This window comes from Candoia aspera, chromosome 1 (genome assembly GCF_035149785.1).
Source record: "Candoia aspera isolate rCanAsp1 chromosome 1, rCanAsp1.hap2, whole genome shotgun sequence".
NCBI lineage: Eukaryota > Metazoa > Chordata > Lepidosauria > Squamata > Boidae > Candoia > Candoia aspera.
Genome location: NC_086153.1, coordinates 236,578,140 through 236,650,228, shown reverse-complemented (window position 1 = coordinate 236,650,228; position 72,089 = coordinate 236,578,140). Strand labels below are relative to the sequence as shown.

At 41.0% G+C, this 72,089-nt stretch overlaps 1 protein-coding gene across 1 annotated transcript; it reads right to left on the bottom strand.

The window, feature by feature from the left end:
• Positions 1-32,191: 32,191 nt before the first annotated feature.
• LOC134487449 (ras-related and estrogen-regulated growth inhibitor-like) lies at positions 32,192-71,310 on the bottom strand. Its single transcript, XM_063289250.1, has 4 exons — positions 71,129-71,310; positions 41,938-41,994; positions 36,878-36,951; positions 32,192-34,333 (listed from the first exon to the last, which is right to left on the bottom strand). Exons 1-4 carry the CDS (start codon positions 71,223-71,225, stop codon positions 33,848-33,850), a joined length of 714 nt encoding a protein of 237 aa, XP_063145320.1. The 5' UTR covers positions 71,226-71,310; the 3' UTR covers positions 32,192-33,847.
• Positions 71,311-72,089: the final 779 nt, after the last annotated feature.

The following is a 72,089-nucleotide window of genomic DNA, read 5'->3' as shown; positions in this document are numbered from 1 at the left end:
TCTGATTCTATATACAGATGCTGAAACAAGAAGGAAACCAAACTCTTCTTTCAGTGCACCCCTTGCTAAAACAGGCAGATAATCATTATTCAGTGTCCTTTTCACCTGTTGTAAGGGAAGAATCCTTACCTGGTTGTAGGCCTGCTGTGCTCACCCGTTCCAACCTCTAGAAGCTGTTGACCGTCTTAGAAAGGCAAGAAAAGAACTGACAGTTCCTCAAACAGATTGCTCTTGTGTAATCCAAGGCTTTTAAAACACTGCAAGCAAAATCCTGGAGAGGCTTTGGCAGAAAAACAGGAAGCTTAGCACTAATCTCAGAGCAAAACGTATCACCAATATTGCTTGTAGCTTGATACCCTTGAACAATCCCGTTGCTGGGTTCTGCAAACCACCCGTGATAGGATGCTGAGACCCAGTGATGACATCCTGGAGGTTGCTATGATATAACTCATATCAGCCAGGTCCAGTGTAATAGACACAAAGGCAACCCCTCCATTTCTGAAAGAATCCAGGCATCCAAGTTGGCAAGATTTGTTATAACTCTCATGTGATGAACCCCGGAAAAATGTTTAGAAAGTGCACTCACTCAGCAGAGAGGTCAGTCACAGCACAATCACGATGTTACCAGTTTTTGAAAGATGGTAGCTGCTTGACACTGAAGGTTAGGTAAACATGCCTTGTTATACTAAGGAATATTTTGAGCACACAAGAGTTCTTTTAAAAATTATGTATCTGTAAATCTGTGTACATGCTTGCAAGGTTTCTAGGGTGTGAAATCTATAAGAGAGATTCATATAAGGAAGCTGGTCATTTTCTTTAGAGATTTTTATTGGTTTGGAATTTGTTGGAGGTTGAAGCATTGTCTCTGTGTATGTCAGTGCTCCTGAGAGCAGGAATTTGATTTGAGCAATTATTAATGATGCAAGCTTTATACAAAGAAAGGAGATTTACCTATAGGAAATACATTATAGGAATAGGCAAAGCCTATGTCCTACTTAGGTAGACCGTCCAAGAGCATATGGATGTACAGTATGCCTGGGAAGGAAAGTGAGAAGGATGTGATCTCAGATTAGCAATCTTTTAGATGAAAAGCAAGCATGGAGGGGAGGGGATACAGACTAAATCCTGCACCATCTGCCTCCTACTTCCCCTTGTGGTCAGTAGGTCATGAAGTACTGAAGAGTCAGTGCTGTGGGATTTGGGCTACCAACACAATTAAACATGTAATGACTCTACAGAGAGATTTCGGTTCTCCCCACCTCCCAAGAAGGTGAATGTGAATATCAGATCTGAAACTATACTAAAGAATTTTTTGGAGGTATAATGTAATTTACCTCTAGTTAATAATTTGTATTCAGAAAACATTTCTATTGGTGAAAAGGCCGGGGACATCTATCTCCCCTCTCTTCTGGAGGGCTCCCCAGCTTCTGGGGCAGCAATTGGCAAACTGCTGCCTTCTTTATTCGGCCAGTAGCAGAAGTCCATTGACTCAAAAGTGTCTCATAAGGGAAGAAGTCCTTTAGTCCAGGTGGGGAAGAATTTGCTTGATCAAACCCTATGTATTTTGGAAGATATGACCATCTCAAGAACAGGGTTCTGAAACCAGGGCACATGAAGGCTCGATCCCAAGTTATAGTGGGTTCCAAAGTGGTGCCAACATTCAAGTTCTTCCAGCATCTAGCTTTGTGACTGAAATGTGGTTTGTGCTATTATTTTCAGAGGCCATTTTGCTTTTTTGAGGGAACATGGTACTCCGTGGACATGATTTAAGGGAGGTTCCAAGAAATGCCTACCAGGATTTACTAGCAGAGCTACCTTGAATTAAGCTCATATTCATACTAGAATTCTAAATTCATAAGCTTCCTCCATCCCAGTTAACTTAGATGCAACCTGGCTATGTGCAGGCATCATAGACATACCAGTCTATTGGATTTCCTATGTGTGTCACCCAAAGTAGACAGATTAACTGCTACTGATCCAGATACTGAAGACTGAGTTTAAATATTTAATTCTGGTAAACTTGAACATAAGATCACATAATTTCCCAGCCATTTCTTTTCTACTAAAATTTGAGACCCAGATTTCTAGTAGTAGCAAGAACAGCAATGATTTTTCCCAATAAGGGAAAAGATTTCAGGAAAACTTGAAAAATTCCAAACATGATTTGTCTTGTTGACACACTTTGTAGTGTCTCCCAGACTCCTTTTAGTCTCCTCCAGCCTTTGCAGAAGATGGAATTCCAAACAAAATCCAATACCTGAAAGTTAGGAACACCCTGGTAGGCTAAATAAATCAATGTTTAAAACAAAACAAAACACTAAACAATGAAATGACTAGAAAAAGCCTAGCTCCCACATTTAATCCAGGTCACTGGCAGGGTAAGTGACTGTATATAAACAGGGAGCAAACCCCACACTCACTCGCACTGATGATGTTACCTAGTCAGGTAATGAAATATCTGCAAGTGAACAACCAAGCTCAGAGATCACCAAGGACTCCATATTTTGATTCAGTATTGCCTAAGGTTTACAAGTTCCAAGGAGGCAAAACAGCAATGAAAATTAGGAATATAATAAACTCATCAAGCGGCATGAAAACCAATTTACTTTAAGAAGAATGTGAAGAACAAAAATTAGCACATAAAAAGCTGTGTTTTAGGATATGCTTGAACTGGAAATCTGTTCTGAGGCAAAATAATGAAATGAAATAAAATAGTGATAAATCAGACTGGAGAAGGTATTGCTGCCAGATCTGCTGTAGCATCTTTGTTTACCAAAAATGATGCCTTTTTAAAACCTTCCTTTTAAACAATAACCTTCCTTTGCTACAACTTCACTGAGGCAGAATACATTTTTCAAAAGGCCAGAAGGTAGGTGAAATACAGACAATGGAAATTCTATTTTTCTTCTGATAAACTTAGTTATCATTCAGAAAGAAGACAAAATTATCAATATGCCTTTTCAGATGAAGCACTTTGAAGATCCTTCAGTCTGGAAGTTGAGTTTTAATGAATCTTTCATCCCAACCCTTATTCTTATGAAAACTTTCCCCCCATACAAAAAAAAAAAAAATGTTTCTTCCTGCCCAATGGAAAACTCAGCTAGCTCCAAACTGCATTTCATCTTTTAAGTTTTCCTTGAATGGCCTACAGTGTTTACTTCTTTCAGCCAAGAAAAATTAATCTTCTTTGACCTGATTGAAGAAAAACATTTCTTTTATTTCCCATAATGGGGCCTGCCCTTCCAATTTCATCTCGTTTATTTTAGACAAAATAATACAATTCTTCATCAAGATGAGATTTTTTTCTTGCTATCATTGTATTTTAAAATCATATGCAGCTTGTCAGAGAAGTGCATTTAAAAGAGTAAGGGTTTTTTCCCTAAAATGTTCATATACTGCTCTCTCATTTTTTCCTGAATGTCCTCCTCCCTTTTTTCCCCCTTCAGGTATTTATAACACATTTCTGGTCTGCAGTTAGATACAATATATTTATGTATGTGGTTATTTTTATAAGCCACCCTTATTTTATAAAAAAACAGAAAGTAATAACAGTTCTTTAAAAATATAAAGCATCAGTAAAAATTAAAGATGTGCAGAGACTACTTGAAATGACCCAACTTATTCTACATCTCTCCAAGGGTTGCAAAGCTTCAGTAGGTCTATCTCTTTAGGGAAGAATATGAAAAGTGAATACAAGTGCCTTCTCATTTCCTTCTCATTTTTCCCATCCCCTAGCTCTGTTTCCAGTGACCTTAATTGCTGCCAACGAAAGCTATCAGATCACTGTTATCTTCTCTGCAATGTCTAGCTCAGCCTTTCTCAACCTTTTGACCCTGGAGGAACCCTTGAAATAATTTTCAGGCCTCAGGAAAGCCCTGCAAATATAGGCCAGAAGTTACAAAACTATTGTATTTGTTTCATGTATAGACTTGCATATATGCATTAACAGTGTTCTTAAACTGAAAATAAAGAATGAAACTTATCTATTTAATGTGAAGTTGCCTAAATTTGAGATAATTCTTTAAATAAATCGTGATCTCCCAGAGAACCCCTAGTGACCTCTGCGGAATCTTCAGGTTCCACAGAACCCTGGTTGAGAAACCCTGCTCTAGCTTTTGGCTTCTTGGACTATCTAAGTATTGAGAAATATTTTTTTAAGGGTTAGGGTTAGGATTGTTTTCTATTGTTGGTTTAGAAAGAGCTGGAGGTCAGTTTATGACCCCTCTGTAGCTGGCATACACCAGATCCCTTAGTTGGCATACACCATCTCTTGGGTGTTACTTGTGCTTACAATAGCCATTGTTTCAATAGAAGAATGAGAATATAGGAAGCTGAATATTGATAGAATGAAGGTGCTGAGCTACATAGGGTCCTAAGTGTGCCTTCCCATGCTTGTTGGTATCCACATGCAAACGAAGGCCAATCCTTCTCCCAGTCATCCATGTGTCTTAGCTCTGTCACTTAGCAACAAGGAAAGCGCTGGCCCATAGGTCCATTTAGTTCAGTATTATTTTCATTGACTAAGAATGGCTCTTAGTTTATATAGAGGAGAACATTTCCCAGCCCAAGCTGGGTTTCGCCAGCAACTGAAATGAGACTTTTCTTTATGCTGTCACAAACTTCAGTAAAGTTTTACAGGTGCACCATGTTAAACGCCATGCAAACAAAAGACTGAAATGTGAAACAAATGAACTGTAGTCTGCAATTGGCAGAGCTTTGGAGGGGGGCTGCTGTTCTAAATAATTTCTTACATGGTATTTTCCTTAATTCTTTTCTTCCAAAGAAGTATTTCAGGAACACCCAAGTTCCTGTACTACACTGTTAGGTGAGGAATGTATGAAAGTAGGTAGGTAGAAAGATGAAAAGTCTACATACTGTCAATATAGCCTACGAAGTGCTTGAATTATTGGCTTAGTTCTCTTTCAACAATATAGTTTGATTTTGTGGCATTGATATCTGAAATGTATCTGAGATCTGTCACACAAATAACTGTAAACTCTCAGTCCAAACAGATTGATTTATTGTAGGATCCTTCCAAAGCATGATAAAAAAAAACCATACAAGCCATGGAACTGTGGAGGTGAAGTATGGTCATACAGTACGCAGAGCTATCTTGAAAGCTAATTATCTGGTGGGATTAAAAATGGTTCTATCTACATATGTACCTCCTCTCAGCATGTGCTATGACTGTTAAGAATTTTTAAAATAGAGTAAATTTTATATTTCAATGCAGTTATATTTAAGCTTGCTTATTTATATATTAACACAGGTCCCAAAATAGTAGAAATGCTACCCAGAGATTCTGTTCATAAAAATCTAACTCATCTCTTAATGACCACTTAGTTTAGTTCTGTTCTGGATCCAATCAAAGTGGTCATTAAGTAGTCATTCATTAGGAAAGCAAGTTTTCCACAAAAAGCTTATTAGAAATATGATCAAAGAAATGATTCTGTATCACAAACAAGATATTTCTTGGGGCATGGTGAGTATAACCTTTAGATCAGGCAATTGTTTTTAGAATGAAAGGAAAGTGTTCCGAGTTTTGATTTAATTTACAATAAATATTTTATTTTTATTTATTTTTTTACTATTTTTTTTATAATTTTACTAAAAGTTTTAAAAAAGAAGATAAAAACTAATGCAAACTAATAAAAAGTAAGAAAGAAACAAGAAAAAGAAAGGAATCAAAGAAAAAGCTAAAAGTGCAAGAAAGGAAAAACATTTTAAAAAATAGTAAAGAAAGAAACAAGATACAAAGTGGCTTCCAATCTTCTTTACAGCAATTGTAAGTACAATTATAAATTTACCTCCTTCTCCAAAGTTACAACATGTCTCTCTTCTTTCTATAATCTATCCTGTCTAAACATCAAAACCATAAATCATAAGTTCATTTTTTTCTGTTTTCTGCAAAAAGTCCATTAGGGCTTTCCAGTCAGCGATAAACATTGTATTTTCTCTGATCAAAGAAGCCAATCTGGCCATCTCAGTGAGTTCTATCATCTTCACCAACCATTCCTCCATTTATTTTTTTACTATCACGGAGAAGTGTTTTTTGGCATGTTTTGATAGTCCAGGTTTGGATATTATGCATCTTGACTTGGTGTGACAAATCCAGTCCTTCCTTCCCCTTGCTTTACATTTCTCTGAAAAAGGACATGTCACATACATGGCTGGCTTCTGTCAGGACTCAGCATTACCTTAGGGCAGTGTTTCTCAACTTAAGCCACCTTAAGATGTGTGGACTTAACTCCCAGAATTCCCCCAGCCAGCACACATCTTAAGGTGGCTGAGTCTGAGAAACACTGCCTTAAGAAGTGAAGGAATTACTTGGAAGACACCTGATCCAATGCATTTGAACTTCCTTCTTTTGAAGTTACTTCCAGTCCAATTAAACACTTGCTTTCTTTTCAAGTAGCTAGCCAAGAGTAAGGCCTGACCATACTGTGACCACTTGCTTCTCCCCATATGTCCTTAAACTTTAAGATTCCTAGTAAGTTTAGTTACTTAAGGCTCACATATCAAGCACCCGAGCATTCCAGATTTCTCTTTGCTTGGCTTTTAAAGGAATGTATTGAACTGGAAACCAAACTGGATTTAGGGGTGAGGGTGACTTAGGATGGGGCTGTACATATTGTATTTTTTTAATCTATGAGGTTTGCACAAGACATGATGGCAGGTTAAATTTTGGGTTGTCTAGACTGGGGGATGTCCCAGATTGCTGGATTTTCCTGTTTGTCTATTTCTTAAAGATGTGAAAAGAAAGTTCAGAAAAAGGGGTTTATCCTTCTCCACAGGTGTAAGTCATGAATGTGGTTCAGGTTGAAGATAATTATTATATAATAAAACATATATTGGGTAGCATTGTATTCTTGGGAATATAGGCAAAGGGATTCTGACAGGCTTTCCAACCTCACAGGCTTGCAGGTATACACTTCATATTTACCACACTTAGAAGTAGAGATAGTAAACAATTTTCATCTACTGCAGGCAGCAAAACATTTTGGTCTTGCTCTAAAACCTAAGAATTCAGTGTCAAGTTGATCCAATTAATTTTTAGAGGAGCCAAAAAGTAACTGCAGCACCATCTGCTTTGAGTTCAGCTATGAGCATGTGGGGACGACTCTTTACAATCACTTATTAGTAGAATTGGTGTCCAGCCTGTTGGGTGCCGCTAGTAGCTCAGAAAGCCCAGATAAAATTAAAAGCTCCAATATATTTTGCAGCTAATTCACATATGCACATTTCAATCATCTTTCTGATTATGCAGTTATGCAAAATAAACCCTCTTTTCCCTTACTAGCTCTTAGTAAAGCTAATGAGATTTTTGCCCGTGCATAGGTAGTCCAGTAACTATTATAGACAAGGCCAATTAAATTGCTTGGAAATGGCTCAGATTAGCCACCCCTAGCATAAGAAAGCTAGGTAGGTTTCCATTTCATTAAAACTATTTTTAAAAGGTACTGGAGTTTTCCAAATCAGAAACCTGTCCTTTGGCTGTTTTCCAAGACTGGGTTATCACAGGTCCTTTGGAATAGCAATTAAAATCATGGATGAGAAAGTGGGGAAGGGATGATTTACTCTAAAATGTTGATGGGAAAGGATCTTGACTGATGTGCTTGTTTTCAAATCCTTCATATTCCTCCTCCACAGTGAGTCTGACAGAAGATTTTAAAAGGCAGAACATGATGTCCCTGCTGATGTTTCATAAATTTTCAGTATAAGTAAACAAATGAACCAATACATTGCAAGGGAAAAATACGTTGCCAAATTCATACAATCCTAGAGACATGACAAAAAGGCAGTAGTAATTGCATATACTTAGTTGAGTTCTCAGCCTGTGCCTACTATTTTAAACCTTGCCAACGCTCCAGCTTTTTGCTGTGATTATGTGAAGTTTCAATCCCACAACCACATTATCATGCTGGAGAGTTTCAATTTAAATCCATATTTTTGTTTCCATCCAAGTTCGCATGAATATTCTGAGCCTTATTTCCTTATTTATGTGTTTATTTTATTTTTACTTGCTTACTGCAGATCGATGGAACTCAGATGGGACACTGCATTCTTTCCCTTTGAAGAAATATTCTAAGAACTCTACTGATCAAGCCTGACATAAAACTTGATGTTCACATTGTGACTATTTGAATGGATCTCATAACTATATGAAACTTCATACAACTACTTTTCCTAGAAAACGGTCCTGACAGCAGCAACCTGGATGCCTCTCTGATCTTCCTTCAATAGGGGTCATGACTGGAAAAAGCTTATGGAATGTTCTAATGCACTTATCTCACCTAGAAGCCAAAAATCACTCCAACATTTCTACCTCTCATTTGCTTGTGGGCAAAATAATTGTAATGGTACATGAGAATGACCTTGGGAGGCAGGAGGAAGAGCCACAGACTAGACAACAGTCACATAAGAGGCAGCTGAGTCCGCAAAAGGAGTGGGGACATGGCAAATGTCTTGGAAGGGCCCTCCCTAGCTTCTTGGACTGTAAAGGTGAAGAGGGAGAAATGTACTTTCAGAATTGCAAGGTTCTGTTAATGTAACCCTACAGTAAAGTTTAGAGCTAGTAGTTCTGGGTGTGCTTCTTGTCTGGGCTACCTCACAAGCCTGACAGTAATTCATTCTTTGTCAGAGGGCCTTGCACAACACTGTGACAGGACTGAGTAAACTTTGGATAGTTTATTTATTTTTATTTCATTCATTTATATGATTTATATAGCCATCCATTCCCCACAAGTGACTCTGGGTGGCTTACAAGATTAAAACCGATAAACCCACCAGACATAACCCCCCAGCACCCAAGAATAAAGGGTTGACCCCACTCACCATCAGTAGTAGCAGAGCTCATCTACCCCCTGACCCTAATGCCTGGGGAAACAGCCTGGTTGTCAGGGTCAGTCTCGCTTCGCAATAAGACACAGACTCACTTAATGGGTATTAAGGATTCCTGGTTTATTGGAATGGTGGCTGACAGAACGAAAAACGGGAACGGGGGGTGTGGTGTGGAGGTGCCCATTTTATACCCTCTTGTATGGCCCTGGGCTCCTCCACCCTCTATTGTCCCAATCCCTCTTGATGGGACCCTTGATTGCTGCATGGGCGTTTTCCCGGTGTCTTCTCTTGTCCTCTCGATTCTGGTGTGTCCTCCAGGGCACCAGGTGCGGCTTATCTCTGCTCATCCCATGTCCTTCTTTTCAGCTGCATATGGGTCCATGGGTGTGGGTGCTTTGGGTGCTTGTTTTAATCCCTGTTTTACTTATCTTCTTCCTCTATTCCTTGATGATCATGATCTACGTTGTGAGGCTCTTTGTGCCTTGCAACGAGGTCATGACACTGGTCTGCAATGCTTTGTGAAATGCTAACTAACTGTTAAGGGTAGCCCTTAACATTTGCAAGGAGTGAGAACCACAGTGTGGGTGGGAACATTTCACACATGTGAGTGGAATTGCCTTTGGTGCAAGTTTGGTTTTTTTCTTTTTTCTTGTTTTCTTTTTTAATTGTGATACGCCTATTGTAAGGTTTATACCGCAGTTCAAATTTGTTTTCTACTCAGTCACAGGAAACAACACCTTCACTTTTCTGCAATCATTAGAGGAGTCTCCTGGAGCCCCAGAGAAGGGACACAGGGCTGCATCCAAATTATAGAGTCCTACAAGCATGGAGCACAAGAACTTTCAACATGTTGAAAAAGAAAGAGCAGATGTAATAAAATATGGCAGGCTATCTCTGACAAGACCACTGGCTATCTGACAGATTTGTTTTTTGACCCAAGTGGCATAAAAGCAACGGCAATGAAAAATAAATCATGTGACAGCAAAAGACCCATAATCCTGTTAATTTTTTCCATCAACTTGCAAGTTTCATGGTTGAAATCTCAGGTTTTTTTCTATCCCATTCCTCCCCCATCTCCATATATTCTTATTTTAAAAACTGAATCAAACCTCATCTGTCTGTTCCAGCCAAATTCAATATATGTAGCCATTCCTAGCCTGGAGAAGATTATGTTGTAATTTCTGCTATTTGGTTGTTAAAGATGAGGATCCTGTTTGGAAGGGGAAAAAAAGCAGGGTTGGGGGGAGTCAGTCTTGTTCTGGAACTCAAACATGGATGAATGTAGAAGGATTCAAAGCAGGATTTCCAATTAAAGCTGCATACTGGATAGACTCACCTATCAATTTAACTTTCACCCATATTCCTTATTTTAAAAATCATGTTCCGTCCATCTTTTTATGAAGAAATGTGAACATTTTTGGTAATTCTGGTTTTAAAAATGAAGTAAACGTAACTGTCATCTATCCCTAACACCCATGTAATCCTTTCCTCCCCTTCCTGCAAATACTGCTGCCCCCTTTCCTTTCTATTCTCTGCCAGATTTTCCCCACATAAGGAAAACTGTTCAGGAAGAACAATGGACATCCAGCTCAGGTTAGATCAGATTATACTTCAAACATTTTCAAAAGAACTTTGCAAGAACATTATCACCATACTATCAACACTGAAAGTGATGCTTGCCCTTAGCAGGATTAACACTTCACTGCTTTTGACAGTGTAGAGCGAATGTATTGTCCTCTGTGCCTCCTGCATGCTCATACCTAGGTCCTCAATGCCCCTGAATATTTCTGCCTTTGCTTGCCTGTTTAATGCAAAAGTCAATGTATTAAGCCACAATAGCCTTAATTGCTAAACCACACATTCTATGACTGCTGCCTCATAAGGCAAATATCCTCCCACACTAACCTTTGTTACATCAATGAATTGCCTTTGATTCTCACATTGTATGTCTCCATAAACTGTAACTTTCTCAAGGATACTGAAACCAGGTGTGTTTACAATTCTCCCTGTTCCCAGTGGGATCTGGGGTAGCAGTCAGCTCGATTGGCACTTACACTTCTCACAGGCTAAGTACCCAACATTACAAAGTGTTTTCTTTCTAGACACAGGACATTCAGATTCCTGAGCACCCCTATCAGTACTTCGTATCAGTTATAAAACAATTCTTTGTCAATGCTCCAATCTCTGTAATAATATACAAGACCTTGGTTGACCAGTCTCCGATGCTATTTGCTGTTAGCAGCGGGAGATCAGCGATTCACTGTAATCTGCTAGTTGTAATAAAACGATAGTTGTATTCTCTCCAACTGCTGGCATGTTCTTAGGTAAGTTTTTCCACGACAACAGTCAGTCTAATTAAATAATGGAATTATTTTTCCATTTATGTTTTCAGGCTAATAAAACAAGAGAACAGTCTTGAGAGATGATGCAATGCAGCAGGGAATGTTTTCTAAGCTCCTTTTGCTTATCAAAGAAATCATGTCTTCAAATGAAAGGCAGTGTTCAAAGTAAGTGGGGAATGCTCTTCTAATTGCCTGTGTCTCTACTTACAGTTGAAATGTGTGTTTCAAATTGCTGAATGTGCTAAAAGCTTTACCAAATGCCTTGCAGTTTGGCTAGATAGGACGAAAAGGATAGCTTCATAGCCTCTAGCAAGTCGCAGTGGCTTATGAGAGGCCATTTATCAGTCTGACAGAGTTGCAGGTTTTCTGGTCCTCTTCCCATCACTCTCACACACTTAGCAGTTTGCGTAAAATGTGTACGTAAATCAGGCACCGCCAGCCTGAAGTTCTTAGATTGTATGTGGATCATCTGTAACTATCACAGCCAGTTCTATAAATTTCAACTAAGGTATGAAAGCCAGCTTATATCAACTTCTGGAGACTGCCCTACAAGGCTGATACGTTCTGAAGTGTGAACGTGTGAATTGCTGTGTGGATGTGGTGGAAACAAGGTTGGTTTTCCTGGTTAGAAAGTTATGAAGAGGCATAGTGAATGCTGTTGACACAAATTTGATTTAGCTAGATTTCCTTTTCTTTTTCAACTCCTTCCATTAATTTCTCCTGCTTTTTATTTCTTACTCCTTTTCTGTGTTTTGTAGAATGTTGCTTCCCCCAAAATGGAATAGTGTGATGGTTGCACATAAGTATGCAACACATATTAGCTTCTACCTACAAAATGTATGCATTGTTTGACATGAAAGTGGCCTTGGCACGTACATTCAGGATTTAAAGTCATTTTATTTCATGTACTAAATGGAGGTTGTGTAACCCAGCACTCTCTTGCTTAAGAAGATGATGAACCTCTCTCTCTCTTAACCTCCTGGTTTAGCAACACCATCTGGTGGAGCACAAGAGTTATAGAAGTCTCCACAAATTCTAATAGAAGAGAATACACACCATTCAAAAGAGACAATAAAAAAGCTAAGAAGGAAACAAAAAGATCAGAACATGACCTCTCCAGCAACCAACACCCAGATAAACAGGGATTACCACCAGGCAAACAATCAAGCAGAAAACAATACCCTAATCAAGGAACTACCAAGGAGAAAACCACACCCCCACCCACACTGGCAGGGCAAGCTACTGCATATAACCAGGGAGCAAAACCCACACTCTCTCACACTGATGATGTTACCTGGTCAGGAAATGAAACGTCTGCAAGCAAACAACCAAGCTCAGAGAGCACCAAGGACTCCACTGTCCACAAATTCTTTTGCAGCTCAGTAAGGATTGCTCAGAATAGCATGGGCCATTTGTTACCGCCTTAAAATATGGGGGGATTATTACTTGAATGAAAGTCTCTGATTCTTAGTAATTTTACTGTAATTCTGTGCATTAAAAATACCATACAATACATGCTACCCCAGCAGGGTGGGGTGGTTAAGGTGTTGGAAATGGGAAGCCCTAGGTTCATGTCCACCTTCAGCCACAGAAGCTCAGTGGGGGACTATGGGCCACTTTCTCACTCTCCATCTACCGACTTCACAGATTTTTTTTATTGGGGGGGGGAATGGAGAAGGGAGTGCAGTGTATAGTCAATTGAAAAAGCTTTGAATGAACCCTAAGGGACCTTTACATCTTTCTCCTGCACCTGTGTGCAAGAGCCTAGTCTTGTCTGTGGAGGCACTGTTCGTATCCAGGTGTGTGAGTCTGATATATAAGCCTTCAGCCATGTTAGTTAGTGCTAAAAGCCAAGACCAACTCCTTGGTTACAGCTGCAAGCAGAGTTGTCTTCCTTCCCCAGGGGGTTTGCCCCCTTACCCTTAAATATGTAGTGAAACACATATTTGAATGCCAAGCAGAGTAAGTAGTTCTCAATGCACATACACCCCTGAGTACAATATTAAAACAATATAGTGTTCACCTCATTCCTCATTCCAGTTGTTATCAATCAGAAACAGCAGAGTCTGGCTTTTGTTAAATGGACTTGGGTTCCAAGTATCATGTATAGATGCAGTATGTGATGGTGGCACAAGGCTTGTCCAAGCAGCCAAAGAGTAGCATTTTTGTGGGCGAATAGAGTGTTACTTCCTACCGATAGCTTTTGCTCCTGGATCGAAGGCTGTGCCGCTTCATCACTGGACTCTATCCTGGCTGAAATTCTATATCATTTTACTGTTGCAGCTAAATTACAACATTTTAGCTACATCATTTTAGTAATGCGGCTTGGGAATTTTAGATCGTGACCTTACTTTCGATTACTGAGTCTGATACTTCAGTTGGGAAGCATGTAACTACTTGCTTGGAATGGTGAACTGTTGACAATCGTTTTGGTGAATTATGCCATTTCACTCAAAATATAGAGAATATTTATTTTATACTCTCCCTCCCATCCCCCTTGATTCCTCTGACTACTGCCTTCTGAGCCCTTGACCTGCCTGGCCTGTGTTCTTCATTGCTATGGGACAGTAGGGAACTTTGTCTTTTAAAAAAAAGCAATCCTACATCTGCAAAGCAGACTCTAGTCCCATCAGGACACAGATGCCTTCTGCCTTCTGATCTGTGGTGGTGGGACAAGGGGCCTCAACTTTAAGACTCAAAGAAAAGAAGGTAATTCAGTTTGAACTGTACAGTCTTAACCTCTCTGCATGGACACAACTGCTTTTGTATATGTTGATTTGGAGGCAAGTTAAAATAACACACATAACAAACTTATACATTATAGTGTATATACAGTTTGCTATAAAGAGCTTGTTTCGATGGGTGGGGGAGGGTTACTGCTATGACTTTCAGCTTACTGACAGATTCAACAAGAAATGAGCTTCAGAAACATGTTTTCCTCTCTGAACTTCCCACACATCTAAATGTAACACATTCCAGTTTATGTTTACCAGGCCACCATGCTGGAATCAAGGGAAGCATTTGGGTGGGAGAGACAGAGAGGAATTGCAACCCCGTCTTTAAGTGATTCACCAAAGAGTAGGAGGAGACCATCAGTTCACCCCACCAATTGCTTCCTGCAGAGCTAAAGCCCAGCTGCTTCTCTCTCTCTAGCCCCCAGAAATGATCATATCACAACATTTTGTTTCTGAACACTTTTTTTCCAAGGAACCTTTAAAGGATACAAGTTAGGAATGCACACTTGGGGGCGGGGGGATATATTATATATGGGATAAAAAAATCCAAATGAGCATTAAGTGGCAGCAAGGACCTGGAGTTTTCTGTGTCTCTTTGCTGCCCTCTATGGGAAAACTGGATGTTTGCAGACTAGATATGGTAGCTCTAGGCTACTTAGCTTCAGGGATAGGGAGGTGCCTAGGATATGATAAAGGTTTATAGAAATGTTCAAGTTAAAGAGAGACAATTGTTTCTCTTTTCTATGGACAGTTACTGAAATTGATGGGCAACATAGGCAATATAAATCAATTCTCTCATCTCTCCTTTTGCCATTGCTCCTTCCTTCCACTGTCCCCAAAATAGCTGTTTATATATAAAATATTCTGTTTAATGAGTTGCAAATCTCTGTCAGTTTTCTTCCACACAAGTTGAGATGCATGAATACCCCAAAGGATTTGAACCTTTGTTTTTGCTCCATGGGGGCATATATCAGACACCCACAAAGGTAAAAAGGATCCTACACTGTGCCACTTCCCCTTTTTCCTGTCCCCCAGAGTCCCCAGCAAAAGGTGGGGCAAAAGGAGTAGCAGGGGTGCCAGAGGCTGGCGTTTGGGATACAAGTCAAGGACATCATGCCTGACTCCAACTTTCCTATGAGGAGCTGAACAGCTGTGCTCATTTCTTTTAGCACTTCTGTTCAGCTTCTTGAAGAATCTTTATATGCACAACAGGGTTTTTATGGAACGCATTACACAAGAAGTAACTATGGTTGCAGCCTAAGATGACTTTTAAACAGGATCAGACAGATAGATCTTTAAAGGACTGACCTATCAATTATTTACTATGACAGCTAAATGAGACTTCTGGTTGAAAGGTGTTTTTCCTTTGAAGGAACGTTGCTGGATGTTGCCAGATGACTCATGGAAGAAGAGGCCCATTGGAAACATACCACTTAGTTGTTGAAGGTCTTTGGAGAGAACAGACCACCGGACTGGATGACCTGACCCATGCAAGGCCCCTTGTATGGTGCGTTCTTATGGACCATCGAGAAACCTGGGACAATGGAAACCAGAGATGGGGCCAAATGCTAAATGGGCAAATTCTTAGCATGGACATATTGATTTGGAAAATCAAATCTTCTTTTAAATCACCTAGTCCAAAATCACTTATGCATTTCTAAAATTCTTTATTGGTCATGCAAGACTTCCCCACACGTCACTTCAACCACCACCACCTTCGAAATGGCATCAAATATCAACTTCTTGTTATCAACTCCGTATCTTGCAACTCATTTCAAAGCTGAGAATTTATATCCTTCAGATATGCTTGGACAACAACTTCCAGAATTTGTAGCACAATTGGAGAAAGTCTCAAAGGTGCAGTGTTGGAATAGCTATGGCCAGGGAGCCCACTTCAGTGTTGCAAGCAGTTTCGTTTTTTCAGGGCCATAACAAAAATATGGTATGTATGTATGTAAGAATGTATGTATGACACCAGAAGTCACCAGGGTACGGATCTAATTTAGTAGCCCAGTTTTGATGTTGCCTAGCAACCTGGAGAAGACAGTGAAGTTTGTGTTTGGACTTGAATTTCTTGAAACCTTCTATTCTTGTTCTCAAGTCTACCCTAGTCGCTTCTGAAGATCAGTTCCAAAGATATGGAAAACTACCCTGTTGCTTTGAATTTGTTTCTAAATCTAATCTATATCTTACATTTCTATAGCTTCTTTGTTTCTAAAGCTTCTTTACTTAAACCTTATAATTAACTTGCTTCTAAGTAAAATTTGCCAAACTCAGACTAAGAGTTGAGTTACTAGATTTAGTCTGCTTGTTCACAAACTATTAACAGGATATATTTTGAGTAAATTATGTAAAATCTTTTCCAGAGAGGCCAGCACTGGGAACTTGGGAAATGTGAGAGTGATTCTATAATAAATAAAGGATCAGCAGAAATTTAAGAAATATGTAAAACCTTCAAACTTCACTTGAAAAATGTCTGCATGTTAAGTAGGAAGCATTTGGGCAGTAGTGTCTCAGTTTTGTCCCTCTGGAGAGTTTGTGGAACAGCCATCTGTCGTTCTCCTTGGGAGATGTCCAGAGCCCTGCTTCATCGCCTTGGCATTTTCTTCTCTGCTGAATTTTTCTTCTGTGGTTCTCCTTGGGAATCTTTTGCTTTCAGAGAGATGTAGAAGAACTGCGGAGCAGGCCAGGTGCAGGGTGCAGGTTACATCACATATCTCAGCACAGCAGGTTTATTAACATTTTACTCTTCACATATATACAGTATGCAATTAGAAAAAAATATTGTTCCATTCCTTAGGCTGAGTTGACCTATAGCATGAAGCTGAAACCAAACAGACCACATTATGCTTGAAGCTAACCATTGTGGTTTGTTAACTATGACTGATGACTTACGTTACTGTACGTGTGAAGCAGGCTGTGGTTTGCTTTACAGTCCACAGTTAAAAAACATCCACAGCACAGTATGACAGGTCAGCCTAGTATATGGAAGCCAGTTCCTATGATACAGGAATGAGCAACTTGGGACTCCACAGATCTTGCTGGACTGCCATTGACCTTGCTGGCTGGGCTGCTGGGAATTATTGTTCAGTAGAGCACACAGTGTCCACTGCTGGTGTACAGGGTATTCACCAAACTGCCTCCCTTCCACTTTCTTAAAGAAGGCAACTACTTGCCCTCTTCAAGTATGATCCCCATTACTAAAAATCAGGGGTAAGAAACTGCCAACTAAGACAGGAGTTTGGTGCAACATCTGAGATGGCTCTGGGTAGTTGATTTTTTTTTAATGGACAGTACTGCTTACAACCAAATGGAAAGGCACAAGTAGTACCACAGAAGAGACTAGTAGAAGAACACAGCTAGGATTTTACAACGGGACAGTTTCTTACAGCTTAGTCAGACATCATAATATAAGCAGAAGATTAGAAAATTAATAGGCTCAGGAATCTTACTAGCAAATGCTGACTGACACTTTTGAATACTGCAACTTTGCCCAAGTCAGTTTTTTTCTAATTATAGTCAAGAACCGGACAAATAATCCTTTGACATTTGGAAGAAGCTTGAAAGTAGAACTGAGTTTTTAGTCCAAAATGTAGACCACAAAGGACTGTGACAGAAAGACAAAGAACAATGATGACATTTCAGTTTCTTTTTAGAGGAATATCACCCGGCCAACTGATACTGTGTGTATATGAGTGCGCAGGTATGTTGTCACAGTGTGCCTGCGTTTACATATTGGACAATGAAAATTATATACATTTTATAAATAAATACAAAATAAAATAACCCATGTTTATTTGTTGAATAATCTATAATTGGGTAATTACATGTTAAATCATAAACCATGGTTTAGAAATCACATGATTGGGCTCCTACACCAGAAAAATGTTAACTACATTGTTAAGTTAGCACAGTACATGCAACCAGCCAGCGTGTGCATGTATGTAGTAGAAGGTAGCTTGCCTTCCATGCAAATTTGTTTTGTTTGTTTTTAATCTTGATCTCCAGAGAAGTAATGGGGTATTAAATGGGCTCCAATAGTAGATGAATGAAGGCATCATCTGGAGTTATGTAAATCCATGAATCAATGGATGCCATTTGGTTCATGTGAGAAGTCTTCTTGCAATGAGATTGGGGAATGTACAGTACTTCTGGGAATTGGCCATGTTGGCTAGAGAAGAGATGGCTGGGTTTATACAATATCTTCTGTCAGAGTTGAGGAGGAATGTGAAAAGGGATAAGGAAACCATCAACATTCCTAGCAGCAAATTCTTGTCCTTGAAGTTTGAAAAACAAGGTCATTGTTTCCTAAGAAATATATACAGTACATACATGCAACCGTTGTCAACAACAGCAAAATCTTTGCACAATCCAGCTTTCATCCCTTCCAAGGCAGAAGGTGATTATAGAAAGATTAGGTGATAGAAGACTAATAGGAACTTTTTTGCCACTGTCTCCCTTCAACTTCTTCCTTGGGTCAGATCCTGACTATAATATCCTCCCCAAGTTGACTGTTACTGGAAACCATTGTCTTTGTGATTTCACATCTTCTCCTTGGACAGCCAAGCGATAGAAACTCCAAGGATTGTATTCTATCCCCCACCACAGGAGATTTAAGAAGTGGCAACCATCACTGAAAACCAAATAAACTTGGTTTTCCACTCAGACATATGTCCTTTTCCAGTATGAGAACAATGGTACACTGATCCCAGTTAGTGAGCTGTCTAACACAGGATTCCTCAACCAAGCCACTACCAGATGTGTTGGACTACCATTTCCAGAATCCCCATCAAACTCAGACCCTTCAGTTATGTGTACTAGCTAGTAGGAGTACCATTATGCATAGTTGCCGAAATTCTCTTATTTTTCCTATCATCTTAGCAGAGCAGCTGTTTTCTTTACTTTAGGGGATGGTCTCCCTTCTAGAAAGCAATTGCTTCCCAGAACATACCCTAGCATCATTCAGTGCAACCCAATAGTACTAACCTCTGTTTATTTCAGATTGGCATTATTTAGGTTCATTGTAACCATTAGAAGTTTAAGCACCAGAATATATTTTCATGAACTGTCAAAGCAAGATAGCTGTGAAGAGTGTGTAAGTGGCATATAATATACTTGGATACTTTTAGGTAATTTTGGACTCAAGGTTTAATTATCAATTAATTTCCTCACCTTTTTATAATGATACCTGATATATATTATTTAACTTTCTTCAAAATCAATCCTTTGGAATAATTTACCCCCAGAGGTGAGACAGGCCCCCACTCTCCCAGCCTTCAGAAAGGGAGTTAAGATCTGGCTATGCCACCTCGCTTGGGGCGAGGGGGGGGATAGTCGATCATGTGGGTGGGTGGTATTGTGATGTGGCCCCAGAAAATTTCACTAAGACCGCCTTGGATTTTATATTTTATATTTATGTATTTTTATATTGTATAACGAACCTTTTATTCTTTTATCCACTTGTAAACCACCCAGAATTGTCGCAATATGAGATGGGTGATGGAGAAATATGATAGATGATAGATAGATAGATAGATAGATAGATAGATAGATAGATAGATAGATAAAATCCTGTTGCATTTTGGATTCCATCTACTCAGTAGGGACTTGGATAACTGCCCCAATGACACTACTCCCTTTATTTCCATCATAGGTATTTTAAGAAGCAATTTGACAGATATGTGTTCAAACATACACAGAGAGAGAGAGAGAGAGAGAAAGTCTAGAGGTTTCCAATCCCTGAGGAAATGGTGGATTTACTCTTAAAGCCAAGATGGCCATCTGCAGGATCTACCAACACCAAAATGAGTCAATAGCAACCGGGCAGCGCATCAAGGAATTCTCTGCAGCAGCTTACTAGAAGGGAAATCATTTGTAAACTTCCTCTATTTAAAGGAATCAGATAAACCCTAATGTCATAAAAGAGAGCTTGAAAACTGATATTCAGCCATGTAAACAAAAGTTGCCTTTCACTAGAGGTTTTTGCCATTGTAACAAAGCATCAGGTTTTGATTGGGCGGACACTTACTCATCAGACTGTTTTGACATTTTAGAACCTGCTATGTGTGAACCTTCAAAACTGTCTCCATAGCTCCCTGAAAATTTACTTTGGGTCCATAACGTATGAGATTTGTGAAAAGAGCAACAAGCAAGTTCATGAAATCATGTCTCTTTTTTCTTTCTCCCTGCATTATGGACAAGAAATGGAATGGTTCTCCAGCACTTGGTAATATCAGAATCCTATGAGCTACAGATGAAATATTAACTCGCCTATTAAAACCACCGAGAATGTGATGAATACACTGGAAATATAATAGAATTCTGGTTGCCACCTGACTCATCCAGAATAGGACACTGGAGCCTCCAACTATGGGCTTCCTAGATGGTTTTGCATCCAAGTATTTACCAGGGCCAGCCCTGTTTAGCATTCTAGATCAGCCAAGGTCTACTAGGTGCTGCCAGGAATATTCCATAAGCAAACTAGGTGTGGAGCCCGCTTAGATAACTTGATCGGTATGTTGGATTTATGCAGTTCTTGATAATATTTTAGAAGAATTTTTAAACGTAAAATGAGTGATTTCTCTTCCACACAGCTTATACGTGAGCATTCCTCTAACTAAATGCTCATTGCCCATCAGGCATCACAAATCTCAAAAACTGATTATTCCCGATTCCTGATCCATACTGGTTTGGGCAAAAATCCCTGTAGCATACTAAAGGACACGATCTCCAATTCAGGTAGAAAAACAGCCATAGTGAAAAATAAATTTGTGGCTAGCTTCTCTTCCAAGATTCTGAGCAACTTTATGGATTTCTTTAACCTATATTTTGTTCTTATAAAGTAAAGAGTACTCTGTGTGTGTATGAGAGCGAGAGAGCGCGAAAGCAAGCGCATGTGCACTGTTGGGAGGCTAGACTGAGGAGTTGAAAAGAGGGCCAGGAAGAAGGCAACACCAAACCTCTTCTATATCATGCCAAGAAATTGCATGGGTGTGTCCATGTAAATTACCAGGAGTTAAGGTCAATTTTTTTACATTCAGCCATTACACTCCAAGGGAAATCTGGGTGTAGAAGCAACTGTCCAGCTGCATAACAGAGGTTAATATAGATCTGGGTAAACATTCTCATCTGCATTACACTGGCTTTTGGCTGCACATATGTTGATCTGCTTCAGGGATGCAGCTGCTCATCTGGAGTCCCCAGCAGTCAGAGTGCAGTTACTTTCCCTTGACAAACTTCTTAAAACTTGACAAGACTAATAGGAGATGGACAAAAGCAACTGCTCCTACATTTTATACAGTATGTAAGCTCTTTTCCTTTGAAGAGAATTCATGTCAAATATTGCAAAAGTTCATCAAGGTTTAGAGCAGCCAAGCAGGCCTACTTTGCTAAATTCCCACCAGCACTGAAAGAAATGTGACACTCTTTGGGCCGTTTCTGGAATGATTCGATCCATCCAAGTGGTTGTCCTTTACCTGGAAGAACTATAAAGGCTTCCAAAGCTTGGACGTTTGCTTTGGCAACAGCACTACCAACTACAGCAGGATCCCCACTAACAGCATCTTCTGGTATTGTGCAGCCATTGTGGAGGCAATGTAAAGCCTGTTTTCCTCACTGCTGTTTTGGCACAAATGTGGATGGATGGATGGATGACTGTAGATCAGGGTTTCTCAACCAGGGTTCTGTGGAACCCTAGGGTTCCCTGGGAGATCACGATTTATTTAAAAAATGATTTCAAATTCCAGCAACTTCACATTAAAGAGGTACGTTTCTTTATTTTCAGTTTAAGAACACTGCTAATGTGTAAGGATTACCTACCCTAATAGACTCAGACTCACAAGCAGGAACTTAATGATATCTGATTTATTAAAGAATAGTATGCAAATACAGAGAAAGCTGAGAATGAGCAAAAGCGCGCCAAATACAAACTAAAAACCCTCGGCTCAAACGTAATCCCTCCCTTCACCCTGCCGTTGCAAACTACCCCCCCCCCAGGTGCTGGTAACCGTTTCTGCTGATGTCCTGGGAAAGGAACCTTGAACACACGAGATAACCCAAACACATTCCAATCCAGCTGGTAACATATAACAATCCCATGAGATGGAATCCTCCTCCCCTCCCAGATGAAACACGCATCAGTCAAATGACATGCGAAACATTACGATGTAACGGTAACATTGGAATGGTGAACATGGCATACCGCCCCCCCAAAAACACTAAGGAGCAGGCTTCAGAGGATAAGCTAGATGAAAGCGTCTAACTAAAACAGGAGAGTAAACATCACGGGCAGACACCCACTCAGGGTGGGGAAAGTGTTTCCACTGAATGAGGTACTGCAGGGTGCCATGAACTCAGCGAGAATCAAGGACCTCCTTCACCTCAAAATGTTGCTGTCCGTCAATCATGATCAGAGCAGGAGGTGGGGGTTGGGGATGCCAATGATCGGAGTGGTTGACAGGCTTGAGCAAACTGCAATGAAAAACAGGATGTAAATGTTTCAGATTGTGTGGCAAATCCAGTTTAAACGTGACAGGGTTCAAAACTCCCACAATGGGAAAAGGACCAACAAACTTAGGAGCCAACTTCTTCGAGGGCTGAGGGGACTTAATGAACTTGGTGGAAAGGTAGACCTTATCACCAACTTTAAAAGCAGGTTGAAGGGCTCGTCGCTTATCAGCATGCAGTTTATAGGCAGATTGGGCATCAGCCAACGCCTGCTGAATCACTGGCCATGAATCTGCCAGTTGAGCCGCCCAATCAGAAGCAGAGCAGGGCTGCGCGGGGGGTTGAGGCAACTCAGGAATGGGAACAAAATCCCGTCCAAAAACAATATGGAAAGGGGTGTGCCCCGTGCTCTGATGGACGGTGTTGTTATAAGCCACCTCAGCAAAAGGTAGCAGATCAACCCAATTATCCTGCTGATAGTTGACAAATGCCCTCAAAAATTGTTCCAGGGTGGAATTAAGAACCTCCGTAGATCCGTCAGTCTCTGGATGCGACGCAGTGGACAACACCTGCTTGGTGCCCACCAGCTTCAAAAATGCCTTCCAAAATTGGGAAGTGAACTGTGTCCCGCGGTCCATGACCAAGTGGGAGGGGCTACTGTGAATCCAGTAGATGTGGATTAGAAAAAGGCGGGCCAATTGCTGAGCAGACGGAATAGAAGCACGTGGAATGAAATGGGCTTGCTTGGAAAAGTAGTCCTTTACAACCCAAATCACAGTCTTTCTCTGACTAGGAGGCAAATCCACAATGAAATCCATGGAAACCTCCTCCCAAGGACGGGAGGGGCTGGCCACCAGCTGCAGCAGCCCATGCGGCTTACCCCCCTTCCGTTTTGACATGGCACAGACAGGACAAGAAGCAACATAACTTTTTACATCACGTTTCAATGAGGGCCACCAAAATTGGCAGCGTACAAGGTTTTGACAAACCCAAAATGACCAGCCACTTTGTCATCATGAGACCTAATCAAAATTTCCCTTCGCAAACTGTCAGGGACATAGAGGCGGTTTTGCTTCCAAGCTAAGCCTCTGTCAAATGTAACATTGTCTCTATTCGCTTGCAACCAAGTATCAGATTTCACCTCTAGCAGAAACTGTTGTTGCAATTGCGAGGGAATTGGCGTCCTTCCCCCAACTGGTGAAACTGAAGCTGGGGGCAGCTGCACACGAGTTTGACTGCATGTGACAGCTTGCAAACCCAATTGGGGTTCTGTCCACAGTGTACCCACAACATCAGGTGCCTGGACCGAATCCTGGGGCAGGCGGGAAAGCGCATCAGCCAGGACGTTTTTCTTGCCCGGAATGAATTTCAACTTAAAGTCAAAGCGACTGAAAAATTAAGCCCAGCGGATCTGCTTAGGACTGAGCTTACAGGGCGTGCTGAGCGCTTCCAAATTTTTATGGTCAGTCCGAACCTCAAAAGGACATTTAGCCCCCTCCAAGAGGTGGCACCATGCCTCCAAAGCAGCCTTGACTGCAAAAGCTTCTTTCTCCCAAACATGCCACCGCCTTTCCGTCTCGGAAAATTTCCAGGACAGATACGCACACGGCTTCAGGCAGTTGTCAGCATCCGCTTGCAGCAAGAGCGCTCAAATTGAGAAATCGGAAGCATCCACTTGAACCACAAAGGGTTTAGTGGGATCAGGGTGTTGAAGAATGGGTTCAGCAGTGAACAGGCTTTTGAGTTTGTTGAAAGCCAACTGGCAGTCAGGTGTCCAATTGAGCAATGCCCCCGGGTTCTTTACCTTGCGTGTGTCCCCCAACCCCTTCGTACGTAACAAGTCAGTGAGAGGCAATGCAGTTTCGGCGAACCCCTGGATGAATTGGTGGTAATAGTTGGAAAACCCAAGAAAACTTTGGAGCTGCCTGTGGGTGCGCAGGCACTCCCACCCCAAAATAGCTTGGATCTTAGCAGGATCCATTTCAATGCCCTTGTCAGAGATCCTGTACCCCAGGTAGTCAAGCTGAGTCTGATGAAATTCACACTTAGAAAGCTTAGCATAGAGCTCAGCCTTTCTGTTTGCTAAGCACCTGTTTCACCAAGCGCTCATGTTCCTCTTCCGTTTCAGTATAAATCAAAACATCATGCAAACAGACCAGTACACCCTTGAACAAATGTTCATGTAACACTTCATTGATCAATTGCATGAACACCCCTGGTGCCCCCGCCAACCCAAAAGGCAAAACTTTATACTGGAAAGAACCCAGTGGACAATTGAAAGCAGTCTTCCATTCATCCCCCTCCCGTATGCGGATGCGGAAATAGGCTTCCCACAAATCCAGCTTAGAGAAGATTTTCCCCTTAGCCAGATGTGCTAACATGTCTTTTATTAACGGCAGAGGATATTTGTTTAATATCGAGACCGCATTTAATCCACGGTAATCTGTACGAAGTCTCAATGTCCCATCTTCTTCGCTCAAAACAGGACGGGGGCGCCCACTGGCAAATTTGCTGGTTCAATAAAACCCCTGACCAAGTTTTTGTCCACAAACTCCCTCAACACCACCAGTTCCTTTTGAGTCATGGCATAAATCTTTGGTTTGGGCAGTTGAGTGTCGGGGACCAACTCTATCGCACAGTCAGTTTTTTGATGGGGTGAGAGTTGGTCTGCTTCTTTCTCACCAAACACATCCGCAAAGCCTTGGTATTGCTCCGGCAAGCCCTCCAGTGGTGTAACAGCGAAATGCGGGGTTGCTGCCGCCGCCCTCCCCACTGCAGCCTCTGGAGCGTCGTCCTCCTCAGGGGCTTGATAGAAACCATCCCCAAAAGTCAAAATCCTGTGTACCCAATTTATATAGGGGTTTTGTTGGACCAACCAAGGAATCCCCAGAATGACTAAGGGATGCCCCACAGGCGCCACCACAAATGGCAGCCCCTCACGGTGGCTGCCCCTTTGCAACGTCACCATGCCCGTGTAATGGGTGACCGGTTTCCCCTCCACCGTAGAACCATCCAGCTGGGTGAAAATCATGGGACGTTGCAGTGGAAAGCTGGGTAACTCCAAAGCAACCACCACGTCAGGTGCATCAAGCAACGCGAACACCCCGAATCGATCAATGCCCAAACTTCAACGGTTCTTGTGCGGGAGCCTAACTTCACTTTCACGTTCAGTGTGGGATAGTTGGCACTCACCAAAACATGTTCGCGCCCATCCTCCACCACCTGCCCACAGGCGCTCCTTAGAGCAGGTGGCTGGCGTTTCCCGCCGGCTGGTGTAGATCGGGCTCCCCCTCACCCCCAAAGTAAGGAACCTCCTCCACTTCAGTTTCAGCCATGGCTGCCTTCATTTTCCTGGGTAGGGAGGGAGATTTCCCCATCGGCTTCCCCGAACGATCATCGGTCTTGCCCTTCGGGCACGCTGCCGCTCGGTGACCTTCCTTTCCACATCAGAGGCACTGCCCTTTCGCATAGCGGCGCTCCCTCTCCTCCTCCCAGGCACATTGACCGGACTTTCCAGTAGGCGCAGCAGGGTGGGAACCCTTGCTGAGCCCGGAATATCTCATCACCTTCCTGTGAGTGAAAGTTTCATGGGCACGCTCAGCCTTCCCTGCCAACTGTATCCATTCATACAGGGTATCTGGGTCGTCCCTACCGAGCAACCACCTCAGGACCTCCGTGTTCAGACCGTCCTTAAAAAGTTCTATTAAGATAGATTGGGACCAATCCTCAACCTTCCCAGCCAGAGCCTTAAATTCCAGAACATAGTCTGCCACCGATCGTGGCCCCTGGCTAAGCTCCCTCAGCACCCGTTTTGCCCTTTCTTTAGCTAACAGGTCTTCAAAGTGTAGCTTCAACGCCCACAGGAATTCTTCGAATTCCTCCAGCTCAGGGGCATCCGTTTGACATAACTGCACATACCAATCGGCAGCCCGCCCCTTGAGCTTAGTGGCAATGGCATTAATCTTGGCTCTTTCTGAACGAAAATACGGTTCCCATTCATCCATATAACTCCTTGCATTGGTAAGGAAGAACGATAGCTTAGTTGGATCTCCATCAAATTTAACTGTAAAGTCCTTAACCCCCACTCCAGGCGGTCCCTTCACCACAGCTGGGCGGTCGGACTTTCTTTTAGCTCCCAGGGATCTCCGCTCTCAAGGAGGTGACCTTGAAATTCTCACCCTCGGCGCCCTTGCCTCCTCTCTGCGCCGGGTCATACTCCTTTCCTCCGAAGAAGGTGGGGGCGAAGAAGGAGACGAATGCCTATTACTAGACTCCTCTCTCCTCTCCCGGGGACCCCAGTCCATTGACATTTTCTGAAACATAAATTCTAGTGACTCCAATTTGGCCTCCACCAGTCTTATACGGTCAGGGGTTTGGGAATCCTCCTTTCCCTCCTGCCTCACCACAGTTGGGGAACTCTGGTACCGCTGTTTCCAAGACGTTTTGGACGTCCCTGGTAGGGGTCCCTGTGATTCATCCCAGGTGACCAGTTCACCTGGCGACTCGCCGATCGGTTCAGGGGCTCTTTTACCTCCAACCTCCTCTTCTCCCAGGCTGGAGCTTGACACCTCCTGAATTTCTGAGAGCTCCCGAGTAGGGACCCTCTCTGTTCTTCTCACCGTGGAGTCAGGTTCCCCCTCGCTCGATTCCTTGCTTTCCGTGGTTTGGGGATTTGGTTTGCTCATCGCTAGCACTTCTCCCTCACAAAATAAATCTGGAAAGGGGCTAACGGAAATTTTTTTGAGATTTTCAGCTTTATGTAAGGATTGCCTACCCTAATAGACTCAGTCTCACAAGCAGGAACTTAATGATATCTGATTTATTAAAGAATAGTATGCAAATACAGAGAAAGCTGAGAATGACTAAAAGCGCGCCAAATACAAACTAAAAACCCTCGGCTCAAACGTAATCCCTCCCCTCGCTCTTCCACTGCAAACTCCCCCCCCCCCCCCAGGTGCTGGTAACTGTTTCTGCTGATGTCCTGGGAAAGGAACCTTGAACACAGGAGATAACCCAAACACATTCCAATCCAGCTGCTAACGTATAACAATCCCACAAGATGGAATCCTCCTCCCCTCCCAGACGAAACACGCATCAGCCAAATGACATGTGAAACATTACGATGTAATGGTAACATTGAAACAGTGAACATGACATAATGCATATATACAGGCCTCCCCATGAAATGAATATAATAATTTTGTGACTTCTGGCCTATATTTGGGCCTGAATGTGCAGGGGTTCCCTGAGGCCTGAAAAATATTTCAAGGGTTCCTCCAGGGTCAAAAGGTTGAGAAAGGCTGCTGCAGATGATGCTACACGTCTCTGACCAAGATCCTGCACATGGCTGTTTCTCATCTCTGGTGCTGTCTACAGACCCAGTTTCCAGCTCCTGACACCCATTCAGCTTGCTTCCAAATGAGGGTTTGTTTGTTATTGTACAAAATTCCTGCCTCATTCGCAGAATTATAAATCACAAGGAGCAAGCCAAAACCAAATGATGTCATCATTGCCATAAAGATTCAGGTTTTCTTTCTGGAGGCTAGGCCTGCCAGTGGAGGCATGAACCCAGTTGGGCAATCAACAGCAATAATAGCAAAAGCCTAACTGCCCTGTTTCAGGGAAGGCAGCAGCTATTGCTTTTCCTTTGTCTTCTCAACTTCTCCTGTTCTCTTCTTTGCCCATCATCAGCTCTTGGGGCAAATGAGCTACCAGTGGCAAGGGCAAGGCAGGGAATCTATGAAGTGGGTGGAGAGGTTCCCTCCGACATCTTGCTTGGGAGGGAGGCAGAACCTGGATTCCGTACTTGTAGCATCTTCAGCTTCTTCTGGGAGACCAGGTAGCAGTTCATTACAATGCCTCCATTACTGGTAAAGAACTGCTTAATAGACCAGGAATCCTGTATCTGGATTATTTTCTCTAAAAAGAATCGGATTTCCTTTACCCAACAGGGCCCTGCTTAATCTTGCACAGGAGATTCAATCTATAACAGTAATAGCAATCTCATACAATGCTCAAAATTTACCTCCTCAGGATGTATTGCACAGCCAGAGAATAAATTCAAGAGTTTTCTGTGATACTTTTCTATTGCAAACAGCAGTTGTGGAACTGTGTATTAACCAGTTAGTGAATGACATCATGTTTCTGTATATATGACATTGTCAAGAGATCGTTTAAAATCCACATTTAGTTATGCTCTTGGGTTTAAGCAACTGTGATGAAGTGGGATGTTGTGGTTTTAAAAAGTTATAAATCTGAATGAGTGTGCCAATGACTGTAAAGGGATAAGATCTGATTAGTTTTTTATATCCTATACAAATCATCATCACTCTCGCTATGAAATCATCATCATCATCATCATCATCATCCTTAGTGACTTACAACAAAATCAAACACAACAAAATAACCACTGTAGGAAATATATACATATACATGATCTCCATGATAAGAAAAGAAACAAATGAATAAACAGTTAAAATTCACTCCATGGCCATCATAACCCCAGAACCCAAAACAATTCAAAAAATCAAAACCAACAGTAACAATAAAAAACATAATGAAGAACAAACGATGGTGAAAGATCATGTCCCAAACAGCCTCTGGAAGGGTTCAGCTTCCAGAACACCACTACTGAAGTGGCCAACCTAGCTTCTAGGGGAGGACTGCTCCAAACAATAAGCATCATAGTTAAAAAGCAACATATTCTAGCTTCTCACCACAAACTGGGGCACTACCAGCAGCAGCCCAGGAAGGCCTCCTCAGATGGGTCAACACTGGAGTAGATGGTCCTGCAAGTATCTTGGTGCCAAATCATAAAGGGTATTATCAATCAAACCTAGCATTTTGATGTGGAGCCAGGCGGCTATGGGTAACCAATGTACAGCCTGCAAGATGGGTGTAATAATAGCAACTTGCACCACCTAAAAAAATGGGCAGGCATTTTTTACCTTGTGGCACTCCTTGAGGAAGTGACCACCAAGCTGATCACTCCTCCCTGACAGGAACTGCCCACTGAGGTAGGGACAGAATCAGTGTAAGACAGTGACACCAATTTTCAACCCCTGCAGGCAGTCCAGAAGGATACTATGGTTGATGGTATCAAAAGCTGCTGAGAGGTCCAAAACAACTAAGAGGGGTGCACTATCTGCATCAAGGTCCTGACACAGGTCATCCACTACAGCAACCAATGCTGTCTCCATTCCATGCCCAGGCCTGAACCCTGACTGGAAGGATCCAATTTCTAATCCATTTAATGTATACTAACCATCTCAGTATTCAGCTGATGACCTGTTCAAGTGAATCCACAAATAAAAGGTACTTCAACAGGTCCAGAATGCAGCTATGAGGGCAGTGGCAGGCACGCCTTAGTATGACCATGTAACACCTATGCTTCGCGAGCTGCACTGGTTGCCAATTTGCTTCAAGGTGCTGGTTGTTACCTATAGAGCCCACAGGGCCTGGTTGAGGGATTTCCTGTCTGCCATAGTATCTGCCTTGCCAATTCAATCTGGCAGAGTTGGTATGCTCTGGGTTCCTTCAATTAAACAATGCCGCCTAATGGGACCCCAGAAGTACACCTTCTTTGTAGCAGTGCCTGCCCTCTGGAATGAGGTTCCCCCCCAAGATCTGGATGGCCCCCCACCCTACTAGTGTTTCAAAGGGGTGTGAAGACCTGGCTCTTCGACCAGGCCTTTGGCGAGGGTAAATGAAGTGCCCTTGGACTGTGTGGGTCTGTTTCTTTTCTCCATTCCAGTCCTGTTTCTGTCATCTTGCTATCTTTTATTCCTTATTTTTGTTTCTTATTGTATCTTTTCAAAAATGTTTTTATTTGTGAACCACCCAGAGTCATAGGGAGCCAGGCAGCATACAAATTTAATAATAAAATAAACAAACAAAATAAAATATAAAAATGTAGAAGAAAGCTACATTTGGTATTGCCATAACAAGGTTGCATGAAGTTACATAGGTATATAGATCTTTTCCCACAGAATTAAGTGATAAAAATATTTAAAGAAACACAGCATAACAATTAAGATATAAGTGTAATTATTTTTGAATATTCCCTATGCCTAGCACATTGAAAGAAATCTTCATTGACAACTTTTTCACATGGAAATAATTTCTAAATTAGAATGCACTTTTCAGACCCTTTTCTGGGAAAGATAACATTCCCAAACGAGAGGGAAAAAGAACAGTAGACAGTGATATAGTATTATACTGCAGAAACCACCACTTAAAAGCATGTATGACAAATAGGCAAATTACACCCAATGCTTCCAGATTACTTCTTTAAAAGGGGGCGGGGAGGGGAATACTATAGTCAGTGGATGATTTTCTGAGTCCTGGATTGATGACTCTCTTTATATATATTTTAAGACTTTCCTTTGAATAAACATATATTTCATATTTATTCTTTGATTACTTTGGGAGAATAGGGGAGGAGGCAGCCAAACCTCTATTCCACATCATTGTTACTGAGCTGAAAACTGCAGAAGATAAATACAATGTTTAATTTTACTAACTTGGAACAATAATAATAATAATAAAAGGAAGGTTTCTGTTTTGTTCTAATTCATCCTATAACTGTGGGCCAACTCATATTATTCACATATGGCTTCAACTGAAATCAATGTGAAAGATCATCAACTAGTTTTTCACACTGATTTCAATGGGATTTAAGTGCAAATTTACTTATTTCATTAAATTTAGAGGCTACCTGATCCCAGATGACTGTGGGCAGCTTAGAATTTAGAAAGAAAGAGAAAAAACAAAAACATAAAACACAGAAAAAGAACTGTGTGTGTCCAAGGGAAAAAAACAATATAATGAAAAACAACACCCACCCTACCTCAAGGCCTGGCAGGTTTTCACAGACTTTTGAAATATCATCAGGACAGGAGCCGTATGCATCCCAGGATGATGGTGTTCCAGAGGACAGGCATTGCAATAGAGAAGGCCCACTTCTGGGGTCCCATCAGATGACACTGTTTTAAAGGGACCTTGAGCACATCCACCCAAATAATTCCTTACAGATCAAACTACTAATTGCCAGCTCCTAGACATGACAATAAAAGCATCCGTTCTTCTCCTTATTTATGCCATCAGCAGGATGAGTTTGATAGCATACGAGATTTCCTTATTCCCACTGGAGCACAAAAGGGTTAGTGTGAATGGCATGACTGAAACGGAAAATATCTGGAACTGGAAGATTCTTTCACTCATAGGCTGGAAATAGTTTTTATGGGAACCATTCAAGAATCTCTGAGATGTGCAATCAAACAAAATGCATGTTGTCATGTTGTTACACATCATTTCTATGCTGTTGTGGCAGCAGTCCATGAAATAACACAGAATGGAGAAGTGAAACTTTCAGCACAATAAAAAGTCATACATACTAGCTAGGTATTTTAAGTATCTGGGTGCTGGAATAGCCATACACACAGTAGCACAGAATTCTAGCCTCTAAGTACACTATTTTGATAAGGCTACTCTTTTACTTAGTTTATCATTTACTGATTTATCACAATTTTACTCCTTTCATGATCTCTGTAACATTCCCAAAGCGAGTGTACATATCCCTTCTGCATATGTAGAGTTTTTAGTTAATAGTAAAAGATAAAGTGTAATAATTCTACAATGCAAAATGTAACTGTAAAGCCACACAGTGTCAGAGCAAAAGCATATCCCAAACTCTGACTTGAGAGCTAGCTGGATTTTAGGCTATCATATGAAACTTTTTGAAACAGCAAGCCTTTTTATTACAGATTCCTATGAATAAGCCAGACACAAGCCTTGGACAGTGATGAAAAGCCAGAGAAATTAGTACAGACATATTTATTATTTCTAGAAATACAAAGCATCCCTCAAGGTGTATGTTTAAGACACAAGACTTTTTTTGTGTGTTGCATTACACAGAAGCCATACAAACCACTGTAAAGAAGTGGGTAGTGAGCAGGCGGCTGTTTCCAATGCGGGGAAGCCGTGAAGAAGCCTTAGGGAACAAGCTGAACCAACTAATCTGTCATCTCTCCTTCCAGAACAGCAAGTGCCTGGGAGTCTGAGCAGTGTATTAGCATGGTAGATGAAGCTTCCAAAGGAAAAAAAACAGCTTGAGGAGGGACAATAGATTTTCAGCAAGGCATATCTGCTTTGAGCATTTCTCCAGTTATTTTTCTTTAAATAAAGTAAGCAAACATGATGTTTGCCAAAGCATCTGAAGAAAGAGTGATGCTGAGATGTTAAAGAGTTCCTATCTGTCCAAGCAGACAGTCCTGGGCTAGAAGGACCACCATCATGAGGCAGCTTCATATATTCAACACTTTCAAGCAAAATCTGAAAAGTGGGGAAGGAGGCAGGTGAACATACTCTTGGCTCAGAGCATCCACACTATCTGAAATTATCTGAATTCAAGTTACTCTGGCAAAGAGAACCTGGAATTGCCTGGCAGTAGACTTAATGGGCATTTAAACACTAAGCTGTAGGGTCCTCTAAACTTGCCCAATTCCCTGAATTCATCTCTTCCCTCTGGCCATGAAGTCTGATGTCACTGTACCTTCTTATGCAAACAAGACTCCCTTTTACCCAAACCTATAGATCAAGTAAACATCTTCAGTGGGCTAAATACATTTGAATAAATTAAGGGTGTTTTTTTACTGCATTCATCAACAACTAATGGCACCAATGGGCTTAATAAGTCTGTAAAAGATGCATGGCATGTTATGCTTGTTGGAAGAGACAGACCAGTAGCAAGAACCAGACAGATAACAGTACATTTTAAGTCCTTTTCAACCACTGCTGTAGACCACATGAAAGAGTTATCAACACTATATATTGTTGAGTTCAGCACCTAAGTTCCCATTTGCAAAGACATTTAGTTTTACTGCCTTTCTTGTTGCTGAATGGAAAATAAAAAGGTCCCCAACCCAATGGAGGTTTATAGTGCTCTTAAATCCAAATTTAAAAGACTACTCATTAAAGGAGAACAGGATACAACAAACTTACTTTTAGAATTCTCTGCCATTAAGATGGCTACTTAGATTGGTTTAAAATGGGAGAGAATAAATTTGGGGGGGGGGGTTGTGTGGAATGGGCCAAGTTAGACACATTAGACACATTGGCTAAATGGAACCCCTAGGGCCAGAGATTGTGGGTTACTGAATATTAATTGTTAGGGGGCAATAGTGAAAAAAAGAGAAACACTGCCGGTGGGTTGGTTTTTCAGAAGTACGCTTTGGAAAGCAAAATGCAGGACCAGATTGTCCTTTGGTCTGATCCAGTAGGCTATTTTGCCGCATCAGATAGCCTTTGCTATCAGCTAAGGATCAAACTCAGATATTCCAATTTTAGTGTAATTTTTAAAAAAGCTTTCCTAACAACGTGCAGGCCTCTTGCCCCTTGTGCTACCAATCCTGCAGCCTCTCCTTTGTTACCTCCAGCTAGCTCTGTGTGCTTTGAACATCACTGTACAATGGTTTAGACAAATGTTCACTCTGGGATGTAGTCCCTGAATGAATTGAAGCTGAGACTCCTGCCTGCTGAGGTTAGACTTGAATTGGCATGAATTTTGGGGATCTTTTCCATTAGTTTAGATGAAGCTCGCCTCTTGAAGGACCCTGGGGAAAAATGCCCTTGCTTCATCAGCTCACTATATAAGGTGTTGAAGACCACAACAGTCTCTTCATAGCTGTCCCTGGTAGAGATCTCATAGAAAGGATGCTTCAGAGCCTTGGAAAGATTTTCTCCATCCTCAGAGGATACCATTCGGTCAAACTGCAGGTCCTTTTTGTTTCCAACAATCACAACCGGAGGTTCTCCACTGCCACTGTTCCGCTTTGGGCTAGAATGGATGTGGTTGATGAGAAAGCACAGCCTCATCACCTCATCAAAGCTACACCTGTCAGTGACAGAATAGACTACAGCAAATCCATCTCCCCACTTAATCTTTTCTTCAATTTGGAGAGAATCTTCCTCCTAGTCCAGAAAGAGAGATCACAGATCAGTATAAAAATGGCACTTTCTCTAAAGAAAGCTCAGAATGCCTCTACACAACTGGTTGTGACAAATACCAGCAGTACAGAGGAAGACAGGGTCAGACATTCACTGGGAATAAAAGTTGGAAAGCAGTGGGGGAAAGAAGGGTACCCCTGTACCAGACTCCTCCACTTGTTGTGACTCTCTTACAACATGTCTTCCTTCAGAGACTTTTCCCCCAGCCTACATTATCTGTGTGTCTATCAGGGTAAAGCAGGGTGGGATACATGTACAGTGGGAATAAGGACAAGTACAAAATGGATGCTATCTCTTCTTCCCACTCACTGCATCTTTAAAGCAGAGAGCATGCTCCCTGATGCCAATTCTGTGGTTGCTCAGTTGTGTCCCAGGGTCCAAATTTCCTCTGCCACAAAGCATCTATTTTGGCCAACAGACACACTGAAAATATAGTCTCCTTCTAGGACGCTCCCTTTCATTTCCCTCCCCAGTTTTCTGCTTGCTTTCCCGCTTTCCCAACACTTAGCTTGGAGGAGTCACCAAGCATATTAGATGGGCTGTTTGGTGGAGGGCAGTGCTTAGGATTTCTAAAACATTTTTTCTGAGTAGTTCTCCAGACTTTGCCATTTCCCCTAGCCCAATGATTCCTCATGACCCCATAAGAGGAGGATCCAAATTAAGTGGATGACCTGAAAACAACAGGGCAAGTTTATACATCACCATCTCACCCAGCACTCCCTCCCTTTATAAGCCCACTATATCCAAATTACCAAAATGTACCATCATCTTCCTTTGGTGTTTGTATAATGCCATTTGGATACCTAAAGACTAGCATTTGGAAAATGAGTTCGATCATTAGTAAATTGTAGCATTTCCCAAATGTGGTCCATGGACCAGGACCAGTCTTTATCAAACAAAAGAATAAAAAAAAAAAGCCCCCAGTACTCGGAAAATATCCAAATAATTGTTTTCGTTCCCCTTCACCACATTCTTGCCAACACCCTGATCAGAGAGGAAACTGACAGTCAGTCTGACAGTTTAAAAACTTACTTTGCACATGTAAAAGTGGTCTACCATTTTTGTATGAAGAAAAAAAAAAAAAGATGACAAAAAATGGGCCCCTAGATATATAAAATTGAGAAATCTGGGTATATACTCTAGGGTTCTGTTGGAAGACACTAACTGCTTAACAGAATCCTGCAACCTAAGGATAGACAGACACTGAATGCATATTTAATTCAAATTACATAGATTTGTAATTTGACCTATTACTTTAAGTATTACAGTATTTATATTGTTAAAATGGTAGGGCTGGCTTAATTCAGAATAAGAAAGAATGTTCCCTTGAAATACAGTACAGCATTAAAAAATGACCACCTAGGAACTAATCTTGCATGATTCGATTTGGTTCTTTAGAGCTAATGTCATTCTAAATTGTAATAATTAATAACCTCAGCATCTGTGCCAGAAAGCCTTTGGGGCATCTTAACAAGGAACAACCAATTGATCAAAGCGCACAGAGGCAACCTGCATAGCCATAACAAGCTTCACTGATGTTTACAAATTCCTATTATATTTTGCCTGTCTCTGTATTCCAAATTTGGAAATTGCAGTATGAACTCTATAAGGGAAGTAGCCTTCATTTTTCCATTTTCCTTTTTTAACCTTTTGACATACAGACTTTCTCTAGCTATTCTGGCTGAAACATCCTGTTGGAAACTATCTGATTTTTCAGCCAGATTACAGTTGAAATCTTCCCATCTTCTAACCTTTGCAAAGATACTGGTTTTTTTTTGTCACATGAAGGGTTTTATTGCTAAATCCATTCTAATTCCTTACCCTCAGCCTTACACATACTCTTATGCAAGGGTTCCTATTTCTGCTTTTCCCTGAGGATCTGCATTTCCTGTGATTCTGGGATTTGTTTATTTACCACATCTTCCATGTTACCTTCATATCTGCTTACTCCATGAGTTTATCATGGCCAAACTTAGGTCTGTGACCAAAACCATTATCTATAAGGAGAGAATACAATGAATCTATACACCTTGATAAATACTGTGAAAAATAAATGTTGCTTTGCTTTTTTCTGTTATGGTTAATGGATGTGCTCATATATAAACATTGTCATGGCAGAGCTGATAATACTTGGAGTTTATTAGCATTTGTTACTCTCCCCACAAACTGCATGTATTTTAATAAAGTGCAAGTTACAGTTAATAACAATAAAAGAACATGTTATTAGGGACAGTTGCATCTAAAACCCTATGAAATAGGAAAAATAACCTATAACCCACACTTATGTGTTTATGGGGTTTTTTCATTCTATTTGTCACCTATTCATTTCTTATTCTCTTTAATAACCAGAGGTAGACTGATCCATATATTCTTACCACATAGTCCAAATGACGTAACTTTTCTTACAAGGGAATTGCTCCTGTCCCTTGATCATTTTCAGTGCCCATTGCAGTACATTTTCAGCTCTATAAAACCCCATTTTTTTTAATGAAGCCACCAAAACCTTACCTGCCCTGCTGTGTCAAGAATTTCAAAATGAACCATCTCTCCATCTATGACTGCTGTGTGCCTGTAAATCATCTCTGTGGAATAGAAACATGTGTGAGAACGTTTTTATATCAGCAGAAAGCAAACTTAAAAATAAAAACTAAAACTAAGATCACTTAAAACTTCTTTTATTCCACATGTAGCCTTTGACAGTCTGATGTCTCCTGAAGTGTTGAACAACAATTCTTTGCTCCTAAGTTATCTGAGACACAACAGGAATTGTGTCAAACACACCTGGAGGATACCAAGTGGGAGAAGGCTAATATGGAATACAACTATACATTTTGCCTTTAATAAGTCTTACAATCAAATATTTCTGGACATTTTCAACCCTTTGGTGCAATAATTCTCAGCACACAAAACTCCAAAAATACAAATAATCAGATGATAAAGCTTACTGGAAAAAGAAGTGGTCTTTGATACAAAAAAAAAAAAAGACTAAAAAAGAGGGCACCACCACAGAGAAGACCCTTTCCTTGGCTTCCATTTGCTACCTTGCATAAAGGGTCTCATTCAGAAGATGACTGCAGGATACAAGTTGATCTGTACACTTGAACTAGTGAGGCTTAGGAAGAGTTGCACAGACAGAACAATATTATCATAAGAGCTTCTACCTTTATATTTTCTTAAAAATATTTGAGATGGCCTCCAGAAGTCCTTTAACAGTTACCACAAAGTTATTTTAAATGCATGAATAAAATCATATTAAATGTATTTAATTCATTTAGATGCTTATTTAATTTAATATGATTTATTTTTTGTCCTGGCCATGCTGCTATTATTAATATGGCTTCTAACATACCCTTTAAAGGTCAAGTGTAGTCCTTGGCCTAAAAGAATTGTATACCCTTATTTTTAATGACCGAACAAGCCTATAACATGGGAATACCGTGGCTTGGAGGAGGCACTGGTGACATTTTGTCTAGACACCACAAAATTCCTGAGAATTCACCAAAATGTAAAGCACAAAACAGCACTGGAGAAACACAACCACAGCACGTTTGTGTATTTATGGAAATAAGGGTTAAGACATAACTGAAGGCAACTAAGTGGAAGGGAAAAGGGAGAAGAAAGGCGTGAATGGCCACTGTTCATAAGGGACTAGGTTTAGGGCAAATGAAGTACAAGACCAAATAAAGAAACATCTGGGAAATCATCTTTCAAGTGGTTTGATATGAAGACATAAGAGCAATAAAAACACATGTAAGTCCCTCTAGTGTTCATAAGGAGAGAAAAGCAAAAGGAGGACCCATACTGAGAATGGAAATGCAGAACATGGAGGAGGTAAAGGAGACAGGGAAGTGTGTGAGGTAAGGATGGGGCACCAGTTCTAGCTAATACAGCTTTCATCCCACCATCACTGGTGCACCATCGCAGCAATGATGATTGGTAGAGATGTGACTACAGAAACTAGATGAGCTATTCAGCTGTCCTTTTGCTTCAATGAAGCAATTCTGCATTCAGCATGGGGAATCTGTGAAGGTATCAGAAATGTTTGCCATAGGATTAAAATGAAAGCATGTCAATTGTGCTATAAAAAGAGGCAGGAGAAAGGCAGTTTCCGTACTAAAAAAAAAAAAGATGCCTGGAAGCCATCTTCCCAATCGCTTTGTTCTTTATTGAATTCCCATCTCTGCTTTCTGAATTCCATATGACCAGGCCAGTACAGGTCTTATTCATTCCTCTTGGCCCTAAAGGCATTCTTCCCTTTCTCCAGACAAAGAGGCTGGTACTGTACTTTAGAGCTGGATAAAGAGAGGAGCTGCCATATTCTGCTTAAGCATAATATCCACCTTTGGCTTTATTCTTTACTTCATAATTATTCATTACTGTTAAAAAAAAAATGGGGAGAGAATTCAGATTCATTTCCTTCCCACCCATAGCGCCCTCCAAACAATTAAATCTGTGGTGTGCTAAAAAATATCTGATGAAGGTTTATTTGGAAATACAACTCTAGCTTTTTATATTCAGTGGGGCTCACCACTGAGGGATTATATTCTAAAAACTATAAAAGCTAAAATGAAAAAAATTAGTAATTTTAGGGGGTTTTTTCCTCCTGAGGCAGGGAAATTTCTTTCAAAAATCAATGGAGACATTTTCAGTAATTACCTAGGAAGCCTGTGGAATTTACAGTTCACAAAATGTTGCTCTCACACCTTTCTCTAAAGATAAGATGTCTATTAAGATCATCTCAAAATGTAGCCAATCATGGTTTTTTCCTTGCTACTTCCATATAGCAGAGTTTCCTTCAGGGGTCTTCTATCCCAAACTATAATTGCTAATTAAAGCACCTCCCTAAAGTCCCTGAAATCATTCCAGTTTTCTTTTCACAACAAGCTTCTTTGCTGCTATATTTGAAATATCTCAACTTTTACAGGTGCAAACCTATATTCAACATAGTTATCTAAAGAGCAGCTCTTACTTTTCTGAGGAAAAATGAGGAAAAAGTAGGGCACAATGAATATTAGTCTAATTTTCTATGAGTTACCTTCAAATGGACTGCAAGGATGAAAAAAACATCTTAGGAGGCAGAAGACTGCTAGCCTGAAGGCTAAATGAAAACATGACCATCATGGCCTAAATGTGCAAAATTAGAGATAAAATAAGCATTCTACAGCATTACATTCCTTGCAGCATCCTTTACTAGAGAAGATGTAGGCAGATACCTGAGCCTATACTGACTTTTTCAGAGAAGAAATCGCAACCACTGAAGAAAATTGAGAAAATACTAGGATATCTTGCAAGGCAACACTGTAATGAATCATTAGGTCCTGATGGCATCCAAAAAAATAGTTGATTTCTTTTAAGAAGTCACATTTGAAATTGCTGACCTCATAGCAACAATAAGTAACTTACCTCAATAATCAGGCTTAGTGTCAGAGGGCTGGAAGGCAGCCAACGTGACACACATTTTTTAAAAAGGACCAAGCAGGGACCCAGTAAATTACAGAATGATTACCAGACAAATGAATGGAGGTGATCCTGTTTATTTTGTATACTTGAGTTTTCAAAAAAGTCTTTGACAAAGCTCCTCATCAAAGGTTCCTCCTCATCAAACAGTTAGCTTAACTGTTGTAGAATAAGAGGACCTATCCTTATATGGATTGCTATCTGGTTAAAAAACAGAAAGCGAAAGATGTGAATACATGGGCAACTTTCTTAATGGAGGGAAGCAAGAGTGGAGTCCTTCAAAGATCTGTATTGGGACTGATGTTTTTCACAGTCCATAAATGATCCCTGACTTAGAATAAGTAGCGAGCTGGACAGGTTTTCAGATGATTCAGAGTAGTGAAAACTAAAAGTGAGTGTGAAGAGCTCCAGAAGGATCTCTTTAGCTCGATGAATAGTCAACCAAAACAGCAAATGAAGAAGTTTAAATAAGCATAAAATGAAGCACAATCTGGAAAAGAAAGGTAACTTCACATACATAATGATGGATTCTAAACTGTAGCTATACAGGAAAAAGAGTAGTTGGGAGTCAGGGAGTCATACATTTATAATAATTAAAGATGGGGGTCATAGCAGATGGTTCAGTTAAGATGTTGACTCAGTGTGTGGCAGCTGTGAAGAAGGCATGTTGCAGGCTAGGGATCATTAGGAAAAGGACTGAATATAAAACTGCCAACAGTATGATGGTTTTGTAACAAATCCATCATATGTCCACATTTGAAATACTAGGTACAGTTCTTGTTGCAACATTTGAAAAATATAGTAGGATGGGAAAAAATGCAGAAGAGGGCAACCAACATGATCAGATAGCTCAAAACCTCCCTTAAAAGAAATGGCTAGAACATCTGGGACTGTACACAATGGGGAAAAAACCCACTGAGGGGAGAAATGATTAAGGCGTATAAAATTATATAAGCATGGAGAAAATTGGCAAGTTCCACACTGCATAATTAAACTGCGGAATTCATTACCACAGGATAAGGTGACAGCCACTAACTTGGATTAACTATCTACCAACTATCAAGGACTCTCAATCTTGAAGATTCAGTGTTGTCTTTGGGGAAGCATGTCTCCAAATACTACTGGCAGGGGAACAATGGCAGGAGGAGAGGGGTATGTCTCCATTTGTGAGCACCTTGGTTGGCCACTTAGCGAAACATAATGGTGGACTAAAACAGCATCTCACCTGATCTAGCAAGGCTAGTCTTACATTACAGGAATGCAATTCACCTGAACTTCAACTAACTGGACCTATGAATATGCACTTTCTATAGCAGCCTCCTCCAACTTGGTGCCTTTCAAATGAGCTAGTTTCCTGCTCTCATTAGTCTCAGCAAAGGGTGGGTAGAGAGTTGTCCTCTGACCTCTCTGAAGGGCACCAAGTTTGCAGAAGGCTGTTCTAAGTTATGTGAACCTGACCAATGAAGGCAAGAGGGAAGCAGAGCCAATTACCATCACTGACCATTTGATCTGACTAGTTAGCACTTATGCACATAGTTTGATATTCTGGTAGATTCTATGGTGGGGTCACAAATCTGGAATGCTCTCCTAGTTGAAATTTGTCTGATTTTGCCTCTGCATCTTTCCTTGCCAAACATGTTTCTTGCTTCAATGGGATTTCTAAGGTATATCAAGTAGTTTTACTGCTGCTTTTACTTTTGATGTTTCTAGTTTTTTTCATTAAGCTGTATACCACTCTAGGTACTTTTAACAGAAGAGCAAGAAATAGTAACAAACAGCATCATCTTTGCTATAACATGTCAGAAAATTCATTTTTACATTAAAAACCTAATCCTAATTAAACATATCTATTTCATCTTTAACAATTTTGTATAACGAGTATCTAGCTCAGTATGACTGACATTGGTTGGCAGCCAGTAGCTCTTTGGGCCTTAGACAGCAGACTTTTCCAGATCTATTTAGAGAAGTAAGGGATGAGACTATTCTTTTACCTCTGAACTAGGGCTCTGTCTTATTTTTTATCTGAGATCCAATGTTAACAGCAATTGCCACTGATCACCTAAAAATACAAACCAAGCCACTGATTTGACAGAGCAAATAATTAAACTTACCTAGAGTAGGGTCATAATCACCAATAAATCGCTTGGTGATGAATCGTACTGTCAATGCTTCATCGGAAAAAGAAAAAAAAATTAGCAGAGTAAACCAATAAAGATGTACAATAGCTTAGCTATTAACCAAACTACAGATACAAATCCACCTAATACATATGAATCATGAACGCCATGGACAAATTATGGCAACAGATCTGAAGAAGTTCAGATTTGTATGTACCCCCACCTAAAGAAAGCAAAGTTTGAAGGGTATGAGAATGATTGGTACTAGGTGAAGTTGGGGTTCATTTCTAGAATGTTAATTATTGCCCAAAATGCCTCTTTTTGGCAAAGTATGGATGGAATTTGGACTAAAATTCGCTCGTGTCAGCAATTTGCTTCACTTAAATAATTAGTTAAGAATGAGATTCAAGACATGCTTCTGAAGGTAGCTACTGCCTGTCAGCACTCAATGGATTGCATATTAAAATGTTCACATTCTGTTTCTGTTAATAATAGATAATTAGAGCTGGATTGCAACAATGTTCAAATGAAAAGTGAAGTGAAAAACCTACTTTTAAGCTGGGTCCTGTGTCTGAGCCCATGTAACTCATATATAAGTAGGAAAAGCTGCTTTACTTCAGTCAATGGGCAACTGATTTCATTTTAAGAAAAAGCCTTCATGTAAAGTAGACTTTCCCAAGGTACTACAAATCAACAAGTGAGGCTTATCATGGATCACTGCTATAGCAACAAGCAGCAAAACTGGAGGATGGCTAGTAGAAGTCAAGATGGAGGGAAGAAAAAAGGCAAAAGGGACCTGTATCCTAAACTGTCTCGTAACTGAACCTGAATACAGGGAGGCTTAATGGCCTATCTTCCAAAATGAAGGAACAGCTGAGGTGAAATGGGACTGAAGAGAATGTGTGAATGCTTAGAGAGATGCCACATGGAGGTTCACCAACACGGAACTTCCATATTCCTTATAGTTTGACTTTTTCAGAGATACATCTTTCCACCCATTTCTCTTTTTAAATAAGGAACTGAACCTCAGAAGCAACAAATACAGATCTGAAAAAATAACACCAGGTTGAGGAAGAGGAACAAGCTGGAGCTCTCAAAATGATGGTGGGAAGAGTATTTACTGTGAGGAAAAACAGGAGCAAGGTAGAGCTGCCAGCTCAGGGAACTACTCAAAGTGCAGATCATCCTTTTCCTTCTGCCTCTGCAAAGTAACCAAATACCTTTGCTACAAATATACCATAAGTGCCATCCATACTTATGTCTGGGAATCTGTATCTGCTGCAGATATTTTGCAGAAAGAGCAAAACAGCTATTTTGGTTTGACTCTTATGCTAGTCCCAGTGAGAGTTTGCTTTGCTTGCTGGTAGCAATTACAAGAGTGAGCCATGAAAAGCTTTCTTCTTTTCATTATAATAGCCGAATACGCAATCATGGCCAAAAGCCTTCTTGCTCTTTGTTTCATTTAAATAAGAAAAGTATGTGAAAGACAGTTAATGGGATGTGTTATCTAAGGATCAAATCTTTCTTCCCTTGACTTTAATCAGGCAGAGGCTTCTGCTGAAACCACAATTTGGACTTATAAAAGGTAAGTCTCATTCAAAACCCATGCAATTTTCTTGGCAATAATATGAAAGTTGTTTGCCACTGCCTTCTTCAGAGATGCTTTTTAAACTTCCTAGTCTAGAATACAGGTTTCTGAAATCTTGATGCTGTTTATTTTCTTCTTTCTTACCATGGAAAAATACTGCCTGCTGTCTTTTCTCCCAGCAAGCACAATTCATTTTAACCAAATTCAACTTTGACCTCCGAGGCTGGGCCTGGAGCAGTCATTCCCACGGGGAGACCACTTAAGTGTAACTATAATCTTTTCATAAAGCTCCTGAGTAAAGCACAAAAATAGTGTAACTATAATCTTTTCATAAAGCTCCTGAGTAAAGCACAAATGAACTAGGAAAGAAGGTTTAGGGTTAGGTTAACAGTTCTCAGCATGGTGCTCTTTGGATGCACCAGATTTAATCTCCCATTGTACACAGCCAGCACAGCTTCTGTAGACCACGTTGGGTTTGGGAAGGCTGATCAGGTGACCAAAGCAGCAGTAGTAGAAGTGTTATGAAAATTGTAAGACCTTGGTCAATGAGCAGAATACGGTTTTCTGACAAATATTTACATTTTACAGTAATGCGATGGTTTGGAATTCACAGTCTGCCTGTAGCGTTTGCACAGTGCTCTACTGCATGTGGCAGCAAGAGGAGGAAAAGACTGAAAGATTTTGCTCAAATTTAATGCACATTTGTGGATGGCAGGAGTCTGAATGCCTGGTCTAAGTTTACAGACAGAATTGTCTGGAAAAGCACACTACTATCTTCTCGGAAATCCAGGAGAAGATAGAATATTTGTAACCTATTATGTAAAGAACACACAGGACCTTATCAGCATCTTAACCTCAAGGTCTACCACCAAAATAGCAACTAAGGAGGTGGAAACCAAACTTCTAGAATTCAATTTTAATTTTTAATTAAGTGCAGAAAGGCACTTACTCAACCCAGGAATTTCAGATAAGAGCCCAAACTTTTTCTAACTCACATCCTAATTTAGAGAAGAGATAAGAGATTCAGAATGTCTTACTGCTATACTGCAAATTGCTCTGAGATCAGTCTTCTGCTTATCTCTGATAGAGGAAACTTTTGGAAAACAACTCTTTTTGGTCCTGCCACAACTTAAGATAATTTCTGGACATCAATATAAATATTCTAGATTTGTATCTAACAATGGCTCCAATAAATGCTAAGGACATTGTTAACATTTATTCATACATTTAGAGCACAAAGTGAAGATTTTCCATGACATATATTGGAATAAATAACTGACAGAAAAGAATGAAAATTGGAGAGGAGAATCTCGTATCTTACGGCCATACAGAGGCGGATAATTTCATCTGATGCCCCTTTCTTCTGGGCTAAATCCTAAGTGGTCATTAAAATAATAAAGTGTCCTTCCAGTTGATCTTGATTCCTGGCAGTGGCACAGATGCAGCCATGCAGTTTTCTTAGGCACAGTACAGAATGAGCTTGCCACTGCCTTCTTCTGATCAGTCCTGCGATTTCCTGGTGGTCTCCTTTCCAAGTACTACTAAGGTCAGATCATGCTTAGCTTTTTGAGATCAATCATGGCTGGCTAAATGCTGCAGTTATGTTCTTCACAGCAGACATGCAGAGGTCATAGTTCGCTTTGTTTAAGGGGATCTCATGTATGATAAGAGTCACATAGGAGCATATATTTTTCATCTGCACATGTGTTTTTTTATTTCCTTGTTATTTTAATTTAGAATGACTGTTTCAGATAGATTCTAGATTTCCATCTTGACAAAGATTAAACATTATAAATGTAAACAAAAGCAAAGGATTTTCTTACAAAATAAAGGAGCTTTGGACCCATCAGAACAGTTTGCATATACTTTTTTTCTAAATCAAACAGTTTCAACTATGTGTTCTGTGGATGTTTTAAAAATAGGCAGACTAAATTTAACATAATGTCCTTTACATGGACTACTGTAGTCATCAAGAGTCCTTTTCTACCCATTACAACTTCCTCTCAGCTTAGAAGTTAAAAAAAAATATTGCTCAGAACGAACAGTCACTTCCATCCAAAGAGAACGCAAAGGACTGGGTTATTCAAGCACTGGTCGCCCTTCCAAGGACACACATAGAGAACTCTGCATAAAATAGCAAGCTGGCCAGTGCCACAAGGGACAGGCAAGGAAAACACACAGGGTTCAGAGATTAAAGGATGTAGGTGGTTTTGGCAGAGGCCGGAAGAGGCAGGAAGAGAGAGCTGGATGGGTTCCTTGTTTGGAAATAGAGACATGGTTAAGAAGCAGACTAAGCACAAACTCTGTGAACCCGTCATTTAGGGAATAGCTTCAGAAAGAACTAGGGGAATCACACAGTATTGGCTAAGGGACCCAAACCCACAAATCCCAGAAATTCAACCGCAGAAATACCAACACTTAAAATAAAGCACTTTAAATTCTGGCTCTATCCTACCCAAAGGACACATTTTCTCTGGACAAGTCACTCACAAACTTAAATCTAGGCCAGTCCTGCAGAACTTGTCAAGGGAAAGGGCCACATTGATAAATTAAAAATCCTTGTGGGCTGCAAAGAAATACCTGGAATACTGATCAGCTGTTCTGCAGCTAGAGGCAGTGATAGCCGTAAATTTACTATTTTTAAAAAAATGTCGGGCTGCACAAAACTGCCTGGTGGAGTACATGTGGCCCACAGGCCATATGTGGTATTTACCTGGTCTAGGCCATGCAGCAGATTTGCACAACAACAACAGGGGGAGAATCTTTTGGTCATCACTTCAGAACTCTGGAACTTTTTTCTTTGGAATATTTGAAGTCATTTGGGCAAACTGAACATTCATTCATGGCAATAATAATTTATTAAGCCAGGAACAAGCAGTGGATCTGTAAAATATGTTCTCTTTTCCTCTCTGCTAGGTGACACCTTTGGTACTTCAATCCTGACCTGTTACTATTCACCATTATTAAGAACTATGAGCCAGATCTAACAATCAAAATCAACAGTGAACCCTAATTCTTTGCTTCAAATATAACAGGCAATTGGTTTTAAAAAGACCATGACTACAGTGTTAAAGCCAGGAGGCAAAGGAAGTATTTTACAGGCCTAAAACTTTGTTCCTGTCCTTTATACCATGAAGCCAAGATAGTGTCTGAAAAGGATCTATAAATCTGAGGACACTTTGTTTTTCAAAGTGTTACTTATGTTTTTATTGTTCTTTTGGGGGCAGGGGTTAAACTTTTATGCTTTTTAAATAAACAAAACTTTTAAATGCATCAAATAATTAAATTCAGAAGAAGGTAACTTGTTCATATTCAAAACCACAGTATCTCAGATATAAATCATATTGATATCAGTTAATATTATTATATTGTTTGTTTTATTCTGTCAGATGCCTTGAGAGGTTTTGTAGCACCACAGATGGCCTAGGCAAATAAACAAATTATAACATTGGCTAGTTTTATCCAATGTGCCTAAAAGCACTTCAGGAGAAAAATGAGGGTGGTTAATTAGTAAGGCTGCACAGGCCTTTGAGGAGGTCCTTTGCTTTGACAGTTCGAGCAAAGGACCCTCTTGAAGCAGCATCACAATGTGGTCTCTGCTTTTAAAAATCTTCTCCACAGCCTCCTTGAGTACTTGCAGGACTAAGAAGAGGTTTTCAGTGAGCTACTGGCAGTGCGAAGCAAGGCTTTTGTGCACGGGCTGCACACGCACAGAAGCCTCTTCCACCTTTGGAAAGCGCCAGGGCAGGATAGGAGATGGCAGTGGGGCAAAGCATCGGGGCAAAGCACATCCCCTTTTCATCCTGAATTGCACCATCCCCAGGTTTCCAAATGCAAACCTTCTCACAAACAAGCACAGGTGTTATACACTGGTCAAAGCCAGTGCTATTCTGTCGTTTTTAAATGGATGTGTTCTTATTTATCTAATTTCTAGGTCACCCAACTCCAAAAACAACTCTGGATGGCTTCACAAAATTAAAAGTGAAGAAGCCAATATGATATAAAGGCATGGTTGTCCTGAGGGTCTAATGAACAAAGTTCCCAACCTAGAAGGGCCTACCAGACACTCTAAGCCAGTCATGTTTGTAGAGCTCGCTTGGAGGCAGGTAAGACGGGGGCCAAATGATCCTTCAGGAAGATGCTGTTGCAGAGGAACCCTGCTTCTTAGGTCCAGCTGGATGACGTTATGCTCCCATCTTCAAAAATGTCAGTTAGTCATAATTTCCATAAGAATTTATGGCACTTTCCCCCTAAACTGCAGCAACAGTCAGAAACTAGTTTATAATAACATGGCTATTAATGCATTAATCAGTTCTCCAATTCTATACTTTTTTGAAACAACAAACCAGGGAACAGTTTGGAAAAACATCAACGGTATCTCAGCTGGCAAAGGAAAAGTGATACAAATTTAAGATCTGGATAATCTGTGTATATCCTAACTTTTGAATATGAAATGATAGCATTATTTTTCTCAGATTTATTTTTTTTAAGCAAATGCAATCTGCTGGGTTTTTGTAAAATGAGAAGTACATAAAACCTAGGGAAAGCAAATGGTGATTATTGGCCAGATTAATTTTTTTTGTCAAACAGAATGATTACCCAATTTAGGTATCTGCTTCTGTGAACAAATGTCATCTTTGGCAACAACTGTAATGTTTAACATCTTCCAGCTCAGCAGAGAGAGGGGCTGGTGAGTAATCTCATTCTGTTAATTCACATTCTTCACAGACAGAAAATATGAAATTGTAGATTGACCACTTAAGAAGCTGGTGCTGGTCTATCATAGGGGAGTTGCAAAAGGCATACATTCCCAGCTTCTATTCACACACATCACTGTTTTTAAAAACAATGTAGGCTTGCACCTGAAGCTCAGCATTTCTTATTAAGAAGGCAATGATGGTATGTGTTCTTCTCTTTAAAAGCTGTCAGTGAGCACAGAGCAGGCACAGCCATTGGGATTCATGGGAGAGGGCTCCAGTATTTTTCCCTCCAGGGCCCATTCTAGGGGATTTATGGTGAGCCAGTTTGATGTCTGGCAGAAGCCACAGTAACAGCAGCTGCCACTGCTACTCAGCATCTGAATCTGGGAGCTGTGGTTTTACATAACCAGAGCGATGCTATACCCTGGGGGCCACTGTGGAAAGTTAAAACATGATTTCCCAATCTTCTAATGAGGGATCCATCAGTGCAGATTCTGCTAGCAGCTCTAGCAGCTTCCTGAGGCTGCCATAAGCTGACCTGGGGTATACCCATGTGTTTTAAATTCCCTCCAGTTACTGTATGAAAGCATATGAGTCATATTTCACCTAATTTAATGGGACCATATATGACCGCTGTTTTAAAAATTACAGATCTGTGCCACACGCATGTGCATGGTTGCTGCTGAAGGAGGTCACACAGAGGCACGATCGTACTCTACTTTAAGGAAGCAATCAGTATTGCTGAACATTTCCTATGTTTGATACTGGGCTGTACAAGAGAAAACAAGCTGATGTTAAATCCAGATAAGATGGAAGTACTGTTGGTCAATAAGGGACTGAAACGTAACCTCTTTGAAATAAGTTTGCACTTCTCCAAAGGATTAGGTCTGCAGTTAAGGAGTGCATTTACACAATTACTGCTCATGTCCAGCTGAGAGTACATATGAGCCAATCAGATGTGGCAATAGTTAGCCACACTTTGGTTATACATCTTGACTATTACAATGTACCTCATGAGGGATTACCCGCAATTCCCCAGCTCAACTTAAGCCTAGCATTATTAAAGTAAGTCTGAGTCTCTTTCTCACACCTCCCCTCTCCTCTGGGTTGAGGTGTTCCTTCTGCAATGGTCCTGTTCCCTCCCTGGGTTCCCAGGGCCTGCTAGATGTTCCATAACACCGCATCCCTTTCAGACTCACTCTCCTCCTCCACCACGGAATACACAGAGTGCGATGACCTCCCACTCTAGCCTGCAAAGAAAGGCCAGGCATCTGCTGAAGGTCAACAAACAAGTCTAACATGGGAGAACTGAATAAAACGAGTATATATTCTTCCTCCTTGTTCAATGCTGAGTCTGAAAACAGCAGTTTGCAAGGCAAGTGTGGCAGAAACCACAGAGCCCTCTTCTTCCTGACTATCAAAGTCTGGCATGGCAGGAGGCCGTTCAGGAGAATGAGGCTTGTGTGGAAATTTCAGATGGAACTGGCAAGTTGGATGTGTGTGCATTCACCACCACTTCATTCACACAATCTGTGTCATGATAACCCTTCTGGTAGATTAAATATTTTAATCTATCCCCACCTCCATATCTAGAATCCAGAATAAACTCCATCTCGTATTCCTTTCCCCATCCACCAGAACTGGGGGAGGAGGAGCTGCTGAATGCAAGGGGCAGGGAGCCTCCTCCTGCACCCAGAGAAAGTAGCGAAACACCAAGTGTATTTTCATGGAAGCAGGCAATTTTATTTATTTATTTATTTTTATTTATTTATTTATATAGTCTCACAAAATGTGACTCTGGGCAGCATATAATAAAAACATTAAAAACAATAATATAAAAAACAATTTAAATAGCATTACAATTTTAAAAAGGCAAGGAGAGAGTGACAGATACTAACAACAGTGGAACCACTTCAACAACTTACCATTCCCTTAGGGCCCCCAAGCCTGACGACATAGCAACATCCTAAGGGACTTGTGAAAAGTTAACAGGGATGGAGCCAGCCTGACCACAGGGGGAATGATATTCCATAAGGCAAGTGCCACAGCAGAAAAGGCCCATCTCTGGGGTCCCGCTAGATGTAGCTCTGGAATTGGGAAGCGACTGGGCTGATCAGTGCGGTCACAGCGAAGGGGCCAATAAACTTTGTGTCCAGTTTCTTGGCGAAGCAGGAGGGAGGTAAACACAGCAATCCTGGTGCCTTCTTGCCTATGCACATCTGCTCCCTGCATATAGAGCACCTTGGCCCAAACCAGCTGTTACCCTTAAGAGAAGCTGTGCTGCCTACCTCTCTCGGAGAAAATCAGAGGACCCACAGAGACAAGAGTTCTAGAGGACAAACAGTACAGGTTATAACCATAAACTGTTTGGAAGGGAGACATGCTGATGAAGGAATGCAGAGAGATGTTATATGTAAATCCTGCCAATGGCAACAAGTCAGGCCAACCGTCTTGTCTACAGGACACAAAGCAATACAAATATTGTTCTAGTACGAAGTTAGTCTTCTATGTCTGCCCATTTGTCCCTGGGTGATGAGCTGACAACAGATGGCTAAGAATACCTAGTAACTGGAGGAGGGCTTTCCAGAACTGGGATGTAAATTGAGAATTACAATCCAAGATCATAGTCTGGTAGAGGAGAAGAGTGGCTGGGGCACACCAGCCAGCTTAGTAGGGACAACCTCAGCCTAACAGACATGACATGAGGCAACAAAGCTTTGACATCCATTCTCAAATGCATACTTAGCATTCAGCCTGTGTTTGAAGAGAAGTTCTAGCATATTTTTGACATGAGTAGAATGCAGGCATGGGCCTTTTGAAAAAAAAAATCAAAATGTCATCTAGGAAAACTACAACATATTTGTCCAAAATATTTGGAAAGAATTCATTCAGCACCTGGCAAAGATTGTGGGACAATTAGAAAGACCAAAAGGCATTTTGTGTATTCAGACTTCTCATAACAAGTGTCAAAGGCTGTTGAATATTCATGACTCTCCTTCATCAAAATCAAATTGGAGTTTTACTAAATCCAGTTGAGTGAAAATGTGTGTCTTCTGAAGGTGGTCCAGCAGGTCCAAAATAAGAGGCAGTGGTTATTAATCCCTAATAGTTCAGAGGTCTATATTCATCCATCACTCTCAAGGGATTATTATTTACAAAAAATGTTGGCAGAGACACAAGAGACAAAGGAAGGCAAATAAATCCTTTTGTCAGAATGTCATCCAGAAATTCCTTTAAAGCTGCCAACTCTTACATAGACATGGGATATTGCTGCTCAGCTAGGATCTGGGCTCCAGGCAGTAAGTTAACTGTACAATCAAACATTTGGTGGGGTGGCAATGTCACTAGTTCCTAAACTAGTGCCCAAAACATCAGCAAAACCTGTATATTTTCAAGCAAGGAAGGAGGTTCAGGCTGCTGTGAGGCAAGAACAGAAGGAAAAAAGCCCAAGGCCTGGAAATGGTGCTGTTTATAGCACTAAGAAGCAAAAGAAATAGTCCTGTGCTCCTACTAATACCAAGGTTATGCATTTGTAGCCAGTCTATCCCCAAGATAATCAAGATGTGCAAGGAAGCAGTCAAATATAATTGGAAGAATTCTTTGTGGTCATTTATTTTTACTGCCAAGGAGTTGTGTGTTATAGGATGGGACTTGATCAGAGAGGTCTGCCCTCAGTCATCACCACTTGCAGTTATTTATGCAAGATGAACTGATTCAAAATTATCTTCATCAATGAAAATAGCAGTCACTCCCAAGGCCAAAAGACTGAGAGGCATGCTCTGGGTCCCCTTGCTTAAGCAGTATCATCTTGTGGAGCCCAGGAAGGGTGCTTTCTCTGTTGCTGCGCCTGCCCTCCGGAACGATATCCCCCCAGAGATCCAGATGGCTTCCACCCTAATGACATTCAGGAAGGTATTAAAGACTCAGTTAGTCTCTCAGGCTCTGGGGTAAAGAGAAGGTTGAGCTCCTGTTGGATGAATTTTCTTTAGTCTTATGTTGTTTCTGGGGCCGTTTGTGATTCTTTTTTGCATTTTGTACTTTATTTTTATTTTAATTGCAAGCCACCCATAGTTGTTGGGAATCAGGTGATCTATAAATTGTATAAATGAAATAACAGAAACATTTCCAAGCTATGGATACAAAGACTGATGGGAATAATAAAATACAACTGCCTAGTGTTGGGTGTTGGAGCTTTCCTTAATCATCTGAAGGCCCCCTGCAGAGTTCTTAGATGGGGGGGGGGGCTCCAAAGTTTCCTGGTATCAAGGCTTTGGAATGATTTGGGAACTTACTCACAAGGTGACCCAAATCTCCACAGTTTCTAGCTGACTGCTGGGCAAGCCACCTCTGGGCTCCCAAAGGTGTCATAGTAAAAACACAATTTGAGGTCACATCTTCATTGTTTCTCTGTTGCAGACAAGGATCTCTTCATTGCCCCTATGTGCATAGGCTCCATGTCACTGGCATCCGAGGTAACAATGAGGAGGGAGGGAATGGGTGAAGAAAGGCTGTGAAACTGTGTCCCTCTGCTATTTCCTCCTCTTCCAACCTATCACCAATCACCACACAATGTTGAAATAACTCTTCAAGGTCTCTGGTGTGCCCTGTCTCACAAATTCATTTCTCAGTTCATCAGAAAAGTCTTCCTAAACTGGTCATTCAGGGCAAAATCATTTCAATGCATGTGCCTGGTAAACAACTGAAAATCTGCCATGTACTTGTGTACTTGGCATTCTCGCTGCAAATTAGTATTTCCTGATTAACAATCAGTCTTCTGATGATGTAGTCAAAGGCAGCTCCAAACTTTTGCATGAAATCTCGATATTCGTCCAGGACAGCATCCTTTGCAAAGAGTGGAATGCCCACCTGGCTGCTCCTTCTTTCAAAAGCTGACAACAAATGCCACTTTGAGTCAAACTGCAGGGACCTCTGCTGGCTTACTTGCCATAAACAGCTCACATTGGGTAGTGAAGATTAGGACTTGATCCTGAGCACCCCCCACCCAAACTTCTCCAGCAGGTTCTCAGGGGAATGAAGTATCACTGGTGGGGGAGCACCCTGCAGGGCTACTCCACATTGATGCAAACCTTGATCCAAATGCTGGGTCAGCTGCACCATAGATTGCGCAAACTTGTTTTCTATGTATCTACCTCCTGTCTAAGCTGCAACAACACCTCTACACTTGCTCTGCAGACAACAGGATACCGTAAGGATCTCTAACTATGGTCTAATCCCAGAACACAGGATCCAGTGCTTTTCTGATGAGAGAGCAATGACACTTTCAAGATTGTTGTTGAGCTCTTCGAGGTAGGTAAACTCAGGAAACAAGAATCACTTGGATTTTTGGAAAGATCTTTATTGCTAGTGGGTATTGTAACAAAATAATGAACTCCTGTCAAAATCATTCCCCAACTCAACTTATAGCTAGCATAATTAAGGTGGAGCCACTCTGAGACTCTTTCTCACATAGCCCTCCTCCCCTAGGCTGACATGTCTCTTTTGCAGTGGTCCTGTTTCCACTCTTGCGTTCTCAGGGTCTGCTGGACATTCCATCACAGAACCTTTCCAGCCACTGAAATCTGCAGGAGAGGCTCTTCTAAATGTGTCCCCATCAGAGATTTGTATGTCAAGGAAGCAGGAAAGGGTATTTTTTAAATGTCCAGGCTGTAGAACATAGCAACCATGGAAGTGGTATTTAGTACTCCCATCCCCTAATCTTTAGAAGAGCAGGCAAGACTTATTTCCTTTTCTTTTTTTTAGTTATCAATTAATTTTTGAGAGCCAGTTTGGTGTAGTGACTAAGGCACCAGGCTAGAAACTGGGAGACCAGGAGTTCTAGTCCTGCCTTAGGCACAAAGCCAGCTGGGTGACCTTGGGCCAGTCACACTCTCTCAGCCCTAGGCAATGGCAAGCCACTTCTGAAAATCTTGTCAGAAAACTGCATGGACTTGTCCAGGTAGTCTCCAAGAACTGGATGCAATTGAACAGGTTTTTTAAAAAATCAATTAATTTTACAATTATTTTTAATTTGTTTTTAAGAATTTTATTCTGTATTCTGTATTTCAATTTTTGTTAGCTACCTTGTAAATCAAGTAAGTACATGCGCACAACTCTAAGTACAATTAGCTCTAAGTCTTCCTGGGGAAGCACATATTCCTGAAGCGTTGGAGTTCTACACAGGGAAGCAGCAGTGACAAATCTGATAGATAAATAAATAAATAAATTACATTTCTCCGAGAGTTTAAAGGCATTCCTCTACCCTCCTCACGTTGTGCTTGACTGCATTTTACAGCAGTGCTTTTCAAGCTGACACAATGAAGGCAGGATTTTATACATGACATTTAGTTTAGAGGTTTTGAAATTCATATTTCACTCCATAAATTCCACATTATAAAACAAGATTCATTTAAAATTTTAAAGCCAAGATAGTCAAAAAGTTGACATTAGATTTCCTTTAGCATTTGCCAAAGACAGTTTATATAAACATGTTTGCTTTGCTGCCTTATGAGAAAGCCCATGGAGATTAACTGTACAGCTTATGCTCTTTTAGGTGTGTTTTTATATAATGTTATATCAAGACAGAACAGCAGCAAGTAGAATTTTAAAAACCACAACTACAATATTTATACTCAAAATCTGAGCATAAGAATTGAGATGTGCTTCTCTCAGGAGATAGAAAAGCTGTAAACCATTGTCCAACCTTTCACCAATTTTACCCCACAACAAGCTAGTGTAATTTTCTCTGCCAATTTTAATAGATGAAGAAACTTATAAAGAATACAATTTATCAGAAAAGCTATCTGGAGTGAACGATATGAATTTTAAAGGTATTATGTTTTTATTTCCAATATATATATGACAATATAGCTCATGATTAAAACATAAAATATAAATATAAAACAACCTAATAAATACACTTACAACACCAAATGCAACCATTTAAACAAAATAAAGCCAACATGTTATTTTAAAGGGCCATTCCAAAGCTATCAACAATGTGACACTAAATATGTATGGGTTTGTACATACACATATGCATATATATACTTTGGAATAGCCAAGATAACTTTCTTATTTCAGGTTGTTTCTAATTAAAGTGCCATAATACATATTATGGCTGTTCACTTTTAAAAATGATTTGGAAGAAATACTTGCATGAGTACAGCATCTCTGCTCATCATTAAGGCATCTTATTTTTTTAGACAACATCTACATTTATTAGTGACTGGAAACCCTTTATGGATTTTTTGCTGAAAATGGAAAAAAATGAACTTGTGATTTATGGGTGTGATGATTAGAAAGGGTAGAATATGGAAAGAAAGGAGTCATGATGTAATCTTAGAGAAGATTGGAAGCCACTCCTTTACAGGCAGTCGAGTTACAACGGCAATTGGGACCGGAATTTCTGTAGCTAAGTGATGTGGTCATAAAGCATGACATCACGTGTCTGCATTGCTTAGCAATGGCAACTCCTGCACTTCTCATTGCTGTCGTTAAGCGAGGTTTGTGGGTTGTTAAGTGAATACCTCCTCGCAACTTCCTGCAGGCTTTCAACAACCAAAGTCAGTGGGGAAGCTGGCAAGAATCTGCGAGTCCCAGATGGCTTGCAAGCAGGCCAGCAGGCAGGTAAGTGGCTGCTGCCGGATGGAGAGGGAATGAGGGGATGCATGGGTGGCCAGGCAGGCACAGCGTGAGCACGGCAGGGCTTGGGATGGCTGCTTCCAGGTGGGAGAGGATGCGCAATGGTGTGCAAGTGGCCAGGGAGGGTGCGTGAGTGGCTGGGGAGGTGTGGCGCAAGCGCAGCAAGGCTCAGAAGGGTGTGTGAGGGTGTGCGGGTAGCCGGTGAGGCATAGCGCAAGTGCAGAGGGGCTGGGGGAGGGTGCACGGGTGGGGGAGACTTACCTGAGCAACATGCAACCCTCCCTCCTGGCTTCCCCATTGACTTTGCTCAGGGGAAGCCAACTGGGAAGACTGCAGGATGTTGCAATCATCGTAAGTGTGAGCCAGTTGCCAAGCACTCAGATCACGATCACATGACTGCAGGGGTACTGGCCTGGCCAGAACTTCAAGGACTGGTCATAACCACTACTCGTTCAGCACTGTTGTAACTTCGAATCATCGCAGATCAAGTGGTCATTAACCAAGGACTATCTGTATATCTTTCTTTACTTTTCTTTCTTTCTTATTTACTTATCACTTTTCTTTTACTTTTACTTCCCTTTTTTAAAATTTGTATTGCTTTTATTTTGTATAAAAAATTTAAATAATCTTTAAAAAAAAGCAGCCCCATCTTTTTTCAAATTTCCAGGAGGGCTGAAAAAAAGATGTGGCTGATTTAACAAGAAGTGCTTTGCTTGCACGAGTTGCAAAGCATTTTTTCCAAATCATCTTCAAAGCATGTCCAGTGTTAATATACATCCCTTGGCAGGCAATTCCAGAAATTATAGTGTCATTACCAAACATGGTCTTCTGCTCTATCTGCTATTAACAGATCCTAAGACTCAGATATGGTCTCAATGCCTAACGGAAAGGCCTTATGAGTTAATAAGCATACAAACAGTTCTTCAAACAGCTGACTATTTCAAATACCTTACATCCTGGCCCGAACCACAAAAGTCCATCTGGTCACTGGGATAATCAAGCAAGAAGACAGAAATAATGAGGGACCCAAGCCACTATAATGAGAAGATAAATAAAGCATACACACACATACACACACACATCATTTTTTCCTAGAACATTTCTCATGAGAAACAAGGACAATGCAGACTTGTTCAGGGTAACAGGAAAGGCCAATTACAAATAGCTGCTTCACAGAGTCAGTTCAGAAACAAGGAAGAGCACAGATACCTACCTACACACCATGATAACAACTAAATAAGGAACAGACCCCAAGTCACCATCCCACACAATTACATCAGCATAAAACATTCACTATGGAGTTGCTGCTCTGTATTCAGTCTTATAGTTTGCCAGTTTAGTAGGAAGAACCAATCAAAGGTAATGAAGGTCAAAGTTAATTGAAGAAGTTTCTAGAAATAGATATCAGATGACAACACATGGTACATTGCACCATACATAAGTAAAACCAGATTATTAAGTGCAAAGTGTAGCAGCCTGTAATTACCTACATCTTTAAGGACTTATTGGTAAAGGGCAAGACCACAGAACAAATCAGCCTGGAGTTCTGGGAAGTGCCTTGCTTCCACACTGAGAACTAGGCAACCTCCCAAAGTTAAAGTGCATGAGTTTATATTAAGAAGGCGCACCAATTAAACTGATTAGAAATGTCAAGAAAAACAACATAAGGCAACATTACAAAGAAAGACTTGAGGGCAGAGAGGCATGGAGAGATGCCAAGACTGAGCACAATCACCCCATTTTTGTTCCTGTTGAACTTGAAAGACCTCACAGAGGGCAAAAAATCAAAAGGATTCCCATTTACTACAGGTAAATGGTGTGCATGTGTAGATCAGTCACAAAATGGTTTTAGACAAGCAAGGTGTAAGGGCCTGGGGCTCTCCAGACACGGGTCAACTCTCAGAATCCATCAACTTGTAGAATAATCCTACAGCACTGGTACAGAGTCTGTAGTTGCACATGGCCTCCACAGGCATTTTTGCAGCCCCCGGTCCCCATTTCATGGTTGGATTATTATTGTTGGTCGCATAGTCAGCCAGATGTTTTTAGACTGGATTTGGCACTTTTGTCCACCTATTGAGTCCTTCCCAAGGACCTGGGATAGGCAGATGTTGTTGCTTAATAATATTGAATGTTATTTTTGTTGTTGTTGTTATTATTATTTTGGTGCCTTTGAGTTAATGTTCAGTACTAGCAACTGCCTGGACAAGTCCCTGCAGTTTTCTTGGCAAGATTTCAGAAGTGGTTTGCCCTTGTCTTCTTCCTAGGGCTGAGAGAGAGTGACTGGCCCAAGGTCACCCAGCTGGCTTTGTGCCTAAGGCAGGACTGGAACTCACAGTCTCCCAGTTTCTAAGCTGGTGCCTTAACCGCTACACCAAACTGGCTCTCAGCTGATTTTTAGTAAGTTAAAATTAAATTTGGTGATTTACAATTGGCTATGGTGGAATATGCTAACCAACCCAGTAAAAAAAAATGATGTTTTAAAATACAGCTTTTATTCTGAAGATGCCCATTTTATGCTGTAACTTGAGTATTTTTGGCAATAAAGAACCAATCCTTTTATGGGGAACAAACAGTTGCCATTCTCTAAATTTAGCCACCCCAAAACTAGGTGAAATTTGCATAGAAAGGACCATTATTGTCTATATTTTCAGCAATTACACTGGGAATTATTTAAGTATATCTATCTTTTAGGCTCTTGTCTATCCACTGACACAATTCAGCCAAACTGAAAGACTGGGCTTTTAATGCCCCATCTCAAACATGTTTAGCCAAAAGTTAATCCCACTGGCCTGCCTTACATAAAATACTAAACTTTGGTTTTGCATTAATGTGTTATGCAAAGCCTTATTGTGTTTATTTAATGAATCATTATTGAACCATGCTTGAGCATGTGTGAACCCACTCAAAGGTTAGATAGAATTTACTTCTAGGAATTTTGCATAGGGTTGACAGAGTAAAAGAATCTGAAAATACAATTTTGGCCTTTTTCTCAATGTATTCGCATAGTAGCAACTCAATGGTTGCTTCACACATCATTTGATTTGTTTTAAACAAGATTTGTTCAGTAAGCCACAATAATTATTTGAGGATCACAGATTATGCTAAATTATAAATTATTTATAAACAATGGTTTAGTACAATGATTGAACCTAGTCAATGAGTAGCTGCATTATTACAATGAAGTAATTGCAACATTGAGCTACAATGATCTTAGTTTCTCAGGATATTCTGCTGATTCCTATATATCCTCTTTAAATACAGTACTGTATGTTAGAGGTCCCTGCATTGTGGAAAATCTGCTATATGCCGTATAGTTCATTTGGCCATAGTATCAATTTTAGTCCCCATCTGCTACTTAGGCAGTATTTCTTTTTTGGTCAGATTCCCATTTACAACCACTCAACACTAAGAGCTTTTTACACAGGATTCCACTCAATCTCAAAAGCTAGCAACTGGGTAGACCTTATCCATCTTTCATAAGAGATCTACTTACATTAGGGTGCCAGATCAGGGCTGCAAAAATACAGATGTATCTTAGGCAGTATTGAAGAAATATAGAAAATGTTACGTTTTTGCTGCCATCTAGTAATTATCCAGATGGTTGTACACCTGGCTATGTGGAACATTTACTGGTTCAGGATCTTCTGGCATTCACTGAACCAGAGCTAGTATCTTACATAGGCACTCTTATTAATGATTGGCAAAATGTCTGCTTTTATCCTATGAAACTTCCTTCACTTTGAAACTCTCTCCTCATCTTGTCTAAATGGTCACTCAGTGCAGTTCCTGTGTACTCAAACTGCAAAACATACCTTTGCACCAATGAGAAGGAGATTGGGGACTTGTACAGACAACAGAAGGGAAGTATCAATCTTTTATCAATCCTTAGTAACAGCTCCAATACGTTTGCTATTTCAGTAACATTCCTGGTTTGTGTGCTGTCTTTCAAAACAAGATTCTTTGTCTCATAAACAGATCCTCTTCCTAAATGCTGAAACCAAAACAGATGGTAACACATATAGGCTTCAGCTGGGGCATTAAACTTTAATTTTTCAGTATGTTTTAAACATTCCAAACATGCACTGAAGAAGTTAACTTGCAAATTTCAGAATTAAGTTTGCAGTGACCCTATGAAGTCACAGACCATTTTTTTAGGAGCCTGCAGTCTAAGCACAAGCTTTGCACTGGCTGACATTAGAGAAACTGCATTGTTTCTGCAATGTCTTATGAAAAAAATTAATATAAGGGAATTGGTAAAACGTAACACATAAAAGGTACTTGCATTTACATCCTCTGCATGTTTCTCCAGTTTCATCTGGAAATCTTACACACACACACAAACACTGATTTGTGACAAATCACTTTAGTTGCTTGTGGATGGGGAAATGAACAATAAAATATTGACAAACAGTGCTATTTTTATGAGGCAAGGGAAAATTCATTGGCTGGTGAACACTTGTCATGGGGCTAGGAACAAAAGGCTTACATGCTGTTGGAAAGAAATGAACTATTAAGCCAGTCTGGTCTAGTGGTTAAGGCAATTGGGTAGAAACCAGGAGACTGTGAGTTCTAGTTCCGCCTTAGGCATGAAAACCTAAGCTGAACCCTGGTCAGACGGAGTGGCTGTGGGTTAATGGCTCCTCTGTATCCGGGAATTTGTTGTCTTTAGTTCTGGATGGGGTCACACTGCCCCCGACAGACCCAGTGCAGAATCTGGGGGTCCTTCTGGACTCACAACTCCTGCTCGAAGAGCAGGTGGCAGTCGTGGCCAGGAGGGCCTTTGCTCAACTTTATTTATCATTCCAATTTATATCACCGCCCATCTCCCCCTAAAAACTTCATGTTGTGCGCCAGTTACGCCCTTTCCTGGATTGAGAGGCCCTTCAAACAGTCACTCATGCCCTGGTTATCTCCCATATAGACTACTGTAATGCACCCTACATGGGGCTACCCTTGAAGAGTATCCGGAAGCTACAGCTGGTCCAGAATGCGGCCGGGCAGGCAATTCTAGGTGCCCCAAGATCGGCACACGTAACAACTTTGCTGCACAAGCTGCGTTGGGTCCCAGTGCGCTTCCAGGTCCAATTCAAGGTGTTGGTTATCACCTTTAAAGCCCTACATGGCATGGGTCCAGGCTACCTGAGGGACTGTCTCATCCATATTACATTGACCTGTCCCACCCAGTCATGCAGAGAGGGCATGTTACGGATCCCATCTGTAAGAGAATTCCGTTTGGCAGGGTCCAGGAAGCAGGCCTTCTCTGCAACAGCTCCCACCCTCTGGAACATTCTTCCCCGGAAGGTGAGACAAGCCCCCTCTCTCCTGCCCTTCTGTAAAAAAACTGAAGACCTAGTTCTGCCATCACGCCTGGGGCGGGAAGGGGAATAGTCATTCTGTTGTGTGTCTCTTTGAATGACTGCTCAACTCCTCACTACTACGCATGTGTTTCCCCCCCTGGATAGGGGCCCCCTCGTGCTCATGATACATTCTTAGGGATGGCTGGTTCCCTAGCATGGCCCTCATGTATTCACAGACTGAATTGGAACCTCATTGCCATCTGGATTTTATTGCATTTTATATGTTTATCTTCTATTTATATCTATATTTAATGTACTATTTATAGTTTTATTGAATTTTAAATTTGACTTTTATTGTAAACAGCCCAGAGTCCCTCCTTTGGGGTGAGATGGACAGTGATAAAATTTGACAAACAAACAAACAAATAAAGCAAGCAAACCAGCTCGGTGACCTTGGGCCAGTCACTTTCTCTCAGCCCAACTCACTTCACAGGGTTGTTGTTGTGGGGAAAATAGGAGGAAGAAAGAGTATTGGGTATGTTCACCGCCTTGAGTTATTTATAAAAATAATAAAGGCAGGTTATAAAATAAAATAAAATTAAAATTAAATAAATAAATAAATAAATAAATATATTAAGGGAGTATGGGACATTGAGAAAAGAGCCAAGAAACCAAGAAGGGACTGAAGGTAAAAAAGCCATGCAAGTACATCAGCGCTGAACTGTAAATAGCACATACTGATTTAGATGGATAACTGTCAGCCTTACCAGGTAGACCAGGCAGGAAACACAACCAGATGAGCTAATTCTACTTTATTGTAAGGCTACATTAACAGAATCTTGCAAGACTGAAAGTACAAATCTCCCGCTGTCTCCTTTAACCCCGAGAAATTAAGGGTCCCTTCTGAGCCTCTTGCCCCGTCCACTATCCAGCTGCAGACTATGCTGTCTCTCATCTGACCGTTCCCTAGGCAACATCTCTGGGCCCAGTCTCCCAAGGTCATTCCCACATACCATTACAACCAGATCTTTAATTGTATGTCTCTAGAGCATGCTGGCTAGATCATGCTGGCAGTTGAAATCCAGACATCTTACAGATGCCAAGGTTGAGAAACACTGTTCTTGAGCAAAGTTAGGCAACCTCCATCTCCTCTATTAGAGGAGCAGCAAGGACTAACAGCAAGGACGACCCCTTTAAGCACAACGCTGCAAGCCAGCGTTGCTTCCAAAACAGCATTTGCAAATTTCCCCATCCACAGATGCAATATTCTTTGCACAGGGATCTATCAAAATTGCTCACAATTGTAGTACTGTGACCATTTATTACCTTATTGGATCAGCGGGGGCTCATCTTGCCTCACTATTGGGACGGTACTTTTATATGGAGGATTCCCTTAGTAAAACATTTTTGTGCTTCCCAGAGCATGTTTATTAACCTGCTTTTAAAAACACTGTTTGCACTGATCTACCCCTCCACCTGTCCTTGTATTAACAGCATTACTAGGATTATTAGAATTTTGCATACACAGTACCCCACCCTCCTTATGCTGGTTTATGGCCATAACACAGATTTGCTTTGATTTGCATACAATTACCATTCAGGTAGTTTGGTGTTGTGGTTAAGGCCATCAGGCTAGAAACCAGGAAACCCTGAGTTCTAGTCCCACCTTGAACACAAAGCCAGCTGGGTGACCTTGGGCCAGTCACTCTCTCTCAGCCCTAGGAAGGAGGACATGGCAAATCACTTCTGAAAAACCTTGCCAAGAAAACTGCAGGGGCTTGTCCAGGCAGTCTCCAAGAATCAGACATGATTGAATGGATTAAAAAAAAAAACATTCAGGGATGCTATACTAAACATCTTTGGCCAGCAAAATTGTGAAAGCCAAAGTCTTCCACTGTAGGCAGTTGCCCTGAGGTAGACAGGTAAGGAGAGACAGAGACCCCTCAACAGGTGGAGATATCAACCCGAACTTTGAACTTGCTTTTTCAACAGGTTATTAACCTAGAATAAATGCCCACAAAGGGAATCTAAGGTTAATAAGACACTTAGCAAGTCAATAGTACATTAGCTATTTAATAACATTTAATTCTGAATAATCTCACCCAGGTATAATTGGTCTTACTGCACGCCATTACTATATTGAGATGGCATTTGAGCTATGTCTGAGAAAGAAAGGTTAGCCTAGAGCAGTATTTCTTAAACCTTTTGCTCTCAGGACACCTACCCACTTAAAAAAAATATGGAGGATCCCAAAAGAACTTTTCTTTGTATGGGTCATATTTATCAATATTTACCATTATTGAAAATTAAAATGGATGCAATTGGTAGAATATTTATTTATTGGATTATGTAAAAATAGCATTAAACCCATTAGATATTAACATAAAGTATTTTTCATGAAATACTCCTATATTTTTAACAAATAAAAATAATGAGAAATGATGACATTGTTTTAAATTTTTGCAAATATCTTCAATATCTGGCAAAAAAAATTGATTTTGCAGACGCCTGAGAGGATCTTGGGTCTGCAAGGGGCCCTTGGACCACACTTTAAGAAATGTTGGCCTAGAAGCCACCGAACAGAACCTCAGCGCACATTTGAACTCATAGTTTTGAAATTACAGCAGTGAAGCCTGAAGGACTGAACTAATATACCTGCAACAGCTTCTTTAAGATGTATGTTTCCCTTTTCTCACTTTTATGGCAAGAGACATTTCCTTTCAGTGCTTCATAATAGATACAAATGAAGTAAAATATCTCCTTTAAGATAGGTAGCATTGTACTCAAAAAAGGAAAAGTGATGAATTACCACAAGGGCTCCATCTGCATTGTTTCATAGTTATTTTCCACTTGTTCTGACATATTTCCAAGTGCTTTCCACTATTATAACCCTTGATATGTATAAGGAAAAACTTCCTGATGGTAAGATTTATTTTATTTTATTTATTTTCCGCCTTTATTATTTTTACAAATAAGGCGGTGAACATACCTAATTCCTCCTCCTATTTTCCCCACAACAGCAACCCTGTGAGGTGAGTTGGGCTGAGAGTGCGCGACTGGCCCAAAGTCACCCAGCCGGCTTTCATGCCTAAGGCGGGACTAGAACTCTCAGTCGCCTAGTTTCTAGCCAAGCACCTTAACCACTAGACCAGACTGGCTCCATCTATACTACATCTGTACTACAGGGAAATAATTTATCTGTGGAAGTTGTGGGTTGTCCATTTCTGGAGGTTTTTAAGAAGAGGCTACACACCCACCTCTGGTCCCTTCCAACTCTACAATTCTCCGGTTTTATTATTCTATGCCACCTGCAAAAGCAAAGAGATCAAATCAGGGTTTTTTTTAACCTGACATCCTCCAGATGAAACATCTTTCCATTTGCCCTGCAAAATGGAATTCGGAAAGTTGTGGTCCCAGGATAACTGCAATACACCAGATTGGAGAAAGCTAGATTGAATAAAAAACCAGAAACAGTGGGGCTGACTACTCCCCCCTCTCTAAGCCAATTGTTCAGTCAGTCAATTCTTATTTCAGCATTGGCAATGCCTTAGGATGCTGTATCACTCCTGAAGGCAATAAGATTATTTATTTACTGGCTGCCTGTCTCATATGATGACTCTAGATGGCTCACAACAATCCATTAAAAAAAGAAACAATTAAAAACAAAAGTACCCTTTCGCCCAGGCACCTGTAATGGTATGTGAGAATGACCTTGGAAGACTGGGGAGGGGGGGGAGAGATGCTGCCTAGGGAACAATCAGATAAAAGGGGGAGGAGCCTGCAACCAAGTAATGGACACAGAAAGAAACTTAGAAAGGATCTGCCCTAACTGATCAGGTGGTAAAAAGGGACAGCAGGAGATTTGTACTTTTAGACTTGCAAGATTCTGCTAATGTAGCCTTACAATAAAGTACAAGCAGCTCATCCGGTCATGTTTCCTGTCTGGTTTACCTGGGAGGGTTGACAGCACCAGACCAATCATCCTCAAAGCTCAACCCCCATTCTAGTCCAATGCTTGGGGGGAGAGCCAGGTCTTCACAGCCCTATGGAAGGCTAAAAAAGTAGGGATCCCTTGGATCTCAGGTGGGAGGCTGTTCTAAAGGGCTGGGGTGGCCACTGATAATTTAGGATGGGGGCTTTCAAATTGGGTTCTACAGAATCCTGGGGTTCAAAAAGGACTTGAACGGGTTCCACAAGACGAAGGAGGACAAGGGGGAACCTGTCTCAGGAGAAGTCTTTTTTCCTTTACTCCCTTGTAGAGAGCTTTTCTCCCTTAGTTTCTAAGCAAACCTCTTCACAAGAGACTAAGGGAGAAAAACTCTTTGCAAGAGATGGATCCTTTAGTCACTTATGTACAGCAGAAGGGAGAGGGTTTGTCAGCTGACATTCAGAAGCCCCAACCCTCTTGATCAGGGATCCTGGGAATTTTTTTTTTCATGAACAGGTTCTGCGGTCTGAAAAATTTTGGAAACCCATGATTTAGGGGATGAAAAACAGGCTGTGTGGTATACCTAGCTCTGTCCTCCAAGGACATAATAGTTGTGTGGGGTAAAGATCACCCTGGGAACTGCCATTACTGCATGCACACAGGCACACGCGCACACAGGCACACACACGGTGAATACTGCCTGAGGTCTCCTTACCTAATTGTAGGGTTGATTTACAACCAAAAGCAAAAAGAAGTGACTTGATGCAGGTAAACTTGCCACGAAGAACTTTTTTTATAGAGTTCTTCCTCCAGGAATGAGAAATGATTGCAGCATTAGACTTTTCATGAACTTGCATGTCTGAGCTTAAATCAGAAATTTAGGTGTGGGGCAGACAGAGACAAAGATTTTTTCCCCCTCACATTAAGACCACAAGAGTTCTTACATGTTCATAATTAAAGCTGGCTCTTTTTTCATTTCTGGTAGCTAGGCACACAATCAGAGCCTATACTAGAGAAATGATTTTTTGTAAAAGTGTGAAAAAGGCTGTAAAAGTCTTTTCAAGATACTTTTTCATCCTATTTCAACTCTTCCCCAGTGGTAAGCAGCACATTGGAACACCTCTGACAGCCATCAGTGGAATATAGAACAAGCAGACTTAATTGGGTCTCTTTCCTTGTTACTCACATTTCCTCCATGGCAAATCTGGCAAATTGCAAGCCCTCAATGCAGTGATGGGGGTGGGAATATGTGGGCTGAAACCGTGAAAGTTGCTTTCAGTGCAAGGTTTTTTAAAATGCATGTGCAAGCCTTATTTTGCCTTAGTTAACAAGCCTTCAAGGTACTCAGTTAAGTCAAACAGGTCCAGTATTGGGACTGCCACCACTTGATTGTCAGCAACCCCCTCACTCCTGGGCTTGGTCACTATCCAATCAAAACCAAGTATCATTATTATAACTCTTGTATGTATATGAGTACTCAGCCTGCCTGGCATTTTGCAGAGTACAAGAAGGGAGATCCTGATCTCCAGGAGCTTGCAACTTAAAATCCCTCCCCCAAGGAACTTGCATGTTAAAATCTGGGGCAAAGAAAAAAAAACAACAAAGAGAAAAAGGAGTGGAGGTGGTGTACTTAATTTTCTTTTCAAAGGTATATACTTAGGCTGAATTACAGGAGGATATGGGAATAGGTTCCCACTCAAGTCAGATGACCATTCCTGCCAAATCAAGTTCCCTGTTGTATTGTTGAAGATTCCTGTTCTTCTGTAGTAATGGAAAGTAGAACCTGAGCTCTTAAACAAAATGGAGTGCTAGAGTTATTCTTGAAAATGATTTGTTTCCTGAAATTTGATCACCTTGATGCAAATAATCATGGTCTTCACAAAAGAGTACAAATGCTTCTGAATGGAATATTGTTTCCTATATTCACTTTAAAAAGTTTACTGAAATGCAGCTGTGAAATATTATTGTGCAAATCCAACCACACTAGCAAATTATGGTTTATAGCTTGATACGTTATATGGACCCAGTCCAATATGGCTTATTTTAGAAAGTGTAGCTTGAACCTAGCTTACTGTGTGGTATAAACCTAGTCAATGTGGTTTATTCAACCAACTATGTTCAAAACAAACCATATGTGTGTGCAGTTGAGTAAAGAGAAGAAAAAGCAGAGGCAGACAGCTGTCTAGCTGGAGTACCTGAACCTTGGGGTACAATGGGATGGGAAGTAAAATATCTACTGCTTGTTTTTATACGTCTATTGCTTATAACTTGTAGCTATGTAAAACTCGAAGTTTCTAATGCTTTTTCACCCAAAGGAATTAAACAAGGCAACTTTACCTCTCATCACTCTAGGAAATGGGAACACACAACATTGGTATTGTTGGCAGCAATACATCATTTCTTTTGATAAATGAGAACTGCTGCATCAAGATGGAAGGAATACTCCAAGCAGAAACTAAAGTAACCTTAAAGGTTGCTCATCAAAACGTAACAGCCATATTTGGTTCAACAGTTACAAGAAATAAAAGCTAGCTTGGAAGCATCAGTATACGGATTCCATCAGGGTAGGAGCTAAGGAGATCGTGTGGCAGATGAATTGGCTTTTTCTCAGAGTGAGATTTTATTTTTCAGAATTCCACAGAAATTAGAAAAAGATCTAAAGTAGGATCTTGTTTTTTCAAATACATCATGTAAGCCAATGCTGTGTTATGTGTACCACTGGTGGTGCTGAGAAATACCCTAGGTGAGATGCAACTCTCTGCTCCAAACCAATGCTGAGCAGAGGAGAGGAAGAAAGAGCGAGCAGTGGAGGAAACAACCTCCAATCAAAGCCTTCTGGAGCAGCACTGTTCGGGAAGAACCAGAATGGCACTTCCCAATATATTTGCAGGGAGACTCCAGTTACTGAGAGGTGTCCATGGGGCGAGTTTAAAAAAAGACAGGACAGCAGCAACAACATTGGAGCCCTCTCTCTTTTTTATGCGTGTCACACCTTTTCACACCCCATTTCTTTGGCTGGTACTAGAAGAGGTTAGGACTTGGGAATGGCTGGTGATCATAGAGAAGTGGTACCAACTATGAGGCATCATCCAGAGTCTGGGTAGCTGTTATATTTGGACTGTACAGAGATTATCTTTAGACTGAGACACAGTTCTTTGCAATATGTAACTCTGGTGTAAACAGAGATGTGGTTCCCTTTTAAATGAGAGGCTAGTTGGTGAAATGGAACCATAAGCTTCTCATTATGAATTAATATCACATCTTTCCTAGTGATGAAATCCTGTTTTACTTCAAATTTTAGTTACAGCAGTAGGATTATTAACATTATCACTGCATTTACAAACTGCATTTCATAAGTATAAGAACATAAAGCTGATTATCGTAAAAATATATTTCTTGGAAAAAGGTAAGCTTTTTATTTCTATCCTTGACAGTATTATTGGTGGAACCTAAGAAACGAAAGGGTCAAGACCCACTGATTTAATACCTGTTCCCTCACCAACAGCGGAATAATTCAGAAACAAAGTGGACTGAGAAGTCTATCTATTTTATTCTGAAATCATACCTAGTGTAAATTATGAAGGAAAGTGGAATTAATTAGGTGGTGGTTAAAGTAGAGCAGTACTGCATAATTTGCCCCCCAGAACAATGTTTTCAGAAGCCTTTACCTTAAAGCTTGGATCAAGTGAGTCAAGAATCAGCGCAGGAGTAACAAAGGAAGTGGGACAGTGAGCTTACCTTTCAGAAGCTTGAGGGCTAAAATACATATATACACCAAGAAACAGACTCCATCAAAGGATCACTTTACTGAGTCAATCTAAATGGAATTTTTACTGATCTTCATAGATGTGTGCTTAAATTCCTTTGCCCTTTAGCAGGAAATGCAACAGAAGTTACATAGATCTATGTAACTTCTGGATGAAGAGAAATTCACCAAAGGAAAATATATAGGTGTAGATAGATAGGATTAAGAGTTTTGATAAATTCTATACTGGAAAAGGGCTTGCGTGTCTAGGAAGAAAGGAAAAGAAACTTGTTTCACAAGGTACAAATAGCAAATGTTAATGACAGTGCCTGAGCTGATTGTTTTCTTCTGGAATGCAACTCCAGTACTACACCTTGAGATTCTCTGTATATTTGCCTTCTTCATGTTAACAAAATGCTACTGATCTTAAAAACATTTATTTTTTTAATTGTGAGCCACCCAGAGTCATGTATATGAGATGGGTGGCCTACAAATTTACTAGATAAATAGATACACTACTTGGTGGAAGGCTGGGACTTGGGTGACTGCACTTCAAATTCTAATTTGCATTTTGAAAGCAGCATCAAAGGAAGTGATCCATGCAATGTTTATCTGAGTTTGGCCACGAGTACACCACTAAAAAGTTTGCCTTCAGTCTAAAAAAAAATTGTACATCCCTGCTTTTTATGTCCTTGCTTTTTGTTAGCCTGCTCTATTCCCTTTTATACAAACCTTTCATTTTCTTCCAGTTTCCAGAGGGCGTTGGGGTGTATCTTAGATGAAGAATTGGTTAGATGCAAGACATACGTTAGACAATATAGGGAGGCAAATGGGTTTCCCATGCTTATCCCCCTCCAAAAAATATCTGAAAAGAAGGGTTTTTTATACCTTCCTTTGCAGGTGCTTTTAAAGGAAAACAAGTTTGATTTAAATACATTGGGCAAGAAGTTTGGTTACGAACTATGTCAGTAGAGAATGCAAGTATGCAGCAGGTCTAATTTTTAATCCCTCCTCAGTTACAAAGATAATTGGGAACAGAAGCCTCAATGTGACAAATGTAAAACAAGAACCAGCACAAGCAGCTGAACCACTCTTCTGATTTCAGCCTGAGAAATCTGGGTTGAAGTTCTTGGCACCCATATAAAACTCCCTGGATTTTGAATACCTTGATTAGCAATTACCCTAATTAGCAGAACTGTTGCAAAAATAACCAAAAGCAAGCCTTGGAATAAACCTTGCCCTAAGATTCATGGAGGAGGACAGCAGTATTAAGACCTATTAATAAAAGTAAATAAAACAGGAATGACAAAGCCACATCTACTCAAAGGCAACCCATAAATCACTTTGGCCCACAACCTGTGTTTTGTTCAGGTACCTCCTTGTTCCTGAGCTTCTGGTCCAGAATGTCGGAGAAAGCAGTTCCCTCTGATTCCATAGAGAACATCTACTTTCCCAACCAAAGAGGAAGGTATTTTCAAGATAATTCAACACAGATATAGGCATGCCACAAAAGCTCAGGCCTTAAATAAAACTGTTTATCTCAAAAGGTGCTACCAGACTCTGAATTTCAACACAGACATTAAGTATTAAAGAGATCCTATGCTAGTCACTTGGTAAATTAATGAATGCTTGTGGACTCTGAGAAATTGAGTGTAACAATAAAGAAAGAACAGGAAAAAAACAGAGCCGATCCCCTGCTATATAACCGAAAAATAGATGTATTTTTTTCTGGAAGGCAACTCCAGTACTACACTTGGAGATCTGAGTGTTCACCCTCTGCAATTGCATACAGTACAGCAGCGATGTTGCAGCACTACACGAGTTTCTGAGTTAGATCAAGCATGAAGGGTCCACATATTCCCCGCTCTCCCACGCGCGGATCTGCTCCCTGATGTCTGTGCCAGGGGGCTTTAGCGCTTCCTCTTTCGTTCTAACCTCCAAACTGAGCCACCACCGGGGATACTAACTGATCCTCGGACGTTCACAGTATGAAGTTTTCAGTTTGCAAATCTGCGAAGAAATTGGCGGTGGGAAGAGGGCCTGCTAGCCACTGCCCTCAGGGACCGTGAAATATGCCACGACAGGGTAGCTCCACTTTTGACGGGACACGCGACTGCAATTTCTCCACCGGGGGGGACAGAACTGCAGGACACTGGCAACTCGCGCCTCGACCCGGAGCGCAGAGGCGGGTTGCCTGACTTTCGGGAGGGATTTGAACAGGGGAACAGCACGGTCGCTCAAGACTTCCCCGCCCCAAAGAAAAGGATGGGAAGAAGCTGGTACCTGTTTTGCCCACGGCGCCCTGTCCCAGCACCACCAGCCTCAGAGTCCGCGCTGGGGTCAAGCTTACGGCTCTGCGCAGGGGCCGCGGGAAACTCATGGCGAGGCCGGCGCTCGACGGGGCGCAGGACACTTAAGACGATGCTGTTGCTTGCTGCCACCAGGAACCCCATGCACCGCCCAGGCTCGAGCCACCGAGTGCTGGGGCGTCGACGGCTGTGTGAGGAGGGGGCGTGAAGCTCCGCCCAGGAGGGGCTGGGCCGCGCCGTCTGCTCCTCCTGGGATCGCGTAACCCAGTTCTGGGGCCGTCGACCCCGCCCCTCGCACGGGGGAGAGGTTGCAGTGCCCAGAAAGTGGGAAGCGTGGCCCGTGGGACGAGTCCTGTTGCAGCGCCCCTCCGGCTGACCCTTTAACTCAGTCGCGACGGCAAGCAGGAGGGAAGCTGGCAGTGGCTGCGCCGTCAGTCGCCGCTTTGGGGTTCGGGTTTCTAGGAATTAGATTGCTGGGGGCGCGTGACCTCCTCACAAAGGGTGATTGCTGCCCCTGCTGCTCTCGAGAGGATACGTGGCTCTGGGGCGCTCCCAGAAACTCTTTGGTTCGAGCGCATCCAAGAACTGATCGAAACGCACTCTCTACCCTAACCTGATGTCTTATTGGGGCAGGGACGGCAGCCATGACCACAGATCTTATAATTTAACTCCTTTGGAGGGCGGCAGGTTAGGGGAGACGCAATACTTCATCCTGTCTCCAATTATCCAATTTAAATGGAGGACTGGTAGTACATACCGTGCTTTTACGGTTTGTTTAGCCATGATTTATTGAATAAACCACAGTTGGTTAGGGTGTATATGTGGCTAGCTCATAAATTATGTTTGCATAATGTCTGCTTGCCAGATCTCTCACAGTAGGTTGTTTTTGTGGTGGTTACCAATAACTGCAATTAATGACATACATCATCATCTCA

What these genes read in the sequence shown, in the direction of transcription:
- LOC134487449 (XM_063289250.1), bottom strand. Translation starts at nt 71,225, where the DNA reads ATGAGTTTCCCGCGGCCCCTGCGCAGAGCCGTAAGCTTGACCCCAGCG. An exon ending in GGGCGCCGTGGGCAAAACAG is followed by an intron (nt 41,995 to 71,128) that starts GTACCAGCTTCT and finishes TTTCCGATGAAG; the next exon opens with CATTGACAGTACGATTCATC. An exon ending in TTCTTGACACAGCAGGGCAG is followed by an intron (nt 34,334 to 36,877) that starts GTAAGGTTTTGG and finishes TTTCTGGACTAG; the next exon opens with GAGGAAGATTCTCTCCAAAT.